Here is a 72,089-nt window from a genome sequence, read left to right on the forward strand (position 1 = left end):
CAGAGGTGCAAATTTGATTAGGAGGTTTATAAATTAGTGTTGACACATTGTTGTAAGGTGTTAGGCTGAATCTGAGTATGGTAAAGTGCTTAACCGGGGTTATTGTTGTGTACTGAAACGGTGTAGCTTTTGGCGAGGTTTTCGTGTGTTGAATGGGTGAAATTTAAGATGGTTTAAGATTTTTGGGGCTGTTGTTTTTCATTTTAATAGAGGGAGTTTTGATAAACATGGACATGTCTAAAAGGGCCCATAGTTTTTATAACAGTGCACTTAGAAAAACCCTGTCAGGTGATTTTGTTTTGTACTTTGATGAGCTAACAATCAGCTCTCTTTTTCTCTCATTTTTGCTCTAAGCAGGCCTGGAAGAGAGTGAACTGACGGCGCGGACAAATTACCAAGTAAGGATTGCAGCGAGTCAATCCAGTCAAAAGTATAGAGAACTATTTTCCTAAAAGGAAAAACGAAATAAAACAAATGATTGAGCTCATTTTGCTGATGTGGAGCATCTGATCACGTGCGCAGAAGGCTGCAGATCAGCAAAAATACCATGTGTGAATGCATGGGAGTGAATGTGAGTGATGGGACCAAGAGGGAAATAAATAAAAGGTTGACAAACAGGACAAGTGGGAGACTTAAATCTGGGGATGCTGATTTTGGGATATTGATGTGTGCGTTGAGAAAATTATTTATTGGGGTTGGATTATGTTATTACATTATAGGATGCTAAATGCTAAAAGGGAAACATTGATGTAACTTAAGTTACCATGAACGGAGGGGACACATGATTAATAACTGTTCTGTGTAAGTTTATTTTGGGTTATAACACAGGTTGGATCATCAGTGGAGAAAGTGAGTATAAAAGGTGATGTTCTGGTTAACACACAGGCTTTTGTTTATAGGACGTTTCAAGGATGCAGGCTGTGGATGGAGCCAAGAAAGGATTTGACATGATGATTAATTTGATTTCATTCCTTAAACACAGGTTTGAAGGTCCGGAGCATGTAGACTTAATATGATATGACTAACCTTTTTTAAGGCCCTAACCTGAGTGAAGGATTTTGAGTTTGTAACACATGAGATGTGTCACAAAAAGGGGGGAGTTACAGGATTTAAGGTTTAATTTGAAAGGGGTTTTAGGATTACTTGATGATGTTTAGGTTTTTTGATAATTTAGGTATGGTAAAACTGAGGCAGAAAGTGTTATTTTCAGGTTATTTTTGATTTCTAGAATAAGAGGTTATAATTTAGGCGTGCACATACAGATATGTCAAAGGAAAATTGTATATATGTTATCAGCTACATGAAATGTGTCTACGTGACGTTTACCTAATAACTTATGTGATGATAAAGTTGTTTACCGACTAGCAGCTTGCTCTCTTCTTGAACCTACAGACTTAGAAAAGGGGAACTTCAGCTCTGAGTTCTGAGAATAACTCTGGTATTTTTATAAGTAGACAGGAAACACGTCGAGACCGCCGTATAGGGCAAATGTGTTAGAGCTTGTAATTAAATGTGGGCTTGAAAAGAGGAAGCAAATTTGGTACAGGACGTGCTTGAGATGATCAGATGAGAGAAAGGAGAAGAACAGAGCACAAATACACCGAGTTGTTTATATTACAAAGAAGATCAAAAGCTTGTTAGACACAGGTTATAATGGAAGCATAAAAGGGATGAGAGGAACTTTACATAACATAGAAATCCTGCAACAATTCGTAAATTGCCCAAACACAGTGTTCAGACCGGATATGCGCTACCCGTTAAAGGGGGCGAAGAAATCAGGCCTAAGTTTGAAAAATGAAATGGGTTAACTCGATAGAGGATGTTTCCAAAGGTAGAGAAAATAATGTAGGACCTTTTACCAGGAGAAAGCTAACTGTATCTTTTACACTTTACAGTGTGCATTGAGGGAAGTCAGGAATAGTTTAAATTAGGATTGAAAAAATTAAACTAGGTGAAAAGGGGGTGTAGCAAGTAGATTTAGGGCAGTTCACAGCCTGGCGTAAACGCAAGGTGCCGTCACACAGCTTAAGTTATTTGTTTGATTTATTTTATGACAAAATAATACCAGTAATATTGTTTACAGGGTTCATATTGCATTGCATAGGTTTGTCATCACATTCATTCTATTCACAGGTTTAGTTCATTTTATACACATTGCATATCTGTGCTTGTTTAGAGTTGATGTTCTATCCAAGAGGGTTTTAAGCTTCACTGGTGAGAGTGTCCAGGTGATACATGTTGAGGGAAGATGAGAACATAGCAGGTGAATTGCATGCACGCTTACAAACACACATGATTTATATATAGGCCAGGCCAAAGGCCTGGACTTGATGCAGCTTTCAACTTTACAGCTCCTAACTTGCAGGAATGGCGGGGAGTGTAATGAATGAATGCAAAACATGCTTACAGACACAAACATGACAGGGGTTTATTTTACAGGGTAAAGGTGGACCACAGGTTGCTTTGTTTCTGCTTAGCAACTACTGAGGTAAATGGTGTTAAAGATAAATATGCAATAAGTGAACAAGAAATGTGTGAGGGTGAGCCGGGTGAAACAAAATGTTGTAGATGATGGAAACTTGTCTAACGGGCATTAACAGTAACCTTTGCATGTTATGTATATGCTTGAAGCCAAAGGAGGCATAAATCCAGATAGAAAACTTTGAAGTGTGCTTTTTAGCGGAGATTTAGGCTGACAGGGGGACGGTGTGCATTTTACTTGGGTTGTGTTTAATAAGACTAAAAGCGTTGCTCACACACATAAAGAGTATTGAGATTAAATAAAGTTAATATAATGGATAGAGCCCAGAACAGGATAATACATAAGTAAAATCAAATGTAATGTTTGATTTCACTTTTATTGGGAAAATAATTAGCCAAGAAATGTGTATTGAATTCTCCACATACTTTGAAACTGCGCAACTCTGAGTGGGCAATGTAATGAAGCAACTGTTACATATTTGCATTAAACTAGCCAACATAGACTCACCACCACATGATGTTGCCCTTCTGCAGCGGGGCAGAAAATCATTTGCAAACCAGGGATCTTATGTTGATTATCATATTCTTACTTATGTACACACACACACACAGAAGGGAAAAATTTCAAAACAAAACAAAAAACAACTTCGCTTAACCTGTCAAGCACAGGAGCAAAATAAAAAAATCTCTTTGGGCTCTGTTAAAATTTCTTTAGTAAAGTGTAAAAGGCCAAACCTAAGAGGTTGGGCAACCCGGAAAGTCCCTCCAGTATCAGGAGTTAATAGTCAGGAAACATTCTTCACTTTAACGCCTTATATCTGACAAATCATTGACTCATAGATGCAGATAGACATACAAGTGCACATACATCCAGATGTGCATTTAGACATTAAAAGTGTAGAGGCATGTACACACAGATTGGCAAACCGGTACAGAGTCTAACTGAAGAGCTTAACAAAGCAGACGTGGCAGTAGGGTTTGTGATTTTGCCTGATATGATATTGGGAACCAACTTTGAATAATGACAGGAACCTGAGATGAACACAGTAGGTTAGTAAGGTGTAGCAGAGAAAGGTTGTTTGTTTTCTATCCCATACAGGAGAAGATTTCCACTAGAGAGGGACCCAGAAAAGGAGCAGAGACCACTTAAGCATGAAGTGTTTTCAAGTGGGAGCTGGTGTTTTATTGCTGGACCACCTAGAGGACATGAGGTTGTTGCCGGATTTGCTGAGTCAGGGGGCGGCAAGAGAGGGTCAGAGCGAAGGTAGTGGACCTGGGAATGGTGTAGTGACGTCTTTGGAAGACGTCAAAAGGGGGAATTGTAGAATTATAGGGACTATTTTACATAACCATCATCTTGTCATTGCATTAATTATCATTTCATCCAAGCATTTATTGAAGCTGCTGGCATTATGTTATAATTTATATTATAGGGGTTATTATAATCAAATATTAACATGTTTATTACAGGTGCAGTATAACTACTTTAAAATGATTGAGTTAAATATATATATATCATAACTCATATGCTGAGTATATTGTTACAGTAAAATAGTAGCTGAGCAAAGGCCTGAATGTATTCAGCTTCTTGTGGTATTTGAGTTTGCTTAGTTACAGGTGACGGAAGGATGTCCAGTCCATGGTGACCTCAAAGGCCTTAGGTCATCACTATATTCGGAAGAGTATGCCACAAGGAGGAACCTCTGTGTTTGCATTTAATTCTTAAAATACATGAATGTTCTGTACATGCAAATTATGTGCTTGTAAACGCAAGAAGGGGCGTTACAATACCCTGATGTTATAAAAGCAATCTAGAGTGTATTTTGGGCAGAGATGTACAACTGCTTTGCAGTTTGCACCTCTCCACGCTGCGTGCATTCATTAAAATCAATTGTTTGATTGACCTCTTCTGGACCATCATTGTTTTACTCTCGTCCTCAATTTCGAACCCGTAACAGTACCTGATCATTTTCTAAATTTCTTTTTCTTCATTTTCTGCTGTAGATTTTATAATATAGTCTCCTGAGACCCAGCCTATACATTTATGTATTTATTTTTAAGCCTGATACTTCTGTTATTCTGCACCTGTCCGTTTTTTAAGGAACCCCTGCACACCATGCCACGATATGCGAAGCCTTCAGCTAACAGCTTTTTGGGAATCGCCTCGTTGGTGCTATTTCATGTTTCCTAAACTGCATCAAACATTCTTCTGAAAGTGACCAGACACAATGATGGGACTGGAAATAATTGTAATATCTGAAAGACCTTTAGAAAACCTGGAGAACTATTGCTCAAGACCACTTTAGAAATTACACAAATGCTGTTTAGAAAAAGAAAATTAAGAAGTGGCGCAAGATTATATCAACTTTAATTGCAATAGTGACACACAGGCTGTAGTCTTACATTCAAGGGCGTAGATTTGGTTTTGGCATTGGTGGGGACGGGTGTTTCAACCACCGAATCCCGCCCTGTTTCTTTTTTTTTTCCTTTTCGTCTTTGCTTCTTGATAAAAAAGAAGAAATATACTTGCCTACATATGTTATTCTACATGTTATTAAACCATTTAAAATTACAATTCATAGTTTTATATCTGAATTATATAATGTAAAATTACTATTAAACAAATGACTGACTAAGTATTTTAGACTTTAGTTTACTTTGATTTTATTCCACATAAATCAGGTATCATACAAAAATAAAAATAGCTTCAAATACAGTCAAGACAATAAAAGAATATAACTTTAAGGACTTAAATGTGGGATGGAGCGATTTCGCAGGTCTTTCCTCCCCACTGCTGTCAGACTCCACAACAAAGACTTTTGCAGCTGATCAAACACACACATGTGCAATAAGACGTTGTAAGTTTTATTTTTACTCAGTTGTATATAACATTTGTATTCTATTTTTATCCTAATGTATATTTTATTCTATTTTATTCTACTATTTTATTCTATTCTGTACAGCTGTGCACAGTATATTATTCTTCTTGTATTCTAACTTTGCACTGTCCACTTTCTGCTGTGACAAAACGAAAGGTAATCTTATCTTAACACGATTACTTCAGTTATAGTACACCAACTTCTCTTACACATTAGCACTAAGAGAACACTAAATGAACTGGTGGTTTTTGTCGACAAAACTCATCTAAGATGACCACAAAATTATTATTCTGTGCTTGATGTGTCTCACCTTTGGTCCTGGCTTTTCCCCTCTGACTGCACTAGGACATATTGCCTCTTGATAAAATAACACATTGATTCGTGCCATATAAAAAGTGAGACATGTCAATTCAGATTCTTTGTCAAATCTACACTAATCAATCAATTTACATCAGCAGCCTAACAATTGTAGTGCAAACTGCACTACAAGGTGGAATATTTGCAAAATCATGACTACCTCATGATATTTTCTCAAAAATTAACCCTATGAATATGTCAGTGCCACTAGGATGAAATTATTGTGTCACCAACATTTTAACGTTAGATGTATAATTTTAACAGCCTCTTTAAACTAATATCCTGGCTTGCTCGAGGCTGCCGTTTTTTCTGACAGTTTCAATCAAAATTAGAAATGTTGCTCTGAGACTGGGAGAACTAATAGAGCTGCCTGTTGTGCAGTTAGTTTCCAAAACACGTTATTCATGGTTACATACAATTTTAGACTGATGTGGGCCAAAGCCTAGCAGAGCTTGTAACGTTATTGTGACGGACACATTTTATGAGTGAGCTTGGCTTTAATTGACTAACAGGTTTCTTTGAAAAATACTTTCTTATATGCACGTTCTTCCTCTTTGCTACCGTCCTCGTCTCAGCGCAGGTTTGCCGCTGCTGAAACTAAACAGAGCTCCCTGAAAGGCTCAGCCAATCACATTGGCCATATTTGTCACATGAGGTCGGACTCCAAGTGGGAACGTAATTTAACTCTTTCTGCACTGCTGGGTGACTGAGACGCTGACAGATCTTTTTTTTTCTTTCTATCGGATTTGTTGTTTGTTTTTTTTACAAGAAGCGATCAAATTATTGGTGGGGACATGTCCCCTCCGTCCATGCCAAATCGACGCCCTTGCTTACATTAATATATAATGTAAAACTAACACAATGATTTTAAAGGCCCATCAGGTCCGAAAACCCATAGTGGGCAAAATGACATGTTACAGCGAGGATAGAAGCCTCTCACATGGACACATGGACCTCATAAAGAGGCACAAACTGCTTGAGCAGGGTGTCTGCTGATCTACAGCCAGGCTGAGAGATGGTTTATTCATTTTTCTTTGCTCTTAGGTCAATAAATACTTGCAACAGTACACACACAGCAGGTGAAAAGCAGAGTTTATGCACACAGTGTACTGCTCTCTTCAACAGGAGCAAAAGGATGACAAACCCTGTTTCAGGAATGAGCTGTGTCCCTGCTGACCTGTACCTGAGGCATCTTAAGAGCGACAGAATGCTGCCGCTCAGGTCCACACAATGCTACAAATTAATTATGTACACAGGCTTGATATAAAATCCACATTAACCTAGTTCATGATGTACTTTGCCGCTGGTGTATTGCACCAAAGGCACAAGAAGAATGTAAGAATGAATGAAAGATATGCACAATAGTATGGAAAACTCTTGTGCCAACCCTCATATTTTCTCTTCTTTCCTTCTGTTGTAGATTTCCTCAAAAGTTTTAAGGTAACCCTGCACACCATAATGAAATATGCTGCTAAAAGCTCTTTGAGAATCACCATCTTGGTGGGTCTTGATGCATTCTCAATCATCCAGGTAAGTAAACCTCCAAAAGTTGATTCTGTTTATCTGGACGTAGCGTTTTGTGGGAGAAATGTTTCGTCACTCATCCAAGTGACTTCTTCAGTCTCAGCTGACTGCAGGTTTCCCCAATCTTATAAACAGTAATTTGCATAATGACTGAAACCAGCCCACTGAAGGAACAATGGGCTGTGAGGTCAGTTCCTTAATCTTAATTATGCAAATTCTCATGACCATTGATCAACAACCACTGACCAAAACCCACTGATCAAAACCCACTGATCAATGGCCATGAGTACCATTCACAGAGAGTTGGGGAATGGCTGCAATCACAGCACTGTAAGATGGCGACACTGCAAATGTACTGTTTATAAAATTGGGGAAACCTTCAGTCAGCTGAGACTGAAGAAGTCACTTGGATGAGTAACGAAACGTCCATCCATCCATTCACTTCTGCTTATCCTTTTCAGGGGCGCTGGAGCCTATCCCAGCTGTCATAGTGCGAGAGGCGGGGTACACCCTGGACAGGTCGCCAGTCTGTCGCAGGGCTAAAACACAGGGACAGACAACCATTCACACTCACATTCACTCGCACATTCACACCTAGTGGCAATTTGGATTATCCAATTAAGCAATCCCCACAAGCTGCATGTCATTGGACAGTGGGAGGAAGCCGGAGTACACGGAGGGAACCCACGCAAACGTTTCTCCCACAAAACGCTACGTCCAGATGAAGAGAATCAACTTTTGGAGATACCATCTTGGTGCAAAGATCCTATATTATGCCTCCCAAACTGTAGCAAGAATTCTTGTGAAAATGGTGACCAACAAGGAAGGGACTGAAAATGAGTGAAAAAGCATCCAATATCCAAACATACTGGACATCTTGTAAAAGACAACTTTAAAAAACCTTGAGAAAGAAGAGTTTTTTACAAACAGTCACAGGAAGTATAACATTGAGCTCTGAAGATTCATTTGAAGAATCTGTATCGTAGTTTCTTTTATAATAACAAATTATAGAATGTTTTGCACAGTACCGTCGAAGTATGTCGAAGACAGCCTTCTTTATATTTAGTTTCCAAGGAGACAGACTTTCAGAAGAGGTCGCGAGCTAGCTGACCATTTTTAGAGAAATGCTGTGTTAAGCCAAAAGGTCGACTAACTAAGGGATGGACCATTTTTATATCTACACATGCCAGACAACTCAAAACAAAAGAACCAGTCATCGTTCCTGTCATCATTTGTTTCCATTTCTTTAGTTGAGCATTAAACTTGGCATATCTCAATATGGTGTGGAGTGTGGCTTAAAACATTTTTGAGGAAACTGGACATGTGGAGGTCAAAGAAGTGTCAGGCCTAAACAAATAATCCACAGCAACTGAACAGTACCTGAAAGTCATGTCCTTAAGAAACAAGAATCCAGCAAAGACCTGACACATGACCTGAGTTGATTCATTTACTGTTCACTGAAGCCTCATCGCAAAAGTTCTCAGTGGAAGAGTGGCTGGCAGAAGCCATTGTTAATGAATAATCCTCAACAATGTTAAGGAAAAGCTGGGTTTTGCCAAATTAAACAAGAACTGGACTGAGATCCAATGGCAACAGGTCTGATGGACTGATGAATCCAAATGTGAAAGTTTTGATTCAAATCATTGTCAATATGTACAGAGGAGGTGATGAGAGAGGTACAACAGTGAGCATCTACAGTCTTCTGTAAAACACTTCTTGTCAAAACTGAAGATATTATGAACATAGAAACAGACTTTGGTCCAGTACTGTCTGGAAAGTGTCTGATTGGCATCAGCTTCATTTTTCATTATGACAGCGATGGAGAAAACACTGACTATGCAGTAAAAGCATACCTGGATAGAAACATACACACTGAAACACTATCAGTCATGGATTGGCCTTTCCTGAGCCCATCAACATTATTGAAACAGTATGGGATCATCTTGACAGGGAACAGAACGAAAGGCAGCCAACATCCAAAGAAGAGCTTTAAAGGTTCTTGAAGAAGCCTGGAGAACTATTCCTGAAGACTACTTATAGAAATGACAAGAAAGCTGCCTACCAGAGCTCGGCTGTGTGGAAGAATAAAGGTGGTCACACCAAATATTGAAAGCTTGTTACGAACTCTGTTTTTACCTTATATACTGTATTTACATCTGCGTTAGCCCTCCGACAGACAGGCGACCTGGTAAGGGTGCACCTGCCTCTCGCCGAATGACGGCTCAAATAGGCTCTGGCAAGACTCACAGTACTAAGAGCTGTGAAGTAGGGCACCCCGACTAACTCTTTAAAGCAGGTGGTGCTATTAATGATGCAATCTGACTGGAGCAGTCAAGCCCAGTTTTGTTTTTGTTTTTTTGTTTTTGTTTTTTCTAACAAAGTGCTGAATCATCAGGCAGCTCCACTGTGAACTATACCTCCACCCTCTTCTCCTCCTGGGCGTGGACAGCAGCGAGGATGCACATAAAAGAGATGGATGGAGAAAGCAGCAGTGTCCTCAACAGACAATCTGTCCACCTGCAGCAAGATCACCAGAGAGCCTCCTGAACAGCAGCCTTCATCCTCCTCATCCTCCATCAGACCTGCAGAAGGTAGGACGAGCCGCACTCTCTCCTCCTCGGCACACCTGTACCTTTATTTATTTTTTATGGAGATTTAAAATTGTTCTCTTTAGATATTGTGTTTTAATTGTTGTTCAGTGCGTTGTGCCTTTTATGTCTTTGGAAATAACTACATAAATAAACTTTACTTAACACTAAAGAACAATAAGTACACAAAAAACAGGCTGAGAGCAGCTCTGAGGCTTCAGCAGTAGAAATAACAGAAATGTACTTTTTCCATGGTAAACATTCCTACTCTTCTTAGTGGACATAGCAGGATGCTTTCCTGAAATCCAGCCCTCTGCTGTAAAAATCTGTTTTAATGATTGCCTGAAATTAACTTAAGACTTTTATCTGAGACAGTTTTTAGTCATAATTTGGGAAGTTTCCAACATTACCAATATTACCAGTTGTGACAGCTCAATGGTCACAGTGTCTTTCCTGCAGTGGACCAATAATCTTATACAATGTTTTCTCAGGTTACTGCAATGTTATATCAAAGTCAGATAAGTTTAAAATAAATATAACAATTTTAAATGTAACATAGTCCCAACTTAATTTTGCAATGTTCCTACAAAAGAGCCTCAGTCTTGCATTTTCATTTTAGTATTGTATAATTTGCTACTTATTGCCCACAAGTTTTGTTTGGAAGCAGTCCTGAAATTTTGTTAACTTCAAATTCGGTATTTTCTAAGACGGCATAAAAGAAATGTTTGCTGTAAAATTTCTCTACATGACTCGTTAAAACTGCAGTAACTGATTTTTCTTTTTTTTTAATGTAGAATCGAGAAGTGACTCTTCACCCACAGCACAGGTGTGTTTTTCACAGACACTCACAGCATGGCAAACACACACTCTACATGCCAGAAAGGAAATCGCGTCTGGTATTTAACATGGAGTATATTAAAAAACAAAGGGACTTTATTACAAACAAGGTTATGGTAAATACTTATTTAATTGGTGAGGAAGGCTTCAAACTTATAGATTTTATTAATACATTTGAAAAGTTTTCTTGTTGTTTACTCTTCCAGTCTAGAGAAATCTGTGAAATATCAGTGTGAAGAATCACGTTTTACAGACTGGTAATGGAGACAGCCTCATTAGACGTTTTTAGTTCAAACACTGAGTCTCGCGTTGTGTTACTTATTTTTTTCCTGTGGATAAATACACTGTGCCACATAAATGCCATAAATGATGGCATAGCAGAGCAAGCACATGTGGCAGAGACTTTCTGTCCAATCACACATGTCTACCTGTGTGTCTTTCAGTTCCCTGTCGGCTGACTGGCTCCCTACAAGATGCTCCGCCCCCTGCTCTTCCTGTCTGCTCTTACTGCACTGGCAGGTAAGCGCACACAGCCAGCTGTCATTTTGAATGTTTCCTCACAGTACCTGAGTAGCAACAGTAAAACCAGAGAGGAACAAAGAGTGACGAGGACTAATGAAGGAAGCTTTAAATGCTGTATGGAGTTACACGTTCTCTCATTAGATAAAAGCTTGTTCTGTATTCACACCAAAGAATTCACCTTTTTTGTTGTCACATATTTCATTAATTTACCCTAAATACCCTAAAGGGACGTTTTTACCAATAAACAGCACTGTCATAACTGAGTTCAAACCTGAACAGCTTTTGCAATCAGAATCATCTGAATACACTGTTATGCCCAATATATAAACACAATTATTCACATGAGGCCTGGGAGATTCTCTTATTAGGCTGCTGAACCCTGACCTGGCCCGGGGTAAGTGGGAGGAATGGATGCTCTAGTTGACAGGCAGGAAAAAAAGAAAAGGAGAAAAGTTAGAAACTTAGCACAGGACATGAGCAGACAGACATACTAAAAATTAAAGTCTGCAAATATTGACTTGATTCACTTCAAGGTCACTTCAAATCATTCAAATATAAATTGTAAATTTAGATCATTATTGATCCGTTTACCTTTACCTCTTACCTTAGTCTTACAGTGTATATTTATTTCTTACTCTTCTTATATTTACTGTTGGAACTGGAGCCTCGTCGTCTCGTCTCTCTATATACTCTACTGTTTGTAGCAGTGATGACAATAAAGTTTATTTTGACTTTGAAAGTTTGAATATTTTGAATAAAAGCTGCCATTACACACACTATAATATTATATCCTGAGATTTTGCTCCAAGAAGCACTAGGAGAAGTCAGCAGGGGCAGCAATGGAGATATTATTCCATGTAAATGCTTGGACTGCCTGAACAAAATACTAGTAACAAGGTTCAGCAATGTATTATAGATTATGAAATTTGGGCACTGTCTTATCATACAAGACCGTATGTACTGAAGGAACATCTGTGGCTTTAGCTCACCTTTAGCAGTGCTGAAGGAAGAATATGTGGAATTAAATTAGATTTTCCTTTATATAAAGTTTACAATATCATTTTAGTACCAACAGATAGCCAATAAGTCAAAGTATAAAGAAAATCAAAATCAGATTAATTACTGGAGGAATTGCAAACCACAGGGGTCCAAATGGATGCCCATCACCTCTCTACTGAAAACATAGATTTACCAATTACAGAAACTATGCAACAGCCTATCAAGCTTAATTTATTATTTAAACTGAGTATGTGGCATACATTCATTTCAGAGGATGAGACACATGGATGTGCAGCCGTGGTGTTCTCCCATCTGAGAACATCCCAGCTGAGCACTAACTGACCTTTGCCTGCAGGAGTATATCCAGCATGTAGCAACACTTTAAATCATAAATGATAATGTAATTGATTATTGAACAAATGCTGTTTAATCCATTCATGAAGTCAGTTTTTCAGCCTGCAGCTCTCCCTGTTTGTCCGACCAGCTAACAGACTGTAGCTCACAGCTCTCATGTGTCTCTGTGTCTTCAGGTGCTCAGCGGTTCATCACTAAGTCTTCAGTGGTGGACATCAGCTCATGTCCCATCACGTATTACGGACAGCAGTACGAGCAGCTCTATGTGAGTAGGATGAAGCCTGATGTTGTAGCAGATCTTTGTGTTTCCATCACTGTTGCTGTTTAGTCTCCACCTGTGGCAGAGATCATGTTTGCAGACTGAGTGAACATCAGCAGTTCATGAAGGTCACACACTCTCTGTTCCCGGGTTCAGGCCCTCAGAGGGCAGCTGGCTTTAAGCTCAGAGTCTCATTAATGTCCTCTGCAGTGATGCTGAGTATGTGAACATCAGCTGATGCAGCTTCCTGAAGCAGAGCGAGAGCTCTGACTGAAACCTGAGCAGCTCTGACACCAACAGTTCAGCTGTAAATGACTCAAAGCACAAAAGATGTTGATGTTTGACTCGCTGTGTCTCTGATTTTCCACAGGTGAACATCACATCTGGATATGTTACCGTCTGTTTCAACGGCTTTTTCAGTCCTGAAACTGGAGGCGACTGTCTTGTGCAGCATTCACGGGGCGCACAGCGATTTGAATTTTTCATAAATCCAGGAAATTCACTTGAATATGGTGCCCGTGAAAATTTGCCAACCATTCAGAACAGTTTGCAATGCACTGTTGCCATCGGTTTCGACTCCATTGTGAGTGTTGTTGTATATCACACAGTTAAATGTGACTGGTGTCACTTTTCACTGTTTTACTTCTAATAAATCGTATAAACACTGAAAAGCAAAAATAAAATTTAAGGTTTTATCACATCAAACACTTTTGTAAAAGCTTTTAGAGCAAACTTCCCGACAGTGTCTGAAACTTTTCTCTTTGCTCGTAACAGATTGGTTTCCTTCTGAATAACTATGGGACACAAGCAGCTCTGGTGTTTTTCACATACAGCTCTGATACACTGGTGAGTCTGAGTGTTTATAAACAACTACACACATTTGTTAATGTTTAAATACTTTCAAACACAAACGTTGTTTTCATCTTAACGAGTCTGACGTTGTCTCTGCTTTGTGGTCGTAGCATTGATTGTGTTTGCTTCTGTCCAGGTGTGTGATGTTCAGGTTGGTGGAACCACAGTCAAAAGAGTTAATACTACTTCTTCAACTCCAGCTTTCGTAGACCTCAGTGGATGCAGACACTCAGGTGAGTATATCAAAGCTCCAAACTCGACTTTGGCATTCTGCAAAATTGAACTATTTAAATGTTGCTGTCAGGGGTGGTGTGGGAATGAGCAGATTCGAATGCAGAGCTCCTTTAAAGAAAACAGTGGATTTATTTACAGTGAGGTGAAAAAACAACAGTTCAATGCCTAGTGAAAGTGCACAGCTGCGGTCTCCTCCTTCTCCTGACAGTGTTTGTGGCCGTGAAGTGATAACACACACACACGCAGTGACATCCCCCAAACAATTATCCTCAGTGGCAATACAGACTTCTCTCCGTTCTCGACTCCTAGTGACAAAACGAACATACAAAACGCTGACTAGACAGTCCTTGGCTTAAAGCAAGCATCCACACAGAAAGCACGTCCGAGCAGTGCTACCGACGTCCACACAATAATCCAGCGCTGACTGAAGCCCGATAACACCGTTAAGTAGACTGCCCAAAGATGGCGTCTAATTAGCCACAGCGGGTCGGATCCGATCAGCAGCAGGTGCGGCGGTGTTCTGAGAACACCCGGCTTTAGCGCTGAACACTCTCGGGAGCACTCGTCACCGCTTAGAGGTAAACAAATCCACTGAGAGAGTGATGAAGCGAAAAAAGAAATAGCTTCATCACATGAATTATTTATTTTGTATTATTTATAACTTTATTTATTTGTAGTGTTCTTCCTAGATTATGCATTGCATTCTTGAACATGAGAGAAAAAAAGGAGGAGACGAGGAGAGAAAACACAAAACACCGACACAACAGGCAGCAGCCCTGCGGGGGCTGTCAGACCATGACAGTTGCAGTGATGTTTGTGCTCACGGTTGTTAAACGAGTCTGAGTGTCTGAACTAAAATAAACCCTTTTTCAATCCTCAGGTGAGATGTATCCACCTGGTACAGTGATCAGCTCTAATCCAGAAACCTGCCTCAGTCTCACCTGTAATGAGACTGCAGTCCTCCACACCTCCAGCTGTGGTCCCCTGGAGCGTTGTCAAGGCAACAACATGTAATTATGTCTTCCTTGTATTTCAAAGAAAAGCTGTGATCACACAGAGACTCGATGAGGCTTTTTTTTTTAGCTGTTTCAGGAGATTTCACTAGGAGCGGGTCGCTTTTACAGAACACTTTTATTGTGAAGGAGCAGCAGCAGGAAGTGTTAGTATTACATCAGCAGTGATTGAACTCATTTTGAACAGCAGCTCTAATCAGAGCAAAGAGCTCAGTGAACAGCGAGTTTGATAAAAGGCTCACACTTCATACACAGCTGCTGGTTCACAGCTGGATTATTTGATGAATCAGGAATCAATAAAACACTGACTGCTTCCTCCTGATGCTTAAATGTAGCTGCAGATGGTCCCACATCATGCAGCCTGCTCACTTTGTCATGCTGGCATTTTCTGTAGCACCACCATCAGGTCTTTCTCTGAGATATCTTGAACATGAGAGCTCTCCCTGGTGGCTGCAGCACTCAAAACCAGCTCATGATGATGATTGTGGTTGCTCACTTTTTTCTTTGCTTTTGTCAGCTGTGTGTTGGACGCCATCTGCACTGTGACCGGCCCCACTATCATCGACGTCCACAGCCAGATTAACTCCATCCAGGATCGGTGTGCGTACTCTCTGTTCTCGACTCCGTCACTCCCAGACTTCCAGGTTCTGGGGTACTTCAAGGACCAGCGTCGTACAGATGTGAGCTTTTTGGACAGTGTGACGCTGCGTGTGGACGGGCATGACATTCACCTGGAACAAGGTGGGAGAGTTCAGGTAAGTGACCTACAGCCACAGTTCATGTGTCAGAGTGGAGTCTGATCCAAAGTCCTCCCTCATCCTCTGCTGTGTCTCCTCTCATCTTTCTTCTCAGGGCTGTTAGAAGCAGTTCTTTCAGAGCTGCTGAACTCAGTGGTTGTTGCTGTGAAATCAGCCTGTTTGTGTGTTTGACATGTTTCACTCAGTGTTTCCTCCACTTTGTCTCTGCTGTGGTGCAGCTGGACGACTCCACGCTGACCCTCGACAGCTCATCTCAGCTGGTTCACGGTGTGCAGCTCTCTAAGGACCAAACTGGAGTCACTGCCAAGCTGTCGCTCTCCAACCTCAACATCTCTGTCTTCTTTGATGGCGACACCGCACAGATCCACTTAGAAGGTACAGAAGATAAAGTTTAATTCATGTAACATGAACTGTAAACTGTGCTGTTATTTATTCTTCTGTGTTCGTCCAGTTTGAATACTGATGCTGATCTGACTCATTCTGTCCTGATCCTGTGCAGGACCTGCTGGTTCATCTGTGGAGGGTCTGTGTGGAAACTCCAGCAGTTCTCTGTTGACCTGAGGCTCTCTGAGTACAGCTCCACCAGGTAAGACCTCATCACAAGCTCACAGTCCCTCTGACTGCTGCTGCTGATGTTGCAGATATTCTGTGATTGCATGAATGAGCCTGAACTTTGTTGTTTGTCGCCCCCTAGCTGTGAGATGCAGTACAGTGAGCCTGCTGACAGCACGATCGACTGCACCAGTGTGACTGAACGGTGAGCAGATCCACACAGTAGGCAACATCTGTGTTGTACCTTGATCTCTGTTGTAAATTATATGGTACATTACATGTAACTGCAGCATAGATGGAAGATTAACACAAATGATTAAAGATGATCATTTTATTGTCTTGAACTTCTTCTCCTATCTGTGGTACAGCTGTAATCTCCTGAAGGAGGCGCCCTTCTCCTCCTGTAACAGTGACATTGACCCAGAGCCCTACATAACCGCCTGCACCAACACTTTGTGTAAATATCCTGCAGTGGACGGACTCAACTGTCAGTTCCTGAAGGCCTACGCCAGAGCCTGCAGTCTACACAACCACACTCTGGATGGCTGGACATCAAAGACCGGCTGCTGTAAGACCTTAATAAGACCTTAATAAGACATTAATAAGACCTTAATAAGACATTAATAAGCTCTCCTTTGTTAAAAAAAATTGAACTGTGGATTTTTAGAGCTCACATGTTTTCAGGATAATACATCAGTGTGTTCCTCTGTAGCCTCTGAGGCCTTCTGTCAGGACAGGACCTGCAGCGATCACGAGTTCTGTGGTGAGAAGACGGTCGGTGGTGACACTCGCTGCTTCTGTCGGGCCATTTTGCCTCAAGTACCAAGAAAACAACTCTTTGGGTACGACAGCTGTGACATCACCATGACAACAGGGCTGAATAATGGAGGAAAACTTCTAACTGTGATTTTTCTGACTGATATTGTGACATTCAGGTGATCCAACTGTCTGCAAGGAGAACTCTGCTTCACTCACTCTGGTCGGTTGTCTCCTGGAGGACAAAGACATCGACTACTCTGCCTTACACCTCAACGACCCGACCTGCAGGGGTCAGGTGGACGAGCTCACCCACATGGTGACCTTCAGCTTCAACAGCAGCAACAGCTGTGGGACGGAGGTCACGGTGAGTTTCATCTCTTCCTCTTTACCTTCTACAAGCAGCCAAACATCTTCCAGCATCTGCTGAGCTTCTGCTGCTCTGCTGCAGTTTGGGATCTTTCTCTGGGATCAGCTTCACCTCTGACCTCTGTGACTGCTCATCATGTTGCTGATCTGTGAAGTTATTTTCTACTCAGACAGTTCCAGTCACAAACTAGCTCAAGGAAAAACACAAATAGGAGCTCACACAAGAAGTAGTACGGCTTGGTGAACAAGATCAAACTTTTTGGGTCAATGCACAGACGCAGATATCTGACAAGTAAAAGACTAAAGAAAACACCCAATCTGGATGACAGACTTCCTGGCCAGCTTGTTAGTAAAACCAAATAACCACAAATAATTGCTTTAAAAGTGTGACACCAACAGTACCACCAAGATCCCGAGGTCCAGTTCATTGACTTCAGCAAGTCAAAGGAAGTTTTGTAGACGATCAAAAGCTAGAGCCTGAGTCATGACAGCTGTCATTAAAAGGCTGTACCCCAAACTCCAGCATCCACACAAGACCATCAAATGCAACCAGGAGAAGACAACTTTACCATGGTTAAATAGTGAAATACATTTGGCTCTTAAAATAGCATTGACTGCTAAAATCAACACTTATCATATGATCTGGAAAACCTAAGAAATAAATTAGTGTAACAAATAGAAATACGTTATTAGAAATAAAGTAGTCCTGGAATTAATATAATATAAAGCTAAAGATCATAATATTTTACTTTGGAACCATTTAAATAATTTAGTTAATAGATCATCTAGGTGATGAAAAATTAGGTAGGAAGGAAGACAGATACAGATAAGGCTTCTATGGCACCTGAATTTATTAAATACTTTATATAATCAGTAGAAGAATTGACAAAAATTTAAATTTAATTCTTCAGTTCTAACCAATGATATAATAGCTTTTAAATGACCAGATTAATTTCGCATTCAAGAGGTTAATTGTTATATATAGTTTGGACACTTGTTTCATTAAAAAATACAGGAATTTACTCACAAAGGCATTGACACATCTTAGAAATGTATGAGTCAGAAATAGAAGATTTCAAAATGAATGGAAAAAGGCATTAGTTACTCTGGTTTTTAAAGAAGAGGAGCATAATTTGATATGTAGCTATTGTCCAATTTCCATACCTCCTGTCCTGTCAAAGGCACTTGAGAGGATTTAGAGGCGGCGTCAACGCTTTAGCGTGGTTAGCTCGTTAATGCGTTAGCGCTGTTTAGTCCCATGCACGGGCGATCTGCGTTAACTTGCTAACGGAGATTTGCCGCGTTAATGCGGTCATGGAGTTAACGTCATTTTAACGCTGACAGCACTACTATTTATATGTGCTTTTTTCTTTAGAAAACATAGTCCTTCTGATGATTTTAAAACTACATTATGGAATGAAGAATAGAAGAGGTTAAAGATTTTGAGTTTTGAGGAATAATTTTAGATCCAAAGCTATAATTTGATGAGCATGTAAATAAGTTTTCAAAGTAAGTTGTGGCCAATCTGAATTATTTTAAGTTAATTCAACAATATATACCTTCAACAGCTCAATTATTCATGCATTCCATGATATTTTCTCATTTTTCATATTGTATGACAGTTTGGGCTGGTGCCCAATCTATATTACAATATGACCAATGATCAATAGTGTGTGTTTTTGGTTCCCACTGTCACCAAATGCATTCTATTTTTATTTTCATTTTAAACAGTGTCCCAGCTTTTTCTGGAAGGGCAACATATATCCTGGATGAGCCCCATTAATGTTACTCCTGCATTTCTTCTCACTAGCAGGGTCGTTTTTAACACCTGAAAACTGTCAGGTTTTAAACATGGAAAAAATGAACAAAAATATTCAGTAGCAACATCTGATTGTGTGACTCTGCAGACCAACAACAGCCAAGTGATCTACAAAAACACCATCATGACCCAGAACAGCTCCTCTGACATCATCACTCGTCATGACCAAATCTACATCGACTTCTCCTGCGTCCAAACTCAGCCGGACATCAAGACTGCCACCTTCAGGATCAGAGACAGGTGTGTGGTGGCTGCTGGTTTCCTTTGAGTTACTTTAAGATGTGAAGCTTCTCATGAGGTTTGTGAGTCAGAGAAAGCTGAAGTGTGTTTGTGTTCTGCAGCTCTGTGATCCAGCACATCACATCTGGAGTTTGGGATTACACTCTGACCATGCAGAGCTTCACTGACGCCGGTCGGACACAAGCTGTGGATTTCAGCACTGAAGTGCAGCTGGACCAGAAGATCTGGGTGGAGCTGAAGACTGACGGGCTGGATGGGGACATGGTCGTCGTGGTCACCGACTCCTGCTGGGCCACAGACCAGCCATCACCCGACAGCACTCCGAGATACGACCTGATCATAAACGGGTGAGACAGACTCAGAGAGTCATGTGGTTTTGATCTCTCTCATGGACTCCTGAACAAAGTGTGTTTTCCTGTCTGTGAGCAGCTGTGCCAACCCTGCTGACCAGACTGTGCAGGTGGAGGAAAACGGACTGGGAACCTCCAACTACTTCTCCTTCAACATGTTCCAGTTTACTGGGAGCTCTGGTGACGTCTACCTGCACTGCAAACTCCACCTGTGTCCCAAACAGAACAACTGTGTCCCGGTATGCTTTTTATTAAATATGGCTGCCTCTTACTGATTTTATGCAAGATCTTTGTCTGAACAAGACTGTGTCCTAATTCTGCGTCTGTTAAAGTGGACTTAACACTAGAATTACTGAGCCTTTTTTCCCTGGTGCAAGTCCCTACTACTAGATTTACTGGCCTGCGCAGATTTGCGTAAATTCCCCCCGACCTTAACACCTCTTGGCACCCCGCTGAGATTTTCACAGGTCGTCAGCTCCATTGTTCTCCTGCTTTTGTTGTGTAAACACACCCTCCCCCAACCCCTAACCATGAGAGATTCAAGTTTTTCCTTCCCTGCAAGGCTGCTTTCCTTCCTTACCTGCCTGCATGCCTGTCCATAAACATATATACACAGAGTTGTACATATATTTATATATTTATATAGCCACACCTTATATAATATGCATAAAGTCTAGTTATACACACAGACACATCTATATCATATATACACACACACGTATGTATGTATGTATGTATGTATATGTATATATATATATATCTATATATATATATATACATATATATATAGATATAGATATATATATGTGTGTGTGTGTGTGTGTGTGTGTATATATGATATAGATGTATGTGTGTGTATAACTATGTATATATATATAAAATGTTTGTATAGTGCACTTTCTATACCTTGCTCTGTCCACTTTTTTGCAATGACAATGCAGATTTTCCACTTGTGGGACAAATAAATGCAGATTTGCTGTGTGTGTGTGTGTGTGTGTGTGTGTGTGTGTGTGTGTGTGTGTGTGTGTGTGTGTGTGTGTGCGCATTTGGCATTTGTTTACTTAGATCCAAGGCAGGCCAAACCTCTGTGTTACAACCTACATACAAAAGACAGACATTCACAATATATGGGTACACAAGTCTGTTTTATTTCAAAGTCTTTCAAACTTTGAAACGAACCTTGGTAGGGAACAGCTGTTCCCGACTTTGTCTCTCTTTGTCTTTAGACTTGTCCTGCAGCTGCTCGCAGACGCAGATCTGCCAGGTCCAAATATGAAGGTGAAGCCTTCATCAGCATGGCCTGGACTCATTAGGTGAGAGAGTTTGTTGTTTTCGATGACACCATTCTGAGACCTGTGCTGATAATCAGTTATGTTTATTACTAAAGGAGGTCTGACTAAACAAAAGCGAAAAAAAAACTTGTGGGGAAGAGATCAGTGAAGTTAAAGCAGCAAAATGATTCAGACAGAGAAAACTCTCCAGTAAATTTAACAGACATGTCAAACCTCACCGATAAAGGCTGAAAGAAATGCTATAATAATTTTACTGATGGACTTTGATTTCTAGTGATGTGTCGGTCGCGAACGAAACGGCTCTTAGAGCCGGATCTTTGACGTGAACGACGCCAGCCGGCTCCTTATTGTGAGCCGTGGGGGGTTTTTTTTCTTTCTCTCACCCTCTCTCGCACTTTTTTCCGCTTCACTCCGCACGCGAGCCTTGTGCTTTACGCTGGGCAGAGGGGAGGGTGGTAGTTACACTCGCAGTAGCACAGGAACAGAGCGGGAGGGAGAGAGAGAAAGAAGTCAGGGACAACAACGTCACATTAGAAAGGTATAGTAATCATTCACAACTATTTTCAGTTGCGGATGATAAAGGATTCAGAAAGTTTATTCATGCAGGCCCATATGACAGAGAATATGCATCTACTTTTTGTTTTCATATTTTAGTTTATATTTAATTGTGTTGTGGTTTGCAGTGTTTTGTGTTGTTTCACTTTAAATTTGTTTAAAAGGAAAAGCTGAAAATTTAAATAGTTAAAAGTTGAACTGTGACTAGTTGGTTTTTGTATTATATGATTTATTTATTACATTTTATGTGGAGTGAATAAATAAAAGTATACTTACGGTGGCCCCTAGAGACAAAACACGTAAAAACTCCAAAACACAACAGAAGTGCTCCAGGATGCTCGGCGCAGTGTTGAGCTTTTGTTACCTAGTGGCTACACAAGCCAGGAAGTACCAATGACCGGATTTGGTGTGTGGTAGTAACTAAATGAACATTTTTTAATTATTTGAATATATATGAGTGCTTGCGATAAATACACAAACAATAAGAGAAGGTACGACCTCTCCCATGCTCCCAGAATGTGGGTGTGAATGCCAGAGTGCTCAGGAATGCACACAAAGTTTGCAGACTATTAAGAATCAAACCTCTATCAATCTACAACTAATTATGAAACTCTAAGCATATATAAGTAGATATTTCTAAGCATAAATGACAATCAACAATACAAATCCAACAATTCCTTTTGTGCATAATTTTGTATTATTGTTAATAATAAATTAATTAAAGCAACAAAACAACCTGAAGAGCCGGATCGAGCCGAAAGAGCCGGCTCTCTTTGAGCCGAGCCGAAGAGCCGGTTCCCTAAAAGAGCCGGAAATCCCATCACTATTGATTTCATGTCTTTTCAATTACTTGAAGCAAATGAAGTGTGAAGGAAATGTTCTTCTTGGTTGTTTGTAGCCTGACAGTCCAGGATCAGGGTGAAGATCCATCTCAATGACAAATTATGATAGGACGAAGAAGTGAGAGGTGATTGGCTGAAAAGAAACCAAAGGGATGTGACAGAGAGGATGGAGGGTTGTTCAGCAGTCACACTGTGGTCTGGTTTGTCTTCTCAGGTGGTTTCCATGGTGACTCGGACTGACCAACAGGTTACTGACTTCACTGATGATCCCTGACATCTGATTGGTCCCGATCAAGATCTTGGATGTGTGAAAGATTGAGCTCAGCACTGCTGTGAACTCCCACAGCAGTGGAAATGAAGACAAGAACAAACTGTCGTCTCTAACAGATAATGACTCTATATCTGATGTGTACACTGTTTTATTGGTATCTTGGTGAAGGGAATAGTGTCTGTTTTGGATATACAACCAAATCAATATCTATGTTGTACATAAACACTCCTGAAATATCTCCAAGTATGCATGGAGGCACTTCAGGACCTTCCAGGAATCCTCTAAGTTGTCAAATGTTGAATTGGAGTTGAGAGTAATGACTTGTTGGTGTGTTTACCTCTCAGGTTTATATAAGCTGAAGATTTTTTTGTTTTGTTTTTTTCTATTCTTGAAGGCATGAAACTATCAAGCATTTGACAAAAAATGCAAAACTTAGGGGACTGTTAAAACAAAATGCTGCTTTAAAGGTACTGAAATATGTTAACATCAGTTCTTTACTATGGTGAATCATTAGAAGGAGAGTTTTATCATTTATTTTACTAATCTTGGTTATCTAGTTGATGTTGATGGTATGTGGGTGGATTTCTAATTTTAGCTTCTTGGGAGACCAATTAAGTAAAGTCAAGAAATGTTTTAGGTTTCAGAGTCTGTAAAGCTCAGATTTGCTGATTAAATATGCTGCACATAGATAATGTTGGAAACAAGACCTGTCAAAGTTGTTGGAGGAAGGACAGCACCTGATTTTGTTGATGGTTATAGAAATTAAAGGTTATTAAGGTGGACAAACTGATAAGGTGATCAGATTTATTGGCACATGTCAGTAAAGACTGAATCACTGCGTGACAGAATACTGTCGTATCCAACAACAGCAGCATTCAGCTGAATCTGAGACCACGGCAGATGTTTGAGGGTTTTGTTTTGCTTTTTGAAACAGTGGAGTTGTTCTGTTTTGTTGATTTGAGCTGCTTCTCTCCATCTCCCATATCATTCATTGTTTGTTCCATTAGAATAGGGGAAAAATCAAATAAAGGGATGATTAAAACCAATCTCAGTTTCTTTCAGTTTTTTTTTGGTTCAGAGGCTGATTTGATGTAAGATAAGAACCCATTAAAATACTGTTGGGTAACAGAGTCAAAGCAGCTTACAAAGAAGCCACTGGACTTGCTTAAGTTTCTTGAAGATGTCTTCGAGAAGCTTCTTCAGTTCTAGGACTAAATGGTGAAGAGTCTGATTTATATCGCTACTTTAATTTACATGTAGATCAAGCAGTCAAATATTTTTTTTGCTGCCTTTGTTCTCTTTTCTCTGTCATTTCTTTTCATTGTCATGTCTCTGTGTTTCTTATTCCTCTCTTCACTACTTGTTGTTTTGCTGTGGAGATGAGTTTTTATGTCCTTAGTGATTTGGTACATTAGGGATAACCACTTTTCCTGGTCATGAAGTCAAGGAAAAGTGTGAAGGAGAACTGATAAGGACTTAGGAAAAGAGAAATGTGGTGCAAAGGGAATCCGACTGGACTGATTAACTCAAATTTCAGGTTTATGATCTAAAATACAACAGGTCTCCTCTGGATAGAGCCTGTGCTCCAGACCCAGTCTGCAAGACCACACGTAGTCCCAAATGGATCCAAATGCAGGACTCCAGAGACGACACATGAACTTAAACAGTTTAATTCCTGAGAACTACAAACTAAAACTGGGGACTCAGAAATACACAGGATCATGAGAGGATGGGCAACAGGAGGAAACACAGATGGAATAAATGTGACAAACGGAACAAGGGAAGCAAAAATGAAAATAAAACACATGAGACGAGGTAGCTTCATAATAAAACAATAAGTGACACTCACACTGAGACCCAGACAAAGACAAAGACATGCGAACTTGACAGGTAACAAGCAGACATGAAAGACATGACAGACTGGGGACAGCAGCGTACTTTGGACAGTAGGGGGCAGCAGCGTGCTCAGTACCCAAAGCACGCCCCCCTACTGTCCAAAGTGTTATACACTCTCCTGGCAACAGGAAACTTACATGACATTGTGGATTTAAATTACACCAATAAACCAGCAAAATAAAATATGCATAATAGTCTCCATATATCACAGCACTTAACTCACAATTGTGACCACATGTCTGTGTGGATCACATGTGCTACCAGATTACTCTCAACAACATGAAAATGGCAAAGCAGTGTATGCACATTACGTACATCTCATCATGGCTCCTGATTCAGTTTTCCCACCAGAGTTATTCTGTCTCGTGTACCTGCTTGCTCACACTCACCACAGCTGTAGAAGCACAGCTGGATCGAGGGTATTTTGGGGTTACAAGCATATGAAGAATCTTTGCTACACTGGTCAAGAGTATCTTCAATGTGCATGTTTTAAAAATCTTATATTGTGATAAAATGGTCACACATGTTTTCTCAATGTTATCACTGTGTTGGTGCTGAGTTAAATAACACACAGATGAACACAGCAGCACATTTTTAACGCCCTAAAATGTGTTAAAGTCACAAAATTTTACTTAACTCAAACTCTTACCCACTTTATTCCAACTGTGAGCAGAAATCAGCATTATGACTAATAGAATGAATTCCAGTTTATTCAATAAATATCCATCTTTAGACACTGACCTGTGTTTCGATGTGGAGCTGCTCAGCTTCAGGACAAACTGAGCAGTGACAGGAAGCTGCCAGGAGGTGGCAGCACACAAAAACAACAGTAACCAGAGGAGCTTCAGTGGAGTCAAAAACAGGTGTCACACAGCTGGCGGTGTGATGGCTGTTTAACAGCACATAAAATGTAATTTTGTGTCTATTTCATGGTGAAACTGGTAAAACAAAAACCTTCCTCTTGTGTTAAAAACCCCATCCAGCTTTTAGTTCTTAAATGCATAAAAGTCTCTTTTAAATTTGTTTATTGGACCAAGGTTTTATTTTACTTTGTCAGGAATCTCCAATTAAACAGAAACACACAAAAAATTGAATTTCACTAAATTATAAAATGCTCTGGTTAAAGTCATGATGTTTGTGATGAGTATGAAATGTGGATCATATCTTTGCTGAAGATGAGGAAGAACCAGAACAGCAAAGCAATATGGATGAGCCCCTTCCTGAGGACGATACAGATTATCCACTAGTAGACAAAGATACATCTGATGAGTCTGAGGAGGTCAATCCCTGGACATAAGCCTTTCCTTCGGACTGAGGATGATCACATCCAGTGTTAGACAGATGTACCAGTTTGTACAACAGTGGCTCTGACCTTCCTAAGTGGGCCACACCTGACCTCACTCCCAGCTGACTGAGAGTTATCAACCGTAAATGATGTAATCTCTAGTAGTCACAGCTTAAACACTTCAGAATCATGGCATTGTTGCTGAAATAACATTGAATTTCATTAAGTAAAAAGGATTGTTTCACCTGTAATCTTATAAGGCTGTTTGTGTTCTGGTTGTGTTGTCAGATAACTTATAAAGTCTTCTAAAGGAAACTATGTCATGGTCCTGGGTCGTTGATCCACTCCTTTGTGTTTATGGACTTCTTGAATCTTGATTAATTATTAGTGTTGTGTTTCTAGAGTGACTCATATTTCCTAGTTTAGTTTTCTTACATTTATTAGTTTTTCTGATCCTGTTTATCCCTCGTGCTTCCTGTTTAGTTCTCTTAGTGTTTTCCTTTCCCTGTGTGTTGTCCGCAGTGTTTGTCAGTCTTATTGTCATGTCGTGTTTATTATAGTTGTTGTCTCTTCAGCACACTCCTTAGTCTCCCTCGCCCTCAGAGTCCCTCTCTCTCACTCTGTTAGTGGTGTCTCTGTGTTTCGTCTTCCATGTCTGTTCCAGTGTGGCTCTCCCTGTGTCTCATCTCGTCTCCCCAGTCTGTCATGTCTTTCATGTCTGCTTGTTACCTGTCAAGTTCGCATGTCTTTGTCTTTGTCTGGGTCTCAGTGTGAGTGTCACTTATTGTTTTATTATGAAGCTACCTCGTCTCATGTGTTTTATTTTCATTTTTGCTTCCCTTGTTCCGTTTGTCACATTTATTCCATCTGTGTTTCCTCCTGTTGCCCATCCTCTCATGATCCTGTGTATTTCTGAGTCCCCAGTTTTAGTTTGTAGTTCTCAGGAATTAAACTGTTTAAGTTCATGTGTCGTCTCTGGAGTCCTGCATTTGGATCCATTTGGGACTACGTGTGGTCTTGCAGACTGGGTCTGGAGCACAGGCTCTATCCAGAGGAGACCTGTTGTATTTTAGATCATAAACCTGAAATTTGAGTTAATCAGTCCAGTCGGATTCCCTTTGCACCACATTTCTCTTTTCCTAAGTCCTTATCAGTTCTCCTTCACACTTTTCCTTGACTTCATGACCAGGAAAAGTGGTTATCCCAATGTACCAAATCACTAAGGACATAAAAACTCATCTCCACAGCAAAACAACAAGTAGTGAAGAGAGGAATAAGAAACACAGAGACATGACAATGAAAAGAAATGACAGAGAAAAGAGAACAAAGGCAGCAAAAAAAATATTTGACTGCTTGATCTACATGTAAATTAAAGTAGCGATATAAATCAGACTCTTCACCATTTAGTCCTAGAACTGAAGAAGCTTCTCGAAGACATCTTCAAGAAACTTAAGCAAGTCCAGTGGCTTCTTTGTAAGCTGCTTTGACTCTGTTACCCAACAGTATTTTAATGGGTTCTTATCTTACATCAAATCAGCCTCTGAACCAAAAAAAAACTGAAAGAAACTGAGATTGGTTTTTAATCATCCCTTTATTTGATTTTTCCCCCTATTCTAATGGAACAAACAATGAATGATATGGGAGATGGAGAGAAGCAGCTCAAATCAACAAAACAGAACAACTCCACTGTTTCAAAAAGCAAAACAAAACCCTCAAACATCTGCCGTGGTCTCAGATTCAGCTGAATGCTGCTGTTGTTGGATACGACAGTATTCTGTCACGCAGTGATTCAGTCTTTACTGACATGTGCCAATAAATCTGATCACCTTATCAGTTTGTCCACCTTAATAACCTTTAATTTCTATAACCATCAACAAAATCAGGTGCTGTCCTTCCTCCAACAACTTTGACAGGTCTTGTTTCCAACATCATCTATGTGCAGCATATTTAATCAGCAAATCTAAGCTTTACAGACTCTGAAACCTAAAACATTTCTTGACTTTACTTAATTGGTCTCCCAAGAAGCTAAAATTAGAAATCCACCCACATACCATCAACATCAACTAGATAACCAAGATTAGTAAAATAAATGATAAAACTCTCCTTCTAATGATTCACCATAGTAAAGAACTGATGTTAACATATTTCAGTACCTTTAAAGCAGCATTTTGTTTTAACAGTCCCCTAAGTTTTGCATTTTTTGTCAAATGCTTGATAGTTTCATGCCTTCAAGAATAGAAAAAAACAAAACAAAAAAATCTTCAGCTTATATAAACCTGAGAGGTAAACACACCAACAAGTCATTACTCTCAACTCCAATTCAACATTTGACAACTTAGAGGATTCCTGGAAGGTCCTGAAGTGCCTCCATGCATACTTGGAGATATTTCAGGAGTGTTTATGTACAACATAGATATTGATTTGGTTGTATATCCAAAACAGACACTATTCCCTTCACCAAGATACCAATAAAACAGTGTACACATCAGATATAGAGTCATTATCTGTTAGAGACGACAGTTTGTTCTTGTCTTCATTTCCACTTCAACATCATTTCCACTGCTGTGGGAGTTCACAGCAGTGCTGAGCTCAATCTTTCACACATCCAAGATCTTGATCGGGACCAATCAGATGTCAGGGATCATCAGTGAAGTCAGTAACCTGTTGGTCAGTCCGAGTCACCATGGAAACCACCTGAGAAGACAAACCAGACCACAGTGTGACTGCTGAACAACCCTCCATCCTCTCTGTCACATCCCTTTGGTTTCTTTTCAGCCAATCACCTCTCACTTCTTCGTCCTATCATAATTTGTCATTGAGATGGATCTTCACCCTGATCCTGGACTGTCAGGCTACAAACAACCAAGAAGAACATTTCCTTCACACTTCATTTGCTTCAAGTAATTGAAAAGACATGAAATCAATAGTGATGGGATTTCCGGCTCTTTTTAGGGAACCGGCTCTTTCGGCTCGGCTCAAAGAGAGCCGGCTCTTTCGGCTCCGATCCGGCTCTTCAGGTTGTTTTGTTGCTTTAATTAATTTATTATTAACAATAATACAAAATTATGCACAAAAGGAATTGTTGGATTTGTATTGTTGATTGTCATTTATGCTTAGAAATATCTACTTATATATGCTTAGAGTTTCATAATTAGTTGTAGATTGATAGAGGTTTGATTCTTAATAGTCTGCAAACTTTGTGTGCATTCCTGAGCACTCTGGCATTCACACCCACATTCTGGGAGCATGGGAGAGGTCGTACCTTCTCTTATTGTTTGTGTATTTATACGCAAGCACTCATATATATTCAAATAATTAAAAAAATGTTCATTTAGTTACTACCACACACCAAATCCGGTCATTGGTACTTCCTGGCTTGTGTAGCCACTAGGTAACAAAAGCTCAACACTGCGCCGAGCATCCTGGAGCACTTCTGTTGTGTTTTGGAGTTTTTACGTGTTTTGTCTCTAGGGGCCACCGTAAGTATACTTTTATTTATTCACTCCACATAAAATGTAATAAATAAATCATATAATACAAAAACCAACTAGTCACAGTTCAACTTTTAACTATTTAAATTTTCAGCTTTTTCCTTTTAAACAAATTTAAAGTGAAACAACACAAAACACTGCAAACCACAACACAATTAAATATAAACTAAAATATGAAAACAAAAAGTAGATGCATATTCTCTGTCATATGGGCCTGCATGAATAAACTTTCTGAATCCTTTATCATCCGCAACTGAAAATAGTTGTGAATGATTACTATACCTTTCTAATGTGACGTTGTTGTCCCTGACTTCTTTCTCTCTCTCTCCCTCCCGCTCTGTTCCTGTGCTACTGCGAGTGTAACTACCACCCCTCCCCCCTCTGCCCAGCGTAAAGCACAAGGCTCGCGTGCGGAGTGAAGCGGAAAAAAAGTGCGAGAGAGGGTGAGAGAAAGAAAAAAAACCCCCCACGGCTCACAATAAGGAGCCGGCTGGCGTCGTTCACGTCAAAGATCCGGCTCTAAGAGCCGTTTCGTTCGCGACCGACACATCACTAGAAATCAAAGTCCATCAGTAAAATTATTATAGCATTTCTTTCAGCCTTTATCGGTGAGGTTTGACATGTCTGTTAAATTTACTGGAGAGTTTTCTCTGTCTGAATCATTTTGCTGCTTTAACTTCACTGATCTCTTCCCCCACAAGTTTTTTTCGCTTTTGTTTAGTCAGACCTCCTTTAGTAATAAACATAACTGATTATCAGCACAGGTCTCAGAATGGTGTCATCGAAAACAACAAACTCTCTCACCTAATGAGTCCAGGCCATGCTGATGAAGGCTTCACCTTCATATTTGGACCTGGCAGATCTGCGTCTGCGAGCAGCTGCAGGACAAGTCTAAAGACAAAGAGAGACAAAGTCCAGACTTTAGATCATCAACACTGATCCTTTCATTCAGGACTGAATCTGCTGAGAACATTTGAGCTTTTGTGTCAGAATCTTTTATTTGTACTATTTTAATGTTTTATTCTACTTTTATAAAAACAAGAATAAATGAAATCAGTTTAATAACCAGAACAGACGAGGGTTTAACTTGATGTCACATGTCAGATGGCACTAAGCATCTTCACAGCTTCACAGAGAGTGTTGAATCCATGGCAACTTTTCAAGAGCAGAGCTCTGTGGTGTAAATTAGCCTTTACATATTCATATACTCTAGTAGTAATTTAAGTCCACTTTAACAGACGCAGAATTAGGACACAGTCTTGTTCAGACAAAGATCTTGCATAAAATCAGTAAGAGGCAGCCATATTTAATAAAAAGCATACCGGGACACAGTTGTTCTGTTTGGGACACAGGTGGAGTTTGCAGTGCAGGTAGACGTCACCAGAGCTCCCAGTAAACTGGAACATGTTGAAGGAGAAGTAGTTGGAGGTTCCCAGTCCGTTTTCCTCCACCTGCACAGTCTGGTCAGCAGGGTTGGCACAGCTGCTCACAGACAGGAAAACACACTTTGTTCAGGAGTCCATGAGAGAGATCAAAACCACATGACTCTCTGAGTCTGTCTCACCCGTTTATGATCAGGTCGTATCTCGGAGTGCTGTCGGGTGATGGCTGGTCTGTGGCCCAGCAGGAGTCGGTGACCACGACGACCATGTCCCCATCCAGCCCGTCAGTCTTCAGCTCCACCCAGATCTTCTGGTCCAGCTGCACTTCAGTGCTGAAATCCACAGCTTGTGTCCGACCGGCGTCAGTGAAGCTCTGCATGGTCAGAGTGTAATCCCAAACTCCAGATGTGATGTGCTGGATCACAGAGCTGCAGAACACAAACACACTTCAGCTTTCTCTGACTCACAAACCTCATGAGAAGCTTCACATCTTAAAGTAACTCAAAGGAAACCAGCAGCCACCACACACCTGTCTCTGATCCTGAAGGTCTCAGTCTTGATGTCCGGCTGAGTTTGGACGCAGGAGAAGTCGATGTAGATTTGGTCATGACGAGTGATGATGTCAGAGGAGCTGTTCTGGGTCATGATGGTGTTTTTGTAGATCACTTGGCTGTTGTTGGTCTGCAGAGTCACACAATCAAATGTTGCTACTGAATATTTTTGTTCATTTTTTCCATGTTTAAAACCTGACAGTTTTCAGGTGTTAAAAACGACCCTGCTAGTGAGAAGAAATGCAGGAGTAACATTAATGGGGGCTCATCCAGGATATATGTTGCCCTTCCAGAAAAAGCTGGGACACTGTTTAAAATGAAAATAAAAATAGAATGCATTTGGTGACAGTGGGAACCAAAAACACACACTATTGATCATTGGTCATATTGTAATATAGATTGGGCACCAGCCCAAACTGTCATACAATATGAAAATGAGAAAATATCATGGAATGCATGAATAATTGAGCTGTTGAAGGTATATATTGTTGAATTAACTTAAAATAATTCAGATTGGCCACAACTTACTTTGAAAACTTATTTACATGCTCATCAAATTATAGCTTTGGATCTAAAATTATTCCTCAAAACTCAAAATCTTTAACCTCTTCTATTCTTCATTCCATAATGTAGTTTTAAAATCATCAGAAGGACTATGTTTTCTAAAGAAAAAAGCACATATAAATAGTAGTGCTGTCAGCGTTAAAATGACGTTAACTCCATGACCGCATTAACGCGGCAAATCTCCGTTAGCAAGTTAACGCAGATCGCCCCGTGCATGGGACTAAACAGCGCTAACGCATTAACGAGCTAACCACGCTAAAGCGTTGACGCCGGCCTCTAAATCCTCTCAAGTGCCTTTGACAGGACAGGAGGTATGGAAATTGGACAATAGCTACATATCAAATTATGCTCCTCTTCTTTAAAAACCAGAGTAACTAATGCCTTTTTCCATTCATTTTGAAATCTTCTATTTCTGACTCATACATTTCTAAGATGTGTCAATGCCTTTGTGAGTAAATTCCTGTATTTTTTAATGAAACAAGTGTCCAAACTATATATAACAATTAACCTCTTGAATGCGAAATTAATCTGGTCATTTAAAAGCTATTATATCATTGGTTAGAACTGAAGAATTAAATTTAAATTTTTTGTCAATTCTTCTACTGATTATATAAAGTATTTAATAAATTCAGGTGCCATAGAAGCCTTATCTGTATCTGTCTTCCTTCCTACCTAATTTTTCATCACCTAGATGATCTATTAACTAAATTATTTAAATGGTTCCAAAGTAAAATATTATGATCTTTAGCTTTATATTATATTAATTCCAGGACTACTTTATTTCTAATAACGTATTTCTATTTGTTACACTAATTTATTTCTTAGGTTTTTCCAGATCATATGATAAGTGTTGATTTTAGCAGTCAATGCTATTTTAAGAGCCAAATGTATTTCACTATTTAACCATGGTAAAGTTGTCTTCTCCTGGTTGCATTTGATGGTCTTGTGTGGATGCTGGAGTTTGGGGTACAGCCTTTTAATGACAGCTGTCATGACTCAGGCTCTAGCTTTTGATCGTCTACAAAACTTCCCTTTGACTTGCTGAAGTCAATGAACTGGACCTCGGGATCTTGGTGGTACTGTTGGTGTCACACTTTTAAAGCAATTATTTGTGGTTATTTGGTTTTACTAACAAGCTGGCCAGGAAGTCTGTCATCCAGATTGGGTGTTTTCTTTAGTCTTTTACTTGTCAGATATCTGCGTCTGTGCATTGACCCAAAAAGTTTGATCTTGTTCACCAAGCCGTACTACTTCTTGTGTGAACTCCTATTTGTGTTTTTCCTTGAGCTAGTTTGTGACTGGAACTGTCTGAGTAGAAAATAACTTCACAGATCAGCAACATGATGAGCAGTCACAGAGGTCAGAGGTGAAGCTGATCCCAGAGAAAGATCCCAAACTGCAGCAGAGCAGCAGAAGCTCAGCAGATGCTGGAAGATGTTTGGCTGCTTGTAGAAGGTAAAGAGGAAGAGATGAAACTCACCGTGACCTCCGTCCCACAGCTGTTGCTGCTGTTGAAGCTGAAGGTCACCATGTGGGTGAGCTCGTCCACCTGACCCCTGCAGGTCGGGTCGTTGAGGTGTAAGGCAGAGTAGTCGATGTCTTTGTCCTCCAGGAGACAACCGACCAGGGTGAGTGAAGCAGAGTTCTCCTTGCAGACAGTTGGATCACCTGAATGTCACAATATCAGTCAGAAAAATCACAGTTAGAAGTTTTCCTCCATTATTCAGCCCTGTTGTCATGGTGATGTCACAGCTGTCGTACCCAAAGAGTTGTTTGCTTGGTACTTGGAGGCAAAAATGGCCCGACAGAAGCAGCGAGTGTCACCACCGACCGTCTTCTCACCACAGAACTCGTGATCGCTGCAGGTCCTGTCCTGACAGAAGACCTCAGAGGCTACAGAGGAACACACTGATGTATTATCCTGAAAACATGTGAGCTCTAAAAATCCACAGTTCAATTTTTTTTAACAAAGGAGAGCTTATTAATGTCTTATTAAGGTCTTATTAAGGTCTTACAGCAGCCGGTCTTTGATGTCCAGCCATCCAGAGTGTGGTTGTGTAGACTGCAGGCTCTGGCGTAGGCCTTCAGGAACTGACAGTTGAGTCCGTCCACTGCAGGATATTTACACAAAGTGTTGGTGCAGGCGGTTATGTAAGGCTCTGGGTCAATGTCACTGTTACAGGAGGAGAAGGGTGCCTCCTTCAGGAGATTACAGCTGTACCACAGATAGGAGAAGAAGTTCAAGACAATAAAATGATCATCTTTAATCATTTGTGTTAATCTTCCATCTATGCTGCAGTTACATGTAATGTACCATATAATTTACAACAGAGATCAAGGTACAACACAGCTGTTTGCTGCTGTGTGGATCAGTCTGCTCACCGTTCAGTCACACTGGTGCAGTTGATCGTGCTGTCAGCAGGCTCACTGTACTGCATCTCACAGCTAGGGGGCGACAAACAACAAAGTTCAGGCTCATTCATGCAATCACAGAATATCTGCAACATCAGCAGCAGCAATCAGAGGGACTGTGAGCTTGTGATGAGGTCTTACCTGGTGGAGCTGTACTCAGAGAGCCTCAGGTCACTCAGAGACCTGCTGGAGTTTCCACACAGACCCTCCACAGATGAACCAGCAGGTCCTGCACAGGATCAGGACAGAATGAGTCAGATCAGCATCAGTATTCAAACTGGACGAACACAGAAGAATAAATAACAGCACAGTTTACAGTTTATGTTACATGAATTAAACCTTATCTTCTGTACCTTCTAAGTGGATCTGTGCGGTGTCGCCATCAAAGAAGACAGAGATGTTGAGGTTGGAGAGCGACAGCTTGGCAGTGACTCCAGTTTGGTCCTTAGAGAGCTGCACACCGTGAACCAGCTGAGATGAGCTGTCGAGGGTCAGCGTGGAGTCGTCCAGCTGCACCACAGCAGAGACAAAGTGGAGGAAACACTGAGTGAAACATGTCAAACACACAAACAGGCTGATTTCACAGCAACAACCACTGAGTTCAGCAGCTCTGAAAGAACTGCTTCTAACAGCCCTGAGAAGAAAGATGAGAGGAGACACAGCAGAGGATGAGGGAGGACTTTGGATCAGACTCCACTCTGACACATGAACTGTGGCTGTAGGTCGCTTACCTGAACTCTCCCACCTTGTTCCAGGTGAATGTCATGCCCGTCCACACGCAGCGTCACACTGTCCAAAAAGCTCACATCTTTACGACGCTGGTCCTTGAAGTACCCCAGAACCTGGAAGTCTGGGAGTGACGGAGTCGAGAACAGAGAGTACGCACACCGATCCTGGATGGAGTTAATCTGGCCGTGGACGTCGATGATAGTGGGGCCGGTCACAGTGCAGGTGGCGTCCAACACACAGCTGACAAAAGCAAAGAAAAAATGAGCTGGTTTTGAGTGCTGCAGCCACCAGGGAGAGCTCTCATGTTCAAGATATCTCAGAGAAAGACCTGATGGTGGTGCTACAGAAAATGCCAGCATGACAAAGTGAGCAGGCTGCATGATGTGGGACCATCTGCAGCTACATTTAAGCATCAGGAGGAAGCAGTCAGTCTTTTATTGATTCCTGATTCCTCAAATAATCCAGCTGTGAACCAGCAGCTGTGTATGAAGTGTGAGCCTTTTATCAAACTCACTGTTCATTGAGCTCTTTGCTCTGATTAGAGCTGCTGTTCAAAATGAGTTCAATCACTGCTGATGTAATACTAACACTTCCTGCTGCTGCTCCTTCACAATAAAAGTGTTCTGTAAAAGCGACCCGCTCCTAGTGAAATCTCCTGAAACAGCTAAAAAAAAAAACCCTCATCGAGTCTCTGTGTGATCACAGCTTTTCTTTGAAATACAAGGAAGACATAATTACATGTTGTTGCCTTGACAACGCTCCAGGGGACCACAGCTGGAGGTGTGGAGGACTGCAGTCTCATTACAGGTGAGACTGAGGCAGGTTTCTGGATCAGAGCTGATCACTGTACCAGGTGGATACATCTCACCTGAGGATTGAAAAAGGGTTTATTTTAGTTCAGACACTCAGACTCGTTTAACAACCGTGAGCACAAACATCACTGCAACTGTCATGGTCTGACAGCCCCCGCAGGGCTGCTGCCTGTTGTGTCGGTGTTTTGTGTTTCTCTCTCCCTCGTCTCCCTCCCTTTTTCTCTCATGTTCAAGAATGCAATGCATAATCTAGGAAGAACACTACAAATAAATAAAGTTATAAATAATACAAAATAAATAATTCATGTGATGAAGCTATTTCTTTTTTCGCTTCATCACTCTCTCAGTGGGTTTGTTTACCTCTAAGCGGTGACGAGTGCTCCCGAGAGTGTTCCCGCGCTAAAGCCGGGTGTTCTCAGAACACCGGCCGCACCTGCTGCTGATCGGATCCGACCCGCTGTGGCTAATTAGACGCCATCTTTGGGCAGTCTACTTAACGGTGTTATCGGGCTTCAGTCAGCGCTGGATTATTGTGTGGACGTCGGTAGCACTGCTCGGACGTGCTTTCTGTGTGGATGCTTGCTTTAAGCCAAGGACTGTCTAGTCAGCGTTTTGTATGTTCGTTTTGTCACTAGGAGTCGAGAACGGAGAGAAGTCTGTATTGCCACTGAGGATAATTGTTTGGGGGATGTCACTGCGTGTGTGTGTGTTATCACTTCACGGCCACAAACACTGTCAGGAGAAGGAGGAGACCGCAGCTGTGCACTTTCACTAGGCATTGAACTGTTGTTTTTTCACCTCACTGTAAATAAATCCACCGTTTTCTTTAAAGGAGCTCTGCATTCGAATCTGCTCATTCCCACACCACCCCTGACAGCAACATTTAAATAGTTCAATTTTGCAGAATGCCAAAGTCGAGTTTGGAGCTTTGATATACTCACCTGAGTGTCTGCATCCACTGAGGTCTCTGAAAGCTGGAGTTGAAGAAGCAGTATTAACTCTTTTGACTGTGGTTCCACCAACCTGAACATCACACACCTGGACAGAAGCAAACACAATCAATGCTACGACCACAAAGCAGAGACAACGTCAGACTCGTTAAGATGAAAACAACGTTTGTGTTTGAAAGTATTTAAACATTAACAAATGTGTGTAGTTGTTTATAAACACTCAGACTCACCAATGTATCAGAGCTGTATGTGAAAAACACCAGAGCTGCTTGTGTCCCATAGTTATTCAGAAGGAAACCAATCTGTTACGAGCAAAGAGAAAAGTTTCAGACACTGTCGGGAAGTTTGCTCTAAAAGCTTTTACAAAAGTGTTTGATGTGATAAAACCTTAAATTTTATTTTTGCTTTTCAGTGTTTATACGATTTATTAGAAGTAAAACAGTGAAAAGTGACACCAGTCACATTTAACTGTGTGATATACAACAACACTCACAATGGAGTCGAAACCGATGGCAACAGTGCATTGCAAACTGTTCTGAATGGTTGGCAAATTTTCACGGGCACCATATTCAAGTGAATTTCCTGGATTTATGAAAATTCAAATCGCTGCGCCCGTGAATGCTGCACAAGACAGTCGCCTCCAGTTTCAGGACTGAAAAAGCCGTTGAAACAGACGGTAACATATCCAGATGTGATGTTCACCTGTGGAAAATCAGAGACACAACGAGTCAAACATCAACATCTTTTGTGCTTTGAGTCATTTGCAGCTGAACTGTTGGTGTCAGAGCTGCTCAGGTTTCAGTCAGAGCTCTCGCTCTGCTTCAGGAAGCTGCATCAGCTGATGTTCACATACTCAGCATCACTGCAGAGGACATTAATGAGACTCTGAGCTTAAAGCCAGCTGCCCTCTGAGGGCCTGAACCCGGGAACAGAGAGTGTGTGACCTTCATGAACTGCTGATGTTCACTCAGTCTGCAAACATGATCTCTGCCACAGGTGGAGACTAAACAGCAACAGTGATGGAAACACAACGATCTGCTACAACATCAGGCTTCATCCTACTCACATAGAGCTGCTCGTACTGCTGTCCATAATACGTGATGGGACATGAGCTGATGTTCAACACTGAAGACTTAGTGATGTACTGAGCACCTGAAGACACAGAGACACATGAGAGCTGTGAGCTACAGTCTGTTAGCTGGTCGGACAAACAGGGAGAGCTGCAGGCTGAAACACTGACTTCATGAATGGATTAAACAGCATTTGTTCAATAATCAATTACATTATCATTTATGATTTAAAGTGTTGCTACATGCTGGATATACTCCTGCAGGCAAAGGTCAGTTAGTGCTCAGCTGGGATGTTCTCAGATGGGAGAACACCACGGCTGCACATCCATGTGTCTCATCCTCTGAAATGAATGTATGCCACATACTCAGTTTAAATAATAAATTAAGCTTGATAGGCTGTTGCATAGTTTCTGTAATTGGTAAATCTATGTTTTCAGTAGAGAGGTGATGGGCATCCATTTGGACCCCTGTGGTTTGCAATTCCTCCAGTAATTAATCTGATTTTGATTTTCTTTATACTTTGACTTATTGGCTATCTGTTGGTACTAAAATGATATTGTAAACTTTATATAAAGGAAAATCTAATTTAATTCCACATATTCTTCCTTCAGCACTGCTAAAGGTGAGCTAAAGCCACAGATGTTCCTTCAGTACATACGGTCTTGTATGATAAGACAGTGCCCAAATTTCATAATCTATAATACATTGCTGAACCTTGTTACTAGTATTTGTTCAGGCAGTCCAAGCATTTTACATGGAATAATATCTCCATTGCTGCTCCCCTGCTGACTTCTCCTAGTGCTTCTTGGAGCAAAATCTCAGGATATAATATTATAGTGTGTGTAATGGCAGCTTTTATTCAAAATATTCAAACTTTCAAAGTCAAAATAAACTTTATTGTCATCACTGCTACAAACAGTACAGTATATAGAGAGACGAGACGACGAGGCTCCAGTTCCAACAGTAAATATAAGAAGAGTAAGAAATAAATATACACTGTAAGACTAAGGTAAGAGGTAAAAGGTAAACGAATCAATAATGATCTAAATTTACAATTTATATTTGAATGATTTGAAGTGACCTTGAAGTGAATCAAGTCAATATTTGCAGACTTTAATTTTTAGTATGTCTGTCTGCTCATGTCCTGTGCTAAGTTTCTAACTTTTCTCCTTTTTCTCTTTTTTTCCTGCCTGTCAACTAGAGCATCCATTCCTCCCACTTACCCCGGGCCAGGTCAGGGTTCAGCAGCCTAATAAGAGAATCTCCCAGGCCTCATGTGAATAATTGTGTTTATATATTGGGCATAACAGTGTATTCAGAAGATTCTGATTGCAAAAGCTGTTCAGGTTTGAACTCAGTTATGACAGTGCTGTTTATTGGTAAAAACGTCCCTTTAGGGTATTTAGGGTAAATTAATGAAATATGTGACAACAAAAAAGGTGAATTCTTTGGTGTGAATACAGAACAAGCTTTTATCTAATGAGAGAACGTGTAACTCCATACAGCATTTAAAGCTTCCTTCATTAGTCCTCGTCACTCTTTGTTCCTCTCTGGTTTTACTGTTGCTACTCAGGTACTGTGAGGAAACATTCAAAATGACAGCTGGCTGTGTGCGCTTACCTGCCAGTGCAGTAAGAGCAGACAGGAAGAGCAGGGGGCGGAGCATCTTGTAGGGAGCCAGTCAGCCGACAGGGAACTGAAAGACACACAGGTAGACATGTGTGATTGGACAGAAAGTCTCTGCCACATGTGCTTGCTCTGCTATGCCATCATTTATGGCATTTATGTGGCACAGTGTATTTATCCACAGGAAAAAAATAAGTAACACAACGTGAGACTCAGTGTTTGAACTAAAAACGTCCAATGAGGCTGTCTCCATTACCAGTCTGTAAAACGTGATTCTTCACACTGATATTTCACAGATTTCTCTAGACTGGAAGAGTAAACAACAAGAAAACTTTTCAAATGTATTAATAAAATCTATAAGTTTGAAGCCTTCCTCACCAATTAAATAAGTATTTACCATAACCTTGTTTGTAATAAAGTCCCTTTGTTTTTTAATATACTCCATGTTAAATACCAGACGCGATTTCCTTTCTGGCATGTAGAGTGTGTGTTTGCCATGCTGTGAGTGTCTGTGAAAAACACACCTGTGCTGTGGGTGAAGAGTCACTTCTCGATTCTACATTAAAAAAAAGAAAAAATCAGTTACTGCAGTTTTAACGAGTCATGTAGAGAAATTTTTACAGCAAACATTTCTTTTTATGCCGTCTTAGAAAATACCGAATTTGAAGTTAACAAAATTTCAGGACTGCTTCCAAACAAAACTTGTGGGCAATAAGCAGCAAATTATACAATACTAAAATGAAAATGCAAGACTGAGGCTCTTTTGTAGGAACATTGCAAAATTAAGTTGGGACTATGTTACATTTAAAATTGTTATATTTATTTTAAATTTATCTGACTTTGATATAACATTGCAGTAACCTGAGAAAACATTGTATAAGATTATTGGTCCACTGCAGGAAAGACACTGTGACCATTGAGCTGTCACAACTGGTAATATTGGTAATGTTGGAAACTTCCCAAATTATGACTAAAAACTGTCTCAGATAAAAGTCTTAAGTTAATTTCAGGCAATCATTAAAACAGATTTTTACAGCAGAGGGGCTGGATTTCAGGAAAGCATCCTGCTATGTCCACTAAGAAGAGTAGGAATGTTTACCATGGAAAAAGTACATTTCTGTTATTTCTACTGCTGAAGCCTCAGAGCTGCTCTCAGCCTGTTTTTGTGTACTTATTGTTCTTTAGTGTTAAGTAAAGTTTATTTATGTAGTTATTTCCAAAGACATAAAAGGCACAACGCACTGAACAACAATTAAAACACAATATCTAAAGAGAACAATTTTAAATCTCCATAAAAAATAAATAAAGGTACAGGTGTGCCGAGGAGGAGAGAGTGCGGTTCGTCCTACCTTCTGCAGGTCTGATGGAGGATGAGGAGGATGAAGGCTGCTGTTCAGGAGGCTCTCTGGTGATCTTGCTGCAGGTGGACAGATTGTCTGTTGAGGACACTGCTGCTTTCTCCATCCATCTCTTTTTATGTGCATCCTCGCTGCTGTCCACGCCCAGGAGGAGAAGAGGGTGGAGGTATAGTTCACAGTGGAGCTGCCTGATGATTCAGCACTTTGTTAGAAAAAACAAAAACAAAAACAAAAAACAAAACTGGGCTTGACTGCTCCAGTCAGATTGCATCATTAATAGCACCACCTGCTTTAAAGAGTTAGTCGGGGTGCCCTACTTCACAGCTCTTAGTACTGTGAGTCTTGCCAGAGCCTATTTGAGCCGTCATTCGGCGAGAGGCAGGGTGCACCCTTACCAGGTCGCCTGTCTGTCGGAGGGCTAACGCAGATGTAAATACAGTATATAAGGTAAAAACAGAGTTCGTAACAAGCTTTCAATATTTGGTGTGACCACCTTTATTCTTCCACACAGCCGAGCTCTGATAGGCAGCTTTCTTGTCATTTCTATAAGTAGTCTTCAGGAATAGTTCTCCAGGCTTCTTCAAGAACCTTTAAAGCTCTTCTTTGGATGTTGGCTGCCTTTCGTTCTGTTCCCTGTCAAGATGATCCCATACTGTTTCAATAATGTTGATGGGCTCAGGAAAGGCCAATCCATGACTGATAGTGTTTCAGTGTGTATGTTTCTATCCAGGTATGCTTTTACTGCATAGTCAGTGTTTTCTCCATCGCTGTCATAATGAAAAATGAAGCTGATGCCAATCAGACACTTTCCAGACAGTACTGCACGGTGGACCAAACTCTGTTTCTATGTTCATAATATCTTCAGTTTTGACAAGAAGTGTTTTACAGAAGACTGTAGATGCTCACTGTTGTACCTCTCTCATCACCTCCTCTGTACATATTGACAATGATTTGAATCAAAACTTTCACATTTGGATTCATCAGTCCATCAGACCTGTTGCCATTGGATCTCAGTCCAGTTCTTGTTTAACTTTCCTTAACATTGTTGAGGATTATTCATTAACAATGGCTTCTGACAGCCACTCTTCCACTGAGAACTTTTGTGATGAGGCTTCAGTGAACAGTACATGAATCAACTCAGGTCATGTGTCAGGTCTTTGCTGGATTCTTGTTTCTTAAGGACATGACTTTCAGGTACTGTTCAGTTGCTGTGGATTATTTGTTTATGTGGTGTCGCGGAAATGAGATAACCGGGGACGGTTACTAAAGTAGTGACAACGCCACCTGGGGGAGGGCGCTACAACCCCAGGAAAGATTTCTCTAGCCAATGAGAAGATTGTATTGGCTACCAAAGCCCACAGACTCGTTATTTAAAGGCAGAGGTGAGACAAAGGGAGTTTATAATGCAAAGTTTATTAAGAGAAACTACTAAAACATAACTAAAAGATTAAAAGGAACCTAGGGTAGCAGGGTAAGAGAGTAAAATAAATTAAAACCCTTTATTACCAAACGATAATTAAAACAACATACTCCCTGCCACAATGCTACCCTAAAACAAGCACAATATATTAAAAAGAAGCAACTAAACAAAATGGTGGAGACCGGCCACTTGAGGAGGCAACCTACAGGGAGGAGTGCCCAAGGGTGCCACCAATTACTCACCCGTGTGATTTCACAGCAAACCTCACTCACACTAAACTCTAAATGGTGCAATCTGCCTATGCCCGGTGTGTACACTCGCATGCATCGGGAGGATTCCACCTCACGTGCCTAGCCTCTAAACAAGCGGCCACACCTCCACTAAAGCAATAAAGGAAAAGATAAAACATTAAACAATCAATAAAAGATCTACATAAAACCACATCCCAAATCACTATACTTTATAAAAGTAGTGCATAACAAACAAAACGGCATCTGACAAGACAGCAGCAGTATAATATACACCTGCAACAAAAGAGGAAAACAGTAGTCAAAAGTCCACCCTACTATGCCACAGTATAATAAACAAAAGTCGCACTTACCACTCTCTAAGGGCAACTGAGTAGCTTTCCTTAAGAGATATGTGGAGCTCAACTGCCTAGTGCTGCAGCCACCTTAGATTGCCAAGACTGCCAAATGCCTTCTCTCAGTATTGAAGCGCAGCTGTTTCTTATAGCCAGGTAATTGTCGGCTGAAAGGTGTGGATGTCAGTGGTGCGTTTAGGGACATCATGTAACATCCCAACCCAAAATCTACTTCACTACAATCTACCCCCGAGATTTGAATCGTCGTCCCGACGATTGACACTCACTGCCAAGGTCTAAACAGGGTAACTGTAGTAGGCACAGGTGCCTGTGAGTTCACGGCCTCTATTGCTCTACTTCCTGCTGCCTGGGGCAAATGGTGCGGATTTGGGTGCGTCCCAGCATTACCACGATTAGTCCTACGTAAAGGGGCTATATCGTTATGAACACCAGCCATAACTGGCAGCTGGTCAGGGCAGGCCGACCCCGCGGAGGACGTTGAGGGTTCTAGCTCATCTGACCTACGAGGGCTAGGAGTCTCTGGTCTTTGTTGGCAACTGCTTGGGGCTGGAGTAGGTTCCGAGACCAATAAAAACCACTCGCCACCGTGCATCGGTTCTTCTACAGGGGCAGTAGTATACATGGACCCATTTTGGTGAGGGGCCTTTAGCACTTTATACGCCAATGAACTCATAGCACCCTTACTTTTATCACAACCTCCGAGTCCAACTTTCTTCAGATAGACCAACTGACCTTCTCGCAGGGGAGCATCCTTTGCTTGCTGGTCGTGGCGCATCTTACGCCAATCAGCTACAGGGGTTTGTTTCGGTTGGGGTGCAGGCAAATGGCCCCCACACACATTACGATGGGTTGGTGCATCCTTAGCCAAATGGCATCGCTCACACTCCTGGTACCACCGTTGGATGTCTCTATACATCCCTACCCAGTAGCACCATTGAGAAACCACATCTACCGTGCTCCAAACACCCTGATGACCATGCTCCTGGCACACATGTTGCAAAACTTGACCCTGAAGGGACTTGGGCAGCAATACCTGCAGTGTCTCTCCTCTCCTTGGATGACAGACCTTCCGATATAACACACCACCCTGCTCCACTAACCGACGCCATTGCCTGACCAATCCGAGGGCCAGCCTTGAAGTGCGACCACGCTCCTTAGCGTCAGGGCCCCGCCTCAGCCTCCAAAATTGCAGAAACTCCCGGATCACGGGGTCCGTCTCCTGCAACATACGAAGGTCAGACAGTGCGTACCCAGGAAAGACCGAAGTAATGGTTTTGACAGCAGGGGTTACTGGTTTCCTACCAGTTACTGGTTTCCTACCAGTAACCTGCAGCAACGGGTCAGGTAGTACAGACTCTGAGCCTAGGATGCCCCCACCTGAATCTCGGCTCAATGGTTCAGGGGGTGGAAGTTTTCCTGCATGGAAGAACAGCCAACATCACTTAAACTGACTTGCGTTGCTGTACCAGCTGACTGCACAGGCATGACTGTGGGCTCACCAGGGCACTCTCTGGCAAAATGCCCAACCTTCTGGCACCGTCTGCAAATGACAGCCTTATTACGTGAGGCAGGATATGGTGTGGAAGCACTATTCAAAGCAGCAAGACTCTTTGCGAGCTGATTCAACTGCTCTTGCTGACTTTTAAGAATCTCTTTTAACTCCCGTATTTCAGATGCATAGGGTGCAATACCTGCCGGACTACCTCTAAAAGGGACCTCCTGGACAGTGTGTTGAAAGCCTAGCGCTGGGGGAACCGAGTAACTTCTATCCCTCCCGCCCCCTGGCATACCTCCACGCTCCCATAATATAGCCTCATGACGAACATCCATCAAGGTGGCAGTAGGGTGGCTGCGGACATACTGTTTTAATTCTCTGCGTAAGAAACAATCAAGCACATTTTCAACAAATTGGTCTCTAAGCAACACATCTTTGTTCAGCAGAACATGAGGGGACTGTTTCGCAACTCTGTCCATGAGGCACATAAGAGCATGCGAAAACTCTTGCAATGTTTCTCCCTCCTGCTGTCGTCTTGAAAAGAACTCTTCCTGCAGAGAAACATATGACTTAGTACATCCATACAGTTCCTGTAAAATAGTCAAAATCTTTTCGGGATCGTCTTTCTCCTCTGGAAGCCGATATTTAATCTCTTCTCTGGGCTCGCCTTCTAGATGATCATAGATGAAAAGGGCTTGGTCGGCTGGTGAAAGATGTCGTACCCTCAAACAGGCCTGCACCTCTTCCACCCATTCGGCAATACCTATACCAGTCTTACCGTTAAACCATGGGCACTTCCTCTCCCGAGGAATATAAATCAGTCTCTCAGTCGCGGGAGCTGAAACAGCAGAATGCCCATTGGTGGATGAACCTATAGCAGCAGCACTGGTGCCAGGTTGCTCCGATCCTCGCTCTTGCCGCATCCGCCGATTTTCTGCTTGCAGCTGAGCTACCAAGTCTCGTAGCTGTGTGAGCTCTTCCTCCATAATAAACCAGAGTATTTAAATATCACTTTATAAAAACCAGAAGTCCGTCCCGACGCTGCCACTGCTGCTGTCTTGCCGCTGCACTACAATAACCAAACAGATTTAACCCCCAAAAAAACAAAACAACATGCAACAGATCTCTGCCTGAAAATGTTCTGTCGACAACGCCAGATTGTGGTGTCGCGAATATGAGAAAACCGGGGACGGTTACTAAAGTAGTGACAACGCCACCTGGGGGAGGGCGCTACAACCCCAGGAAAGATTTCTCTAGCCAATGAGAAGATTGTATTGGCTACCAAAGCCCACAGACTCGTTATTTAAAGGCAGAGGTGAGACAAAGGGAGTTTATAATGCAAAGTTTATTAAGAGAAACTACTAAAACATAACTAAAAGATTAAAAAGGAACCTAGGGTAGCAGGGGTAAGAGAGTAAAATAAATTAAAACCCTTTATTACCAAACGATAATTAAAACAACATACTCCCTGCCACAATGCTACCCTAAAACAAGCACAATATATTAAAAAGAAGCAACTAAACAAAATGGTGGAGACCGGCCACTTGAGGAGGCAACCTACAGGGAGGAGTGCCCAAGGGTGCCACCAATTACTCACCCGTGTGATTTCACAGCAAACCTCACTCACACTAAACTCTAAATGGTGCAATCTGCCTATGCCCGGTGTGTACACTCGCATGCATCGGGGAGGGGATTCCACCTCACGTGCCTAGCCTCTAAACAAGCGGCCACACCTCCACTAAAGCAATAAAGGAAAAGATAAAACATTAAACAATCAATAAAAGATCTACATAAAACCACATCCCAAATCACTATACTTTATAAAAGTAGTGCATAACAAACAAAACGGCATCTGACAAGACAGCAGCAGTATAATATACACCTGCAACAAAAGAGGAAAACAGTAGTCAAAAGTCCACCCTACTATGCCACAGTATAATAAACAAAAGTCGCACTTACCACTCTCTAAGGGCAACTGAGTAGCTTTCCTTAAGAGATATGTGGAGCTCAACTGCCTAGTGCTGCAGCCACCTTAGATTGCCAAGACTGCCAAATGCCTTCTCTCAGTATTGAAGCGCAGCTGTTTCTTATAGCCAGGTAATTGTCGGCTGAAAGGTGTGGATGTCAGTGGTGCGTTTAGGGACATCATGTAACATCCCAACCCAAAATCTACTTCACTACATTTAGGCCTGACACTTCTTTGACCTCCACATGTCCAGTTTCCTCAAAAATGTTTTAAGCCACACTCCACACCATATTGAGATATGCCAAGTTTAATGCTCAACTAAAGAAATGGAAACAAATGATGACAGGAACGATGACTGGTTCTTTTGTTTTGAGTTGTCTGGCATGTGTAGATATAAAAATGGTCCATCCCTTAGTTAGTCGACCTTTTGGCTTAACACAGCATTTCTCTAAAAATGGTCAGCTAGCTCGCGACCTCTTCTGAAAGTCTGTCTCCTTGGAAACTAAATATAAAGAAGGCTGTCTTCGACATACTTCAACAGTACTGTGCAAAACATTCTATAATTTGTTATTATAAAAGAAACTACATCGTGACCTAGCTTATTGTTCATGTCATGCCAAGCCTGTGCACATAATTAATATGTTCTCTCCTCCTGGCTGCTGTTCAAAGCCAGGAGGAAAGGAGGGTGGAGGTGCAGCCTAGACTTCATGCCAAACCTGTCCACACAATTATCTGTTTTGACACCTTTAATGTGCCCTGTTGATCAGGTCCTGAAAAAGGTACAAATGTGGGCAGGCTTTGGGACATGAGATGCCTTTAAAATCACTTTTACATTTCATTTTTTTTGTAAGGCTGCGGCTTAAGTGTCATTAAAACCAATCAAACTGATAATATTTAAATGAGTCACAAACTTTACGAAAGAAAAGAAAGAAGAAGAATCAGCTCTAATGTTCCACGGGTTAAAGTGGGATTTGCTAATTATGTGAGTCATTATGCTTTCCAACATGTATAATCATAAGTTTAACTTGCCAAGTGATTCTAAAGAACATCATAAAATAGTTAACAACTTGAAACACTTTGAACTGTTGTCCTGTTAAGAGGTGCTCTTCAAATGAATCTTCAGAGCTCAATGTTATACTTCCTGTGACTGTTTGTAAAAAACTCTTCTTTCTCAAGGTTTTTTAAAGTTGTCTTTTACAAGATGTCCAGTATGTTTGGATATTGGATGCTTTTTCACTCATTTTCAGTCCCTTCCTTGTTGGTCACCATTTTCACAAGAATTCTTGCTACAGTTTGGGAGGCATAATATAGGATCTTTGCACCAAGATGGTATCTCCAAAAGTTGATTCTCTTCATCTGGACGTAGCGTTTTGTGGGAGAAACGTTTGCGTGGGTTCCCTCCGTGTACTCCGGCTTCCTCCCACTGTCCAATGACATGCAGCTTGTGGGGATTGCTTAATTGGATAATCCAAATTGCCACTAGGTGTGAATGTGCGAGTGAATGTGAGTGTGAATGGTTGTCTGTCCCTGTGTTTTAGCCCTGCGACAGACTGGCGACCTGTCCAGGGTGTACCCCGCCTCTCGCACTATGACAGCTGGGATAGGCTCCAGCGCCCCTGAAAAGGATAAGCAGAAGCGAATGGATGGATGGACGTTTCGTTACTCATCCAAGTGACTTCTTCAGTCTCAGCTGACTGAAGGTTTCCCCAATTTTATAAACAGTACATTTGCAGTGTCGCCATCTTACAGTGCTGTGATTGCAGCCATTCCCCAACTCTCTGTGAATGGTACTCATGGCCATTGATCAGTGGGTTTTGATCAGTGGGTTTTGGTCAGTGGTTGTTGATCAATGGTCATGGGAATTTGCATAATTAAGATTAAGGAACTGACCTCACAGCCCATTGTTCCTTCAGTGGTGCTGGTTTCAGTCATTATGCAAATTACTGTTTATAAGATTGGGGAAACCTGCAGTCAGCTGAGACTGAAGAAGTCACTTGGATGAGTGATGAAACATTTCTCCCACCAAACGCTACGTCCAGATGAGCAGAATCAACTTTTGGAGGTTTACTTACCTGGATGATTGAGCATGCATCAAGACCCACCAAGATGGTGATTCTCAAAGAGCTTTTAGCAGCATATTTCATTATGGTGTGCAGGGTTTCCTTAAAACTTTTGAGGAAATCTACAACAGAAGGAAAGAAGAGAAAATATAAAGAGCTGAGGGTTGGCACAAGAGTTTTCCATACTATTGTGCATATCTTTCATTCATTCTTACATTCTTCTTGTGCCTTTGGTGCAATACACCAGCGGCAAAGTACATCATGAACTAGGTTAATGTGGATTTTATAAGCCTGTGTACATAATTAATTTGTAGTATTGTGTGGACCTGAGCGGCAGCATTCTGTCGCTCTTAAGATGCCTCAGGTACAGGTCAGCAGGGACACAGCTCATTCCTGAAACAGGGTTTGTCATCCTTTTGCTCCTGTTGAAGAGAGCAGTACACTGTGTGCATAAACTCTGCTTTTCACCTGCTGTGTGTGTACTGTTGCAAGTATTTATTGACCTAAGAGCAAAGAAAAATGAATAAACCATCTCTCAGCCTGGCTGTAGATCAGCAGACACCCTGCTCAAGCAGTTTGTGCCTCTTTATGAGGTCCATGTGTCCATGTGAGAGGCTTCTATCCTCGCTGTAACATGTCATTTTGCCCACTATGGGTTTTCGGACCTGATGGGCCTTTAAAATCATTGTGTTAGTTTTACATTATATATTAATGTAAGACTACAGCCTATGTGTCACTATTGCAATTAAAGTTGCAATAATCTTGAGCCACTTCTTAATTTTCTTTTTCTAAACAGCATTTGTGTAATTTCTAAAGTGGTCTTGAGCAATAGTTCTCCAGGTTTTCTAAAGGTCTTTCAGATATTACAATTATTTCCAGTCCCATCATTGTGTCTGGTCACTTTCAGAAGAATGTTTGATGCAGTTTAGGAAACATGAAATAGCACCAACGAGGCAATTCCCAAAAAGCTGTTAGCTGAAGGCTTCGCATATCGTGGCATGGTGTGCAGGGGTTCCTTAAAAACTGGACAGATGCAGAATAACAGAAGTATCAGGCTTAAAAATAAATACATAAATGTATAGGCTGGGTCTCAGGAGACTATATTATAAAATCTACAGCAGAAAATGAAGGAAAAGAAATTTAGAAAATGATCAGGTACAAGGATGGGACAGAAAATGAATGAAGTAAATCTGCCAATATCCAAAGAAAAACTTTGAAAGACCTTCAAACCATGTTGAACAACTGATCGAGACCACTTGGAAAAACGTACAAGAACATCTGGCTGCTTAGAAGGAAAAGATGGCTCAAGGATTGTACTCAGCACTTTGCATATCTTTGCTGTAAATTCTTCCTGTGAGAAACATTTGACCTCTGTGCGATGTACTAAAACAAAGTACATCATGAACTAGATTCCATGCCAAGCCTGAGCATTTTAATAATATGAGACTTTGATTTGACCACATTTGTTCCTTTGTGAGGACCTGAGTGGCAGCATTCTGTCACTCTGAAGATGCCTCACAGAAATGTCAGCAGGGACACAGCTCATTCCTGGGACTTTTGTTTGATGCCCTTTTGCTCCTGCAAAAGTTGTTTCCAAAGTCTTGAGCCAACTTTTGTGTCTTTATATTTTTCCCAAGCAGCCAGGCGTTCTTGTAGATTTTTTTTAAGTGGTCTTCAGTAATAGTTCTCACATCATCTTACAGTCCTCGTGACAGTGTTGTTCATTAAAAAAACAAAGTTTGTTCCCACACAAAGAATGCAGACTTCATGCCAAGAACCTTCACCCTCTTTTAAATGTCATGCAGATACTTTGACAGCTTTAACATGATTACATGTTTGTGGTTTCATCAATACTGAAGACGTATTAAAGTAAGTCACAGGGTGCAGTGCTGGTTCTTAGGAATGGATGTACTACACATGGTCATCATGTACTTGTACAATTTCTCATTGTTACTCATACAGTTTTCACCTCAGTACACAGACTCAGATCTAACTCATTATCCAATTAGGTGATCTCATCAATTGTTCATGACAATTAAAATGTCCAAATGCACAGCAGAAATAAACATGTTTGTAGGTTGGCGAAAAAAATAATCATTTGGACCTCTGTGGGTGATTTTTGCCATTCATAATAAATTTGATATTTTTTAACGCTTCCATCTGGACAATGTTAAGGTTTTATATCAGGGTCAGCATCAGAAATCACGCCATGGTGTCATGGTAGCTCCGTCCATCTTTTATACAGAGCATAGGCTCCTGACAGAAACTGCGCCCTCATGTTTGCCTCTTTGGCCCACCAGGTATTATAGGAAAAACCATAAAGCCTTTGAATGAAAACAAAAGCTGTTGTGACAGTGATGTACACTGTCCTGTTGGTATGTATGTATCAATCTAATAAACTGCACCATCCTCCCTATTCTGGTATTCTAAACAATACTTAGCTGAAACCCAAAGACTGCTTGGTCGAGTTAACCTCCTGAACTATCTACAACACATGGTGGAAACCTGAAATTAAGACAGAGAAGACTAGAGGTGAGACGTGACCATTACTGAATATTACAAAATAATACATTTCAGATTTAGATATATTTTGATAAAATATTCATTTACCACATCAATAAACAGCAACACACAGTACTGGTACAGAATCTAGAAAATGTGGGAAAATACTGGCATCATAAACAGTACTTAGCTACTTCTGAAGAAATTATGATGGGACCCTAAAAAAATTACTATGTATAATAATGGATTTCTATACATTTTGCATCAGATGAAACAGTTTATTGTAAGATTCAGATAATTATTTAATAAAAGCGAGACATTTTAAATGAGAATAATAAAGAAAAGTATTTCCTTGTCCCCCCCTTTCCCTGTTAATGCCCTACCTGCCCCCCTGGCAAAACTTTGCTAGACCCGCCCCTGCACAGTTACCAGCTGTCAGCTACACAGAAAAGGATGCTGGTGTTATTTGTCTCTCAGAAACAGTTCATAACTTCCCTTCAGCTCATCCATGTCACCTAAAAGGTAAACCTGTTTCTCCATCACCTGTTCAGCTCTGATGATTCAGTAAGGACATCTCCTGGTTTCATCTGCATGTTTCCCTCTCACCAGATATACAAATCGACATCATGACCAGCAGCTTTACAGCTGTGGCTCCAGCAAACATCAGCTGATACTAGAAAGTAATATTACATAAATACTAACAACAGCAGATCAACCTTAAACGTGCTGCTATTGTTTAATCTCTGTTGGTTTCTTCTTTCTGGTGCAAAGTGGGCGATAAACAAACAAGAGAGAAAAGCCCATCAGCTGATCACTCATTAGTTTCATGATTGAAATAACAACAGAAGAGCGGGGGGAGGGAACGAGAGAAGAAGAAACAGCTGCAGCATAAAGACAGAATAAATCCAGCTTTGTGTCTTTTTCATTGTAACTGAAGTACGGGACAAATCGTGTTCCTTTTCAGCTCAACAGGAATATTTTCTCTGAATACCAAACGTTTCCGTTTTTTACGGGACGGTTGGAAACTAATTAATCTTATGAATAAAATACATTTCAACATCAGAAACATAGCACCCACCCAGCTGTATAGAAACTCCGTCATGCTAGCTACACGTACGAGTTATTGTAACTGACTAAAAAGTCAGCACAACGAAAATAAACTCCACCTAAACTTGGTTTATATCTGACCCAGATAGACTCGAGGTCATAACTTCTTACCTGAAGTTCAGTTCACCTGATACTCGGACCGGCGGCCACCTCGGGTCTCTCCTCCTCCTGCCTCACCTTTCCGTCATCCACCAGCCAGGGTGTTGCACCTGCTGGCCTCCACCACTTGCTAATGTTACTCATTCTGTATCAATAGCCACCATCAAACAAGTGAGTTATTTTTACACATCTGCCAGCATCTGGCCAATTTTTTTGTCTACTTATTTTGTTGGTGTTTGTTTTTTGCCCTTTATCCCCGTCCCTCTTCTCCACTGTTTTTTCCCCTCTTTCTTTCTCCCTTTTCTTTTCCTCATTCAAGTCTGTCCCGTATCTAGCAAGTGAAAATAAAAAAATAAAATAAACAATAAAAGGTGAATCAAATAGACCATTATGGCAAGGCTGGGATGGTCCATTTGGTAAAGTAAATCCGTTGGGCATCTTTCTTTGCCTTTAGACAATAATTCTGATGGCAAAAGAGCCAAACGGGACAGGCAAAAAAAAAAAAAAAAAAAGCGCAAAGCATATGAATACTCTGGGCCAACTTAGAGCGCTGGTATTTTTGCTACTATTAGTAATCCCCGGTTGTTTCTAAATTCCAAACAGTAACTAAGACTTTTTGAAAGATAGTCTGCCTCTGCAGTCTATGAACTAACCTCAGCAGCACTGTCGCCAAAGGTTATCTGATTGTTGTGGTTTTCTCTCTTTTCTCTGTATTATTGTACAGAGAACATTCATTGTACTTACAATATAAAGCACCTAAAACCAACCTTTGTTGTGATTTAAATAAAACACGTAATAGAACAATGACAAAATGAAAAACAATAAAACAAAAGCACAAGATAAAATTAACAAACAGTGGGTTCACAGTCAATATGCAGATTTGAAAAGATGGGTTTTGAGTTTTGATTTAAACTGGGGGAGAAAACCACTGTTTCTTATATCTGGGGGTAGAGAGTTCCACAGCCTGGGAGCAGAGCAGCTAAAAGCTGGGAGGTTGGAGGGAGTGGTCTTTGTTTTACAGAGCAGAGTGACGTCATCTCCCTCCATCACAGGGAGGACAGGACTCTGCAGGATCACTGATCCACCTCAACACAGAGACAAACTACAGCATTTCATCCATTTACACACAGCTTCATCAACACTAACTCCACACACTCAGCTTACCAGTGACTGTCAGGTTAACCATGTTACTGATGGGACCCTCTCTGGACTCACACCAGTAAACTCCACTGTCCCATGGGAGCGTCATGCTGATCTTACAGGAAGAGTTGGACCATCTTCCCCACGTTTCTCCACAGTGAGTCTGTCCTTCAAGTGTGCTTCTCCTCAGAGTCCATCCAGCAGAGTTTTCGGCCCCCTCACAGCTCAGAGACAAAGACTTTTCTTTGAAGAACTGAGAGCTGATTGGGTTCACAGTCAGACGAACTGAATGAAACAGGGAAAAAATACTTGGATATGAGAAACTGTCAACCTGAGCACTGATCACAAACATCAAGCAAGTTTCCACCGTAAATGTTGAATTTTTAAAAGTATGTAAGTGATCCAGTTTTGGCAATCACACTGATCCAGGTACAGACTTTTAATGTTTATCAAATCTGGATTAGCAGGACTCTAATTGAGATTACTGACAGTGCTGAAATTCATTCAAAATAAACAATGTTAGGTTTAAAACTAACAGGTATTTCATTAGCAAGACATTAAGTTTTTTTTATACACAACCATGTTTACCTTGCATACACAGTGACACCGAATCACCTGTAGGATCACAAAAGCCACAAGTAGGAGAGAAAAGTTGGTGTTAGCTAGAAGAGCTAGCAAAAATCACAAAAGGCTTCCAATACGAAGCACCAATCTTTCCACACTTTTGTCTTTATGCCTTTACTCCACTGGCAGAAGGCAGTAGACATTAAGAGCGTATGAACAGATTCTTATCTCACCTGTAATCTACTTGTGAGCACCCTCAAATGTCTTAATTCATAACATATTTTTAAATGAATGTCTTGACTTTACCAAACAGTTAACAGTCTTTATAATTCTTATGAATAAAAACTTCTGAATATTAAGAAAATATTGCATGCAATTAATCACAAAAACCTAAATGTGTACTACAAAATAAATATACTACTTCTAATATATTTATTTAATGGTACTGACAAGTCGAGATTTTTAATTGTTCTAAAAGAACACATAAGATGTCTCTGCTCCAGTTTTCATGATTGAAATTTCAGGATTTTATTTGGATGTCACTTAGCACTAACTAGCTAGCATTAGCCAATAGCTTAGCATTGACCTCTCACCCAAGTACGGTCACTTCTAAGTACGATGGTCCCCATTGAAGCTAAAACTAAATCTTTAAACGGTTCACTAATCATTAACATACTGCTGTTTCATTTGACTTCAGCCATCTTTTATATACAGGTTTTAGTCCCAGACTGCACAGATGAACGAGCTCTGGTCACCTGCTGATGAATTTTCTGCTCTCATGCTCCAATCAGTGTCTGTTTGTCTCTGCAACAGCATCACTTCCTCCTTTTCTGCTTTCATTATCAATGAGACCACAAGTGGGAGCTCTTGTTAAAACCATCCCCTCCCTTTGTAGCTGTTTGTTTCCTTTTATTTTATATTATTTTAGTTTTTGTACCAGCATCTCCTTGTACAACACGAGTTTGACCTTTTTCGTGTTTTATACCATCATGTTACCCTGTAAAGCATCAGGGTGAAGCAGATTGTATGAAATGAGAGTTCAAAACTTTTCCTTAAACCACCACCTGAATGTTTAAATTAAGTTTTTACTAACAAAGACAAAGCTCACTGACCTTGGTTTGTCGTGTAGATCAGCAGTGAGGTCAGGACTGAAGAGAAATGACACTTGGGTTAGTTTTTAATTTGAGAGGTTTAACGAAGTGATCAGAGAGCAAAGTGAAAAAAACACTGTAGAAAAATCAGCAAAGGAAGGTAAAAAAGTGCTGAAAACAAGGAATCGATTCAAACGTGAAGAAAATTTAAATATAATTTCAATGTTTGTATTTGTATTTGTAGCAGGACGTAACAGTATTAAAATGTATTAAAATTCAAATTCAAATTTTATTTGTCACACACACACAACCATACACAGTATGACATGGGGGTGAAATGCTTGTAGCTGTGCCATGCCCAACCATTAAATGACAGTGGTTTTACAGTATTTACAATTTACAGGTTACTACAAAAATTTACAAATTAACTTAGAAATTTACAGTAAAAAAAATGTGCAAATAGCAGAAAGAGATTATAAAGATTATAAAATATAGGAAGTGTGCATAACGAAAACCAGAGTGCGTGTGGTGATGTGATGTGGGAGAGTCCAGTCCTACACCTGGTTCAGGGCCCGAATAGCCTGGGGGAAGAAGCTACTCCTCATTCTCTCTGTTTTGGCCTTAAGGGAGCAGAAGCGCTTCCCAGACCTCAACAGTGAGAAGAGTCCATTGTTGGGATGGGAGAGGTCCATCATAATCTTCCTAGCTTTGGTCTTGCACCGCTTGGTGTAGATGGACAGCAGGTCAGGGAGCTCTGCTTGAATGATGCGTTCGGCCGAGCGCACCACTCTTTGCAGATCTCGTCTGTCGTGCTTGGTGCTGTTCCCAAACCAGGTGCAGATGTTTGCCGTCAGGACGCTCTCGATGGTGCAGGAGTAAAAGTTCTTGAGCGCCCTCAGTGGCAGATAGAAGTCTCTAAGTCTTCTGAGGAAGAAGAGACGCTGACGGGCTTTCTTAACCAGGGTGTTGATGTGACAGGACCATGACAGGTCCTGAGTGATGTGGACACCCATCGGAAACTGTCCACTCTCTCCACTGGTGTGCCACTGATGATGAGGGGCTTGTAATTCCTCGCCTGCTTTGTAGTGAAGTCCACGATCAGCTCCTTAGTCTTGCTGACGTTTAGGAGGAGGTTATTCTCCTGGCACCAGTTCTCCAGGTTCCTAATCTCCTCCAGGTAGGCCGTCTCGATGTTGTCAGAGATCAGGCCCACAACAACAGTGTCATCAGCAAACTTGACAATGGAGGTGGTGTCTGATGTGGCTACACAGTCATAAGTGTACAGTGTACAGTACAGCAGGGGGCTTAAAACACAGCCCTGAGGCACTCCAGTGCTGAGTGAGATGGAGGGGGAGACTTGTTTTCCCACCCTCACTGATTGGGGTCTGTCTGTGAGGAAGTTGAGGATCCACTGACACAGTGATGAGCTGAGTCCTAGATCCGTCAACTTGGTGAAAAGCTTAGAGGGAATTATTGTGTTGAATGCTTAACTGTAGTCCACGAACAGCATCCTGACATAATTCCCTCTGCCAGTGTCCAGGTGACTCAGGGATGTGTGAAGCAGGTGAGATATGACATCGTCTGTGGAACGATTAGTCCGGTAAGCAAACTGAAGTGAGTCGATGGTAGCAGGAATTGAAAAACATGCAAACTTCCTGTGAGAGTATCATCACAACCTTTCTGAGTAAGTTTCACAAATTAATCGTAACGGAGCCAAACATCCCTAAAAGCATACTTCGGAGAAATGTTTTTGTTCTTTTTTGCATTTATCTTTAAATAAACTTTATAGGAACAGAGTGAACTTACAGAGCAGCCGCAGCACAGAAACTTCCCCCATCTTCACACTTGGTAAGTTAAAATTTTCTAAGTGATCAGTTTCTATGCACACCCTCATCTTCCTCCTCCCTCTGTGACTGTGGTTTCCTCTTCACTCATCAGTATGAGGCTTTTCTATTAAATCCTAGCTCTAATATCTAATATGAAGTAAATATGAATGTGATTTTATTAAAAATAAGCTCTTTGATTTGCTTTCATGGGGAAGAATCAGAGAGCTTTAATGGACAATGATTGATGAGGTGATGACCTGTTATGTCAGAACATTAGGTTTTGTTTTCCTGTTAGTGAGAGCAGTTCACATGAAAGGAAGTGAGATGGAGGTGGCGTTGTGCTTCTCTCTCTTTTAACCACAATCGGGTGGTCAAACGTATACAAACAGTAGCTGTAGTTTATAAAGGTGTCATAAGACAAACTTCTTTATGCCCTTATGTACTTCTCTGTAAAACGTGCCTGTAAGTATTTAATCAAAGGATACTTCCAGTTCTCACCAAAATGGGAGTCAACAGGAAAAATATTAGCTTCGCCTCCTGCCTCTGTGAACCAAAGTATGCTGTCAACAGCATGGTTTTCTTTTTGGTTTCTTTTTCCCAGCTTTAAGGATCTGAGCAGACCTGCAGCATCATGATGCATTCAAGTATTGCACTTACTGTAAATATGACTCAAAGGAAGCAGTAACATATCTACAGGGAGTCTAATACAGCTGTGATTATCATCGGCCTTTTAACACTTAAAATATGACTGTCACACATCTGTAGTGTTCTTGTGAGCAGGAAAACAAGGGTTTTGCATCTGGAGAAGACAAATGTGTGTCTTTGTCCTGTCTCCCTCCCCTCACATCCAACCAGTCGCACGAACTGGCTGTCACTGAGTGTGATTCTGACAGGTATTTCTTCCTGTTAAAAGGAAGTTTTTCCTTCCCACTGTTGCCAAGTGCTTGTTCACAGGGTGTTGGGCTGGGTTGTATTATTGTACAGTCTTTATAAAGTGCCTTGAGGCAACTGTTGTAGTGATTTGGCTCTGCATTAATAAAAGTTAAAATGAATAGAAATTATTTATAAGTCAATAATTTATTACTAGGTGAATACTACTAGACTGAGCTATGGCAGAATAATGAATGAGAAATCCATAGAAGTTGAATAATAATATAATAATTCTGTTTTCTTTTTTATCTCTTTGTGTGGCTAAAACAGACTTTTCTGAATTATTTCACATGGAAAGTGTTTCAGCCCTTCAAATTGAAAAAAGTATGAAAAGATTTTTTTTTTATTGTGAAATAATAATAATAATAATAATGGATTGGATTTCATATAGCGCTTTTCAAGGCACCCAAAGTGCTTTACAATGCCACTATTCATTCACTCTCACATTCACACACTGGTGGAGGCAAGCTACTGTTGCAGAAAGTCTGAAATATGAAGAAATGTTAAACTGTGAAACATCAGGAATAAAAATAAATAAATAAATAGTTTAATTCTTCACACCATAAAAATGAAGGTTTATTGACATCTAGTGGTTCCAAACAAGAACTGTAGTGAACATGTCTGAGCATTGTCAATCAATTTAATGGAAAGAGTATTTTCTTAAATTAGTAATTATTATTAGAAATCATTTTCTGTGACACGAAGCAGGTAGGATAGGCTGAGACTCTGCACGTGTTTCATATATCACAGTAAGGCCTGCGATATTGTACAGTGAGGGTTCATTATGTGGGTCTGAATCTCTCTGAACTATTAGAAACAGCAAGATGGAGACCAATAACTTTCTTAGCAGCACCTTTACTGTCAGGACACTTCAACAACAACACTTCCTTTGTACAGCCCCCATGTGACTTCACTAACCAATCAGTAGCCAGGAAATCCTAGACTTAGGTAAATGCAGGAAAACAAACTAGGTAGATTTGACACACAGTTATTACTATGTGTAATAACCAGATAGTTGATCAGGAGTTTAGGGGACAGCCTCTGATTGGTCACAGGGAGTGACCCAGAAGTGGGAGTTGTTACGGTCTCAGGTTAAGGAAAGGGTTGAAAGGAAAGTGGGAAAGGCGATGTTACTGGTTTAGAGGTGGTGGATGACAAACCTTAGGGTCCAAAGAGGTTACAGGGCTGTGGCCCTGAACATTCCAGCTCCTCTTAGCTGTGGATTTTAAAGTTTTGAAATTCAAAGCACCTGATAATGCAGTCAGCTGATGAAGCTGGGACTGTAGAGATATTTCACCAGCAGGTGATTTGGTCCCAACTTTGGGGAAAGGTTCATTGTAAGGCCTGAGAAGATTATAGTGAATAATTTGAGACTTGGGCAATTTATCAAGGAGGCAACAAATCTTGTAGTTTCTTCATCAGATCGAAGGCTCTCTAATATCTCAAATGGGGCCCTTCCAATGTAGAGCAAGTTTCTATTGAGCTGTTGTGGGGTCATTTGACCACACAATCTCATCAGGAACGTAAGGAGTGTGTTTGATAAGATAAGATAAGATAAGATAACCTTTATTAGTCCCACATGTGGGAAATTTGTTTTGTCTCAGCAGGAAGTGGACAGTGCAAAAGTTGTGAAGGAAAAATTAGAATAAAATAAGATAAGAATAAATACAGTACACAACTGTACAGAATAGAATAAATAAAATACTATATACAGTAGAATAAAATAGAATAAGATATACAATAAGATAAAAATAGAATACAAATGCTATATACAACTGAGTAAAAATACAACGATCCCAGAAAGGATTATTGCACATTAGTATTATTGCACATGTGTGGATGTGTGTGTTAGATCAGTCAAGGTCTTTATTGTGGAGTCTGACAGCAGTGGGGAGGAAAGACCTGCGAAATCTCTCCGTCCCACACCGTGGGTGCCGCAGTCTCCCACTGAAGGAGCTGCTCAGTGCTGTCACAGTCTCATGCATGGGGTGGGAGATGTTGTCCAACAGTGATGACAGCTTAGCCACCATTCTCCTGTCACTCACCACCTCCACTGGGTCCAGAGGGCATCCTAGAACAGAGCTGGCCCTGCGGATCAGTCTGTTCAGTCTCTTCCTGTCCCCAGCAGAGATGCTGCCACCCCAGCAGACCACACCATAAAAGATGGCTGAGGCCACCACAGAGTCATAGAAGGTCTTCAGGAGTGGGCCCTATCATACTGATACCCTATCATACTGTTGTTTCTGCTGGTTGCAGTGGGTGGTGCTTGTGTAAACTGTATTCATTTTCAATAAAAGGTGGCAAGCGGAAGCCGGGGTCGGAGTCATCTGAGGTTGGATTCAGAGTGCTTTTCTGAGACACTGACCGGGCTTCCCTTGCACAAGTTAAAACCGATCGATCGCTGTTTGTCTTCCTTTGTGACAAAATGAATATACACAAAAAACAATACTATTGTTTTTGGTTATTTTTGTATTGCTTCTGTCAAATCAAAACTAACTTGCCAGTTTTTTGGGTGGAGTTTTAGGGGTGCTGTCCTTGGTGCTGAAGCACAAACACCGTTTCCTGTCAGGTCATGTGACAGTAATTGCCTTCATGGCTCAGCAGCAAAACACCACGTAAAGTCACAGCTGTGGTGTAACTATAAGTACTTTTACTCTATGTTGCAGTTTTTTTAATCCCGGCTTTTTAAATAAGATGCCAACTCCAACTTACCTCACAGAATCAATGTTTTACACATAAAAAATGAAATGCTGATTTTAAACAATAAGTAGAACTGACCTCACCAGCTGACTATGCTTATAAACAACATGTTTGACTTTGGTTATTTTTTTACTCAGAAATGTTACAGTTCTAGTTTCTTGTGTGCAATGATTTCATGTTTTTTTTTTTTTCTTTTACCGTAATAGTAGTCTTAAAAGTAGTCACAATGCGCAGACTCACATTATAAATAGAACCGGGGCTGCTAAAGGTGAAAAAAAAAATCTAAGAAACCCTGTGAACATAAACATGGTGACAGAAAATATCAACTAGAAAATAAAAGTAAACCAAAAGTAAGAGTCATAAAGAATATATTACACATTAAATATGACTTGAAAGTCTAAACTCAAAATGCTTGGTCAGAGACCCAGGAGCATGACAACAACAGCCACAGAAAATGTTTCATTTGTGAATTTTCTTGAATGTATTTGTGTAATTTTACTAATTTCTGCTCGAGGTTTTTGCTCATATTTTTTAAAAAATTCTATTACAATTCAATGTTATTTAAACAGCGGCAAATCACAAGAAGAGTTGCCTCAAGGCACTTTATATTGTAAAGTAAAGACTTTACAATAATAATAACAAAAACACAGAAAGCTCCAACATTCATATGACCTCCTATGAGCAAGAGTTTTGGTGACAGTGGGAAGGAAAAACTCCCTTTTAACAGGAAGAAACCTACAGCAGGACCAGGCTCAGGGAGGGGCGGGGCCATCTGCTGCGACCGGTTGGGGTGAGAGAAGGAAAACAGGATAAAGACATGCTGTGGAAGAGAGACAGAGATTAATAACAGATATGATTCAGATGGAGATGAAGTACGGACAGAACACCAGCAGGTGGAAAGGCAGTCTGAACTCAAGCTGGAGGGAGGGGGCATCAGGGTGTGGAGCTGATCCAGGGGTAAGAGATGTAAAAGTGGGTGGTGGGGCTGTAGACGTAGGCAGGACTGTGGTTTTAGGTCTACCAACAGAGCAGAGTTGGCAAAAAACAGACATTCTTTACTTAAGTAGAATCTTGTATATATTCTTTGCATCTTCAGCCCTGTGTTTAAGTCTCCCTCGCCCTTCATGTATTCCATGTCTGTGTGTCTTGTGTTGTCAAGGTCATGGTGTCATGTCTGTGTCTTATGTTTTTAACCTGGTTAAAAACTGCCCATGTTTGGTTTACAAAACCAAACATGTTTAGGTTTTGTAAACTACTCTATCATTTCTGAAAAGCCTGTCGAGGAGCAAAAACCACAGAAACCACACCACATGTTCTGAGGAGGAGTCACAACATTCGCACTTTGAAAGCTTGAAACTCTCCACAAGTGTGAAAGAGCACACGCAGAGACTTGTTTTTGCCATTTAAGAGGACGTCTCTTTCAGAGCGATCATTTAAAGGAGATCTGAACTGTAAAGCCAGACTTCAGCCACCATAATGTGACTGATTTAAATGCATACACAGGCTCAGTGTGTCGAGTCTGCAGTGTTCAGTAAAAGTAAGAATAAAAAAAAACTAAACTCAAAGAGGATGTGTTGCTCTGTCAACCACAACCAGACCACAGTTAGCACACAGATTTTCCATCTAACTGAAGAGTAGAAAAAACACCGAGTGCCTCTTTATTCAAAAAACAAAACTTTATTCACAATATGTTCAGAAATGCAAAGCAAGATGTTTTCACCAGGAAAGATGCAGACCAACTTTGAACCTTCAGCTCTGAGTGAGGCAGTGTGCGATCTTTTAGCTCTTTAAATAGTCACTGTGTGTTTAAGATTCCCATGATGCATTGTATCTTCTTTAGTCATCATTAGTTACTATTAATCTCTGTCTCTCTTCCACAGCATGTCTTTATCCTGTTTTCCTTCTCTCACCCCAACCGGTCGCAGCAGATGGCCCCGCCCCTCCCTGAGCCTGGTTCTGCTGGAGGTTTCTTCCTGTTAAAAGCAAGTTTTTCCTTCCCACTGTCGCCAAAGTGCTTGCTCATAGGGCGTCATATGATTGTTGGGTTTTTGTCTCTGTTATTGTAGGGTCTTTACCTTACAATGTAAAGCACCTAAAGGCAGCTGTTGTTGTGATTTTGCGCTGCATTAATAACATTGAAGTGAAAACATATTTTCTGAGTGGGTGAGACTGAAGGATGCAGGTAATTTCTTGTAAAAATAAGAAGAGTTCAGACAGAGAGAAAAGTTAATCATCAGCACTTTGATTAATCAGTGAATGATTCAGCATGTTACCTTTGGCTTTGTGTCGATACAAAGACACCATGAGGAGAGTGGAGATGAGGTATGGACAGAACACCACCAGGTGGAGGACCACGCTGAACACATGGTGGAGGGAGAATGAGTGAGGGGGCAGAGCTGAGGTAGGTGGTAAGGTAGTGGTTGTAAGTGTACCTGCAGAGAGAATCGCACCTGTTCAGGTGAATATGTGGATGAAATAAGAGGTGAAATCAGAGTGAAGCTCCTCACCTGTGACAGTGATCCAGCTGGATGAAGACTCTCCATGACCGCTGATGTCACACTTGTAGAGGCCTTCATCAGACCTGGAAACATGCTGGATGGTCATGTGACCTGTAGGCTGCTTCCTGATGAGGGAGCCATCTTTATAGAAAGCAGCTGGGAGGTTGGAGGGAGTGGTCTTTGTTTTACAGAGCAGAGTGACGTCATCTCCCTCCATCACAGGGAGGACAGGACTCTGCAGGATCACTGATCCACCTCAACACAGAGACAAACTACAGCATTTCATCCATTTACACACAGCTTCATCAACACTAACTCCACACACTCAGCTTACCAGTGACTGTCAGGTTAACCATGTTACTGATGGGACCCTCTCTGGACTCACACCAGTAAACTCCACTGTCCCATGGGAGCGTCATGCTGATCTTACAGGAAGAGTTGGACCATCTTCCCCACGTTTCTCCACAGTAAGTCTGTCCTTCAAGTGTGTTTCTCCTCAGAGTCCATCCAGCAGAGCTGTTGCCCCCCTCACAGCTCAGAGACAAAGACTTTTCTTTGAAGAACTGAGAGCTATTCGGGTTCACAGTCAGTAGAAGTGAAATAAATGGAAAAGAAAGTACTTGATTATGAGAAACTGTCAACCTGGTGTGTCTGTAATCACATAGGTCGAAGCAAGTTTCCACAGTAAATGTTGAATTTTTAAAAGTATGTAAGCGATCCACTTTTGGTAATCACACTGATCCAGGTACAGACTTTTAAGGTTTATCAAATCTGGATTAGCAGGACTCTAATTGGGATTACAGGCGGCACGGAAATCCACTAAAAAAAACATATTTTAATTATCTATGTTAAGTTTTATACTAATAGGTATTTCATTAGCAAGACATTAATTGTTTTTATACACAACCATGTTTGACACAGAATCACCTGTCGATCCACAAAAGCCACCAATAGGAGGGGGAAAGTTGGCTATTGGTGTTGCTGTTAGCTAGAAGAGCTAGCAAAAATAGCAAATGCTTCCAATACGAAACAACAATCTTTCCACACTTTTGTCTTTATGCCTTTACTGCACTGGCAGAAGGCAGTAGACATTAAGAGCGTAAGAATAGATTCTTATCTCAACTCTAATCTACTTGTGAGCACCCTTAAATGTCTTAATTCATAACATATTTTTAAATGAATGTCTTGACTTTACCAAACAGTTAACAGTTTATGTCTTTATGATTCTAATGAATGAAAACCCCTAAATATAAGGAAAATATTGCAAACAGTTAATCATAAACTTAGATGTGTATTATAAAATAAGTATACTAATTAATACAAAGTATGAAATAGTATATTTATTTTACAGTACTGACATGTAGTGGTGAGATTTTTTTTATTGTACAAACAGAACATATAAGACATCTGTTCTCCATTTTTGGCGATTGAAATTTCAGAATTTTATTTGGATGACACTTAGCATTAACTAGGCTGCAGTTGGTCCAGAATGCTGCAGCTCGCCTTCTGACACGTACTAAAAGATGTGAACACATTTCCCCGGTGCTTGCCTCCCTTCATTGGCTCCCTGTCCGCTTCAGAATTAATTTTAAAATTTTATTGTTGACCTACAAAGCCCTGAATGGACAGGCTCCCGGGTATTTGGCTTACCTCTTGCAGACTTATACCCCCCTTAGATCTCTTAGATCAAGTGATCTTTTGCTTTTAGCTGTACCAAGGTCGAGGCTGGTTCATAGAGGTGATCGAGCATTTGCAGTCGTAGCACCTAAGCTGTGGAATAATTTACCCCTACACATCAAACAGGCTCCCACTGTCAATCTTTTTAAATCTTATCTTAAAACGCATTTTTATGTACTGGCTTTTAATACAGCATGAGAGTTATTTGTTAATTCATATTTGGTGTTTGTTTTAATACTCTAAGTTGTTTTATTAGGTATGTTGTATTCTTGTACAGCACTTTGGTCAACACTCCTGTTGTAATTAAATGTGCTATATAAATAATTAAACTAAACTAAACTAAACTAACTAGTTAGCATTAGCCAATAACTTAGCATTGACCTCTCACCCAAATACGGTCATTTCTAGGTACGACGGTTCCCACTGAAGCCAAAACTAAAGTTTTAAACAGTTCACTAATCATCAGTTGCCACAGTTACTTTGAAAAAGTAATATATTACTGACTACTGATTACTCCTTCCAAAAGTAAGTTACTTATTGATTACTTTATTTTTAAAGTAACTAAGTTGGATTACTTGTTACTTTATTAGTTACTTTCAGAAGCTGCCAATAACACTCCCCACTGCTCCAACATAAAAACATCAACCGGTTTTGCCAATACTCACTTTATTGGAAGTTGATTTTAACAGTAACAATATATCTGCTGACATTTGAAGTTGAACTTAGAACTTTTTTCCTGACAGAAATACTTGTTTGTATGAAAATAAAGACAGTCTTGTTACTTCACTTAACATGAATACTTTTTATTAAAAAAAATAAGTCGACTTCATTTCACATAAATGCTTTTTTTTAAAATAAAAAATAAGAGTCCTTTTTGACTTCAATTAACATAAATACTTTTTTATTAAAAAAAAACAAAGAGTCTTTCTTGACTTGCCTTAAGATACTTTTTATACCATCCACATGTAAGCACTATTGTCCGCTTTTGTAACTTTGGACTAATCTTATGAAAAAAAAAGACACTGCAGGTCCAACTTAAATAAATTGCTTTACTTCCTTGCAAGTAATTGATTTAAGTTAATCAACTTGACAACTTTAATAAGTTTATTAAGTAACTTTGATAAACTTAATTCAATTACTTGTAAATAGTTATTTAAGTTAGATTCGCTATTCTCTTTTTTTTCAGTATGTTGTCATCGCATGTTATGGGGGAAATAGTAGAGTGGAGCGAGTAAACCGGTGGTTGTACCTCATTAACAGAAGCTTCTCAAACCTTTTGTCAGAAAGTCGATTTCTTTTAGGCGTGAGCACCAAACCTCCCAGACTAAAAAGTCGCTCCACAGGAGCGCTTGATGGGGTTGGAGTGTTATACTTTAAAAAATTATCTTTATGCTTGAAAACTTATGCAGAATCTGAAAGTCGTAGCCTGACCTCAGGTAGTCCATGACTTCTTTTTCTGCAGAATAGGTCTCCTCCTCTGGCTCTGCCTCAGAAGTGAAAAAGTCCATCTCACCTTGGCTGCTAGATGTAGTAGCACTGGGCACACTGGCAGGGTTTTTTGCAACAGGAGCAGTGGTGCAACACTCTCCTATCAGAAGCTGTTTTACTCGATCCCTCTTTCCTGCATCTCTCAGCCATCGGAGTTTGAATTCTGGACAACTGGCAGCTGCGAGAAGGGCATCTTTGTCATCCAGCACACGGCAAAACGAGTCTAAATAGCCTAAAAAACATAAGGTTGGAACTTCAAGTGTTGGTAGTAAAGTTCAATATGGACAGTCGCCTTGTAAAATGTCCAGTGTTGCAGTCAGAGGTTTCATGGCCATGCAGTACTCATGCAGGAACTGGTATCCTTGATCTTTGAAGCACTTCAGTCCTAGCTTTGTGCACAGAGTATTCAGCTCACCCATGGGGATTTCTGCAATTCTCTTTACAGCATCAAGAAAGGAATTCCACCTTGTGGATGTTGGTATTAGGAGCTTTCTTTTGCTGATTTCTTCCACTGTTTCTGATGCAAGTGTAGATCTGCTTGATTTGGTCCAAAGAGCTGTGCATTTTGCTGTGCTGCTCCTATACACAGCCCTGCTCTCTGCATTAGTTGTTAAATGTTTCTCCACATCACGTGTGCAAATTATGTTGATGGTGTGCGAAGCACATCTGCGGTGTGGGGGAAGAGACAGCTGTCCATCACTTTCATTCTCAGCCGAGAGGATTTCTGACAGATCTGAAAAAGTGACATCATCGTCTTTGGGGGTGGACTCTTCCTCCTCCGTCTCGTCATCGGACTCCGTGACAGGATGATAAACTTGAAACTCCTTAACAAAGTTGGATCCATTATCAGTAACTGTTGCAACTACTTTGTTGAGTAATCCATAAGAGGAGTGAATGTTTTTGATTTCTGTACCAATGACATCATACGTGTGTCTACCACGAATTCACCCACATGCTAATGCAACCTTGTGGCGCTCTAATGTGGTTCTACTGATCCAGTGGAGCGTTACTCCCATATAGCTTCTGTTGTTAGCAGTCCAAATATCCGCGGTAGTTGAAACAAAGTCAATCTCATTCAGTGCGGCCTTCAGATTTCTCTCCATTTCTGTAAACCCCTTCTCCAGGTAAGAAGTAAAAGTCGTTCGGTGAGGCAGCTCGGCATTAACAGAAGTAGGGATCTTTTTTAATATGGCATGAAACGAGGGTGAGTCAACAGTGTTTATGGGTAGCATTTCTTCTATAATATACTGCGCGACCAACTTCTTCAAGTCTTCATCAATTACTGGTTTTGCACCAAAGTCCAACTTTTGTTGTCTGGGTGGCGTAGGACCTTCGGCGGAAGTCACGGCTCTCTGCTTCGGACCACTTCGTAGGACTCTGAGTTTGACTGTGCCGTGCTGCGACTCCAAATGTTTCTTTAAGTTTGACATAGTGTTTTTGAAGGTAGATAACACTTTTTCGAACCTTAATATTGAAATCTTTAGTTGACAGAAACTCAAAAAAGTGACTATATTTCTAGCTAAAAAACGAACATCTCTCTCCCTCCATTGTTTACACTTTTTTACGTCGCTGGCTGCTTGTGAGGGGGAAACGTGACCGTTTCACAACACGTATGCGTTTGTCATCCGCCAAGACGAAAAGAAGAAACCAAATCTTTTTGCTTTAAAAAATATAAAAAAAAAATAGTAATGCACAGTGGTTTGGACATGTAACTTTAATCTGACTACTATTGTGGAAATAGTAACGCGTTATATTAGTCGTTACTGAAAAAGTGGTCATATTCAGAGTAATGCGTTACTAAGTAACCGGCATCACTGCTAATCATTAGCATACTGTTGTTCCATTTAGCTTCAGCCATCTTTTATATACAGTTTATAGTCCCAGACTACACAGATGAACGAGCTCTGGTCACCTGCTATTGAATTTTCTGCATTCATGCTCCGATCAGCGTCTGTTTGTCTCTGTACAGCATCACTTACTCCTTTTCTGCCTTCATTATTAATGAGACCACCAGCAGGGGCGCTTGTTAATCCCCCCCCGTGGCCGTTCATTTCCTTTTATTTTATTTTATGTACCAGCATCTTGACTTTTGTCAGGTTTTATACCATCATGTTGCCCTGTGAAGCATCAGGGTGAAGCAGATTGTATGAAATGAAGGTTTAAACACGTCATTAATGAGTAATAATAATCAAAATCTTCTTTAAACCAACACCTGACTGTTTAAATTAACTAAGTTTTTAATAACAAAGATGAAGCTCACTGACCTTGGGTTGTCGTGTAGATCAGCAGAGAGGTCAGGACTGAAGAGAAATGACACTTTGGTTAGTTTTTAGTTTGAGAGGTTTAACAAAGTGATCAGAGAGCAAAGTGAAAAAAACACTAAAGAAAAACCAGCAGAGGAAGGAGAAAAAGTGCTGAAAACAAAGAACTGATACAACTGTGAAGAAAATTTAAATACAATTTCAACATTTGTAATGAAATGAAAAACATGCAAACTTCCTGTGAGAGTATCATCATGATCTGACAAATGAATCATAACGGAGCCAAACATCCCTAAAAGCAAACTGCGGAGAAATGTTTTTGTTCCCTTTTGCACGTTTCTTTGACTAAACTTTGTAGAAACAGAGTGAACTTACAGAGCAGCCGCAGCACAGAAACTTCCCCCATCTTCACACTTGGTAAGTTAAACGTTTATAAGTTATCAGTTTCTATGCACACCCTCCTCTTCCTCCTCCCTCTGTGACTGTGGTTTCCTCTTCACTCGTCAATATGAGGGTTTTCTATTAAATCAAAGTTCTAATATCTAATGTGAAGTATTTATGAATGTGATTTTATTAACAATGAGCTCTTTGATTCGCTTTCATTGGGAAGAATCGGAGAGCTATTCTCCACTAGGGGGCTTTCGCGCGCTTTCCTCATTACAATAAACTACTGCATGAGAGAAGCAAGTCAAAATCACTCTTGTGATTCTTTTCCCCCTGTTTTTAGGTAAAAGTGTTTAAAAGTTGATATATTTGCAATCTGCACATTGTTAAGATATTATTTGGGTAACCCTTCTTTGTTTTGTAAGTTTTAGAAGCATTATAATATAGTTTTTTTGTGCACATAGATGTAACGGTTTTGAGCCTCAGTTTTGTACTGTATAATGGCCATTAAGCTAACGGCAGGAGCTAGAAACGTTGCTATTGTCAACCATTTTGTGAGGTAACCTGTTCAGATATATGTATAGTAAGCACTTTGGTCTTTTGGTTTATTATTTAGCTTTTCCTTCCACTCTGACATTGAGCAGTACAGGATGTGAAATATTTATGTTCATTTTCATTGCAATAAACGACTGCATAAGAGAAGCAAGTCAAAATCACTCTTGTGATTCTTTCCCCTCTGTTTTCAGGGGTGGTTTTTTTTTTATTAGTCCTTTAATTTATTCAGGTAAAATCTAATTGAGATTAAAAATCTCATTTCCAAGAGAAACCTGGCATCATGGCAAAAAATGTCAAAATAGACGTACCACAAAAGTATATAACATTTAAAACAAATACAATATCCCGTATAAACATGTGAAAAATGTATAATAACAGATCAAATTAAAAGCGCGATTAAAAACAATCACACTGAGTAAAAGAGTTATTCTCTCGTTCTTTTAAGACAGACTTGAACTCTCCCAAGGTAACCAATTCTGATCATTTCAGTTCCTTTTGCAGATTATTCCAGGAAGAAGGGGTAGCGTATTTAAAATCCTTTTTCCCCAATTCTGTTCTGATTTATGGAACAATCAATTGTATGATATTGTGAGAACGAAGGCTGTATTGGTTGTGGTTTTTACACATATAAACGTGGAGCCTAGCTGATGGGGGAGCCTGGTGGTGGCCTGCTGGCTGAGTGGAGTCTGGTTGTGGCCTGCTGGCTGTACCTGCTAGCTGATGGAGGAGCCTGGCTGTGGCCTGCGGGCTGATGGTGGAGCCTGGCTGTGGCCTACTGGCTGATGGTGGAGCCTGGCTGTGGCCTGCTGGCTGATGGTGGAGCCTGGCTGTGGCCTGCTAGCTAATGGGGGAGCCTGGCTGTGGCCTGCTAGCTGATGGTGGAGCCTGGCTGTGGCCTGCTAGCTAATTGGGGAGCCTGGCTGTGGCCTGCTGGCTGGTGGTGGAGCCTGGTTGTGGCCTGCTGGCTGGACCTGCTAGCTGATGGAGGAGCCTGGCTGTGGCCTGCTGGCTGATGGTGGAGCCTGGTTGTGGCCTGCTGGCTGGACCTGCTAGCTGATGGTGGAGCCTGGCTGTGGCCTGCTAGCTAATGGGGGAGCCTGGCTGTGGCCTGCTGGCTGATGGTGGAGCCTGGCTGTGGCCTGCTAGCTAATGGGGGAGCCTGGCTGTGGCCTGCTAGCTGATGGTGGAGCCTGGCTGTGGCCTGCTGGCTGGACCTGCTAGCTGATGGGGGAGCCTGGCTGTGGCCTGCTGGCTGGACCTGCTAGCTGATGGGGGAGCCTGGCTGTGGCCTGCTGGCTGGACCTGCTAGCTGATGGGGGAGCCTGGCTGTGGCCTGCTGGCTGGTGGTGGAGCCTGGTTGTGGCCTGCTGGCTGGACCTGCTAGCTGATGGAGGAGCCTGGCTGTGGCCTGCTGGCTGATGGTGGAGCCTGGTTGTGGCCTGCTGGCTGGACCTGCTAGCTGATGGTGGAGCCTGGCTGTGGCCTGCTGGCGGATTTAAAGCCAAAATACTTTTTAGCTTTGAATTTAAAAAATAAAAATGTAGTCACAATAAAAATGTAAGTGTGATCATGTAGCTGCAGTTAGAAGAGGAACTGGCTGATTTTCCCCAGTCACTTCCACATTGAGATCTGGTATTTCTGCTTTAATGCATTTCACAAGCATTAAATCTCTCACACTAAATGCTCATAGTTAGTTTGGTTTCATTCTTGGCACAACACAGACGAGCTAAGGCCAGTGGACACTGTTTCAATGATGAGGATGTACACATCCTGGACAGGGAGGAACGCTGGTTTGAGCGCGGAGTGAAGGAGGCCATTTACGTGAAAAGGGAAAGACCATCTCTGAATCGAGGAGGGGGCCTAAGGGTACATCTTGGGTACAATGCTGTGATTGCAGCCATTCCCCAACTCTCTGTGAATGGTACTCATAGCTGATCAAAAACTATTGATTGGGCTGGTTTCAGGCATTATGCAAAGGTACTGTTTATAAGGTTGGGGAAACCTGCAGTCAGCTGAGACTGAAGAAGTCACTTGGATGAGTGACGAAACGTTTCTCCCACTGAAAACGCTACGTCCAGATGAACAGAATCAACTTTTTGGGACTAAATGAGGATGTGGTCCCAGTTAATGTCAAGATATCAGGTTCAGTGATGTGATTGTAAGATTCTTTTTTATAAAATAAATGTGTCCCACAGTCTCCTGGAAGAGTGAGTCAGGTTTACAGTGTGACAGAAGAAGGTTACTGACCTTGGTTTGTGATGCAGCTCAGCAGTGAGATCAGAACTAAAGAGAAATTAGACTCAGGTTAGTTCAGAGTTTCACATTCAACAAGACAGCAGAGGCATGAAAAACACAGAGTGCAGTTACAAAGCAGAAACAGCAGAGACGTTTCCTCCATCCTGCTGCTCAATGATATCAGACCAACACTGAAATTAGTTCACAGTCACTTCAACTAAAACCCTCCTTTTCTTCCTTTTTGTGTAAGGGTGTCAGCGTTGTGGTTTCCTCTCCACTGAATGTCAGGGTAAGGTTTTCTGTGTTTGGTTTCAATGTTGTAACTGAACCAGAATGTTAAGTAAAGATGAACAGCAACAAAATCTTCCGCTGACAGCAAAACCTGACGACAATACCAACACCTGTGTGATGCCTTCACTGACTTCCCATCAATGTTCCCTCTAATTTTTTATGTGTCTGAGCGAACGCACAAACTCCCTGAGCGATCTCTTGGACCACTGTGAACAACAGCAGACGTGTGCACTGTGGTCACGCCAGCATCGAATCCATCCAAGTTACAAGTTAAATTACAGCATTTACTTTAATGTTAGACTACTTTTAATTAACTGCTTTAGCCCACTTACAATGAAAATTAAAAAAAAATCTTGTTCATTACCTG

General features: G+C 40.9%; 1 protein-coding gene and 1 pseudogene across 1 annotated transcript; one reads left to right on the forward strand and one right to left on the reverse strand.

Moving 5' to 3' along the window:
* Nucleotides 1-9,724: 9,724 nt before the first annotated feature.
* Nucleotides 9,725-23,727, forward strand: LOC120435711 (annotated as a pseudogene).
* Nucleotides 23,728-27,446: 3,719 nt separating this feature from the next.
* LOC116329613 (alpha-tectorin-like) lies at nucleotides 27,447-37,364 on the reverse strand (the record flags this gene model as incomplete). Its single annotated transcript, XM_039601275.1, has 16 exons — nucleotides 27,447-28,578; nucleotides 30,180-30,266; nucleotides 30,698-30,857; nucleotides 30,940-31,185; nucleotides 31,287-31,438; nucleotides 33,353-33,540; nucleotides 33,634-33,765; nucleotides 33,888-34,087; nucleotides 34,255-34,317; nucleotides 34,426-34,513; nucleotides 34,638-34,794; nucleotides 35,016-35,253; nucleotides 35,752-35,881; nucleotides 36,767-36,863; nucleotides 37,006-37,077; nucleotides 37,269-37,364. Coding segments are annotated over 15 exons (2,106 nt in total), but the record flags the coding sequence as incomplete, so codon positions are not given.
* Nucleotides 37,365-72,089: the final 34,725 nt, after the last annotated feature.

This window comes from Oreochromis aureus, linkage group 3, assembly GCF_013358895.1.
Source record: "Oreochromis aureus strain Israel breed Guangdong linkage group 3, ZZ_aureus, whole genome shotgun sequence".
In the NCBI taxonomy this organism is placed as follows: domain Eukaryota; kingdom Metazoa; phylum Chordata; class Actinopteri; order Cichliformes; family Cichlidae; genus Oreochromis; species Oreochromis aureus.